Source organism: Taurulus bubalis (assembly GCF_910589615.1).
Source record: "Taurulus bubalis genome assembly, chromosome: 3".
In the NCBI taxonomy this organism is placed as follows: Eukaryota; Metazoa; Chordata; class Actinopteri; order Perciformes; family Cottidae; genus Taurulus; species Taurulus bubalis.
This window is the reverse complement of record NC_136591.1, coordinates 24,304,956-24,377,044: the sequence shown is the minus strand read 5'-3', so window position 1 is coordinate 24,377,044 and position 72,089 is coordinate 24,304,956. Positions and strand designations below refer to the sequence as shown.

Here is a 72,089-nt window from a genome sequence, read left to right as displayed (position 1 = left end):
ACTGTTATCTTTTAGAAACAACAGAGAGACTTATCTGCTCTGACACTTCGTTGGTGCTCAGGTTATGCTATTCTGAAGGAGTGGAGTGATAAGAGGGGTTACGAGGTCAGAGCATTGGCCCACACACGGAAATGACACAGAGTAATTCAGCACACAAGGTGTAAAAGTGATACAAATATGTTTTATATACATGTAATCTATACAATTTGAGACAGTGGACACGTTTAATGTGCACATCCATCCATCGTAATGCAGCCGCCAAAAACAGGCCCGCATGAGTAAAAATGCATCTGCAGAGTATTACAACAACAACAAAAGCAAATGAAAGCACGCAGTTGATCTTTGAACCAGCAAAGACAGCGATAGGTGACAGAATGCATTTAAATAAAATTCAACATGTCTTTACGGGAACGAAGGAGACAGGGTTGCTCTCTCCGTTATTCCCACTCAAAGTCTGCGGAGATGAGACGTTCAAGTCTGTCACAATCTTTCTTTCTTTTTTTTGGTCTTGGATAATAAACGTCCCTTAAAAAAAAAATTAAAAAAAACGCACAGATGTGTCCGCTTGGTTTCGTCAAGACGCCGTTGTTCCACATAACCTTGTCGTGTTCAGCATCTCCTTCAACTCGATCTCCGGCTTACCTGCAACCATGAAGGGCCACGTCTGCGGACGGAAACACAATGAGTTAGGGCCAACATCTTAGAATGTGAATTCATCAAGCAATGACATCGAGATTAATCAAAATCTCAGGCCAATTATATGTCAATTAATCACCTGCAGGATCAGATGGACATCGGGAATTAAAGACATATTTAAATCTTACATACGTGTGTTCGTCTATCTAAATCTCCTATTTCACGATACAATATTGCAGAGGGTCATTTGGAGATCTGCTGGCTATGATATTTGGTATTGCACAATTGTTTAATATATTTGTAATTGAGTAATTCAAGGCCCAGTGTTACTGCGGCTGCATTATTATTTTTTTTAAATGGCCTACATATAAGCCAATTGTTGTTTTTTGGATTAATTAGGCCTCATAAAGGGTGATACTTTCAATCATATTTGTTGTACAGTCAGCATGAATTGTTTTCCCCTCGCATGCACCTGCTCACAAAGCTATCACGTTAGTACCATGAGGCCTATAGCAGGAGTCTGCAACCCTGTTTAAAATCCTCAGAAATCTATACATTCCAGTGGTGCAGCCTTGAATGAAAAGTAACGTTAATAATAGTATTAAGCAAACAAACTATCACTAAGGTTTTTAACAAAATCCGATTAATTTAAACGTCACTTTAACTGTCCCTCACTCCGAATTGTTATAGCCTAGATACACTTTCATGGGTCCCCCTCCACTACATGCCTCAGGCTCACCAGGTTAACGGGGTGGATATATCCGTTTTCATATTTGTCGTTGGCCAATATCTGCCGGAGGTGCGCGATGTAACTAGACGCCAGGCGAAGCGTGTCCAGTTTGGAGAGCTTGGTGTCCGCCGGTACCCAGGGTAAGGTCGTCTTCAGCCGGGAGAACGCCTTGGACAGGACGCGCATCCTGGCTCTCTCTCGGGCGTTGGCCGCGTTTCTCTGCTTTCCCTCCTGCTGTGCCACACCTTTGGGTGCCGTTTTCCGGGACGCTGTCTTCCGTTTCTTGCCCGGCGCGTCGTCTGCGCATGTGCCCTCGCCGTTGGAGCTCTCCTCTGTGCTCTCGTTGGAGTCTTTACCGGAGGAGCCAAACTTCAGGATGCCGTCCAGGAGCTCATCGTCGACATCGCTGAGAGACCCGGTGGACATGGTGAACTGTCTCCAACTGCAGCGGGCTCAAAGCATGGGAGCGGGACGCCGAGGCTGGACAGGAATGAACAGGGGGATCAAACACACGCCTTGGAGATGTGTTCATCAACGGGAAGAGAGCAAAGGAACGGGCTTTATATCTTTATATGGCTAGGGAGGGCGTTACCTCATGCTGGGAGGAGACACATAGTGCTGATCCAACATGCTGATTCCAGGAGCCCAAGAGACCCTGGATGTTGTCCCCAGTAAAATGCAGAATGTATAGTTTATTTTAAATGCATTTTAACTCACCGAGTATTCACTCCTTTCAGAAATTTGCAGAGAGATGGATTAATTGGGCCTACAGAATCCTTCCTCTCTTTTTTTAACATAACATCCTTCTGAACTATTTCAAGAACGTCAAGGGGGGCCTGATCTTCACTTTGTGAACATGGCTCAATCTGTAATATTCATATACGAAGATTTAAATCTTTTAACCTTTGTCTATCCTGACAAATATTACTCATGCAAACATTGTGAGTGATATATAATTTTGAAATGGGGGCAAGGTCTATTTTTTTTTTTATTATATGCTCAACCTGACAAATACAATTCCAAAGTATTTGCTATTAGCCGGTTCCACTCACAGGGCCACGCAACTTTCAGCACATCTTGCCAGTTAACAGGATAAAGTGCAAGGACAAGGGGGTGTCACGTCTCAAATGGCAAACTGGCGCCTTGGTCCCCTCTGATGTAATGGATACCCGGCATCCACAACCCCCTGTTTGGCCTTCCACATCATTCCACACCAATGCTCCATACACGGGTCCACTCAGGGCCAAGTCCGACCAGAAAGTCTCTGAAGATGGTTTAAGTTGAAAACGTTGGGTTGCACCAGGAAAATACTGATAATAATCATGTGCATCTTGCAGACTTTTTTTAAATATATAAATTGTTAATTGTGAGACTGAAACATGTGTTGAGTGCCTAAATCAGCACGACGCTGGAGATCTCTCTTGCTTAGAAGCAGGATTCTGTGTGTGTGTGTGTGTGTGTGTGTGTGTGTGTGTGTGTGTGTGTGTGTGTGTGTGTGTGTGTGTGTGAGGCTTACACAACCACAGCTGAAGCGTGTGCACGGATGAGAGGTGTGTCTCTTGAGAGCTGATCTTTGACCCCTTTGCTTCCGGTGTCACAGTGCATCTAAACAGGCGCCACCACTACGTTTTAACCTCTAGAATTGGCACAATGCAGAAACGCAGTTAATGTGTAGCTGCATTTTCAATTGGAAATGAGTGACATCTTGAAAAGAATGGATATTACAAATCCAAAAGAGGAGAATGCAGCGTGGAAATAAGTTTGCAGGACTGATATTGCAAGGACACAGCAGACGAAAGAAGAGGGAGAGGAATAGATAGGTGAGGGGACTGAGAGAGAGGAAAGAGAGAAAGGCGGGGGCTTAATCTCCTGGGTGGGCTGGAAATCAAAGCACTTTGTGGAAAAGTAATAATAGAGTCTGCTAGATTGATGATCACCTCTGAGATACATGGATCCACCAGAGAACAACAGAGAAGTCATGAGGGAGACAAACTAAAATAGATCACGAAACAGCCCTTTTCCTCCCCCGTGTGCGTCAATAAAACACAGGCCCTGATGTAATTCCTTCAAAACTATCATACTTGCAAAAGCTAACAGCTCTTCATGTGAATGGCAAAGGAATGTATGTTTAGGAAACCTTCTCAGTGACCATTTTCCCTCCAGTCACACAGTGACGTGGGGCAACAGGTGGAGAGGGGGTTATAGTGAGAAAGATGGGGAGAGAAAAAAGAGGGGACCCTGGCAGTTATGGAAGGACAGGCTGCTAATTAGCCGGTTTTTGGTCAAAGGTTAGGCTGGTAGTGTGATGTCACCACAAAGGGACGGTTTCCAGATGTTGCTTGCAGGGCCACCGAGGGGGACACCTGATGCCTCGGCTCATTATCGTTTCTCTCTCTGTCACACACACACACACACACACACACACACACACACACACACACACACACACACACACACACACACACACACACACACACATGCACACAGACACCTTTGTTGAAAGCATATGTGCATATGTGGAGAATTGGTCGAGCTACCACGTGCAATTGTTGTGGGGATGTCCTTCAGGAGAAACATTAATATTGTATCTTTGCTGACTAAGACATAGTGATTGGTTCAGGTGCGCCTGCTGGACCCATGGAGGAGAGTCGGGTAACGCTTGCTAGACTCACTCCTCTCGAAGACATATGACAAAAAAAGATTACAAGCCCCTCGAAGGTCTGAATCTGAGCTACTGTTTCCATAAGTATGTCCAAAAATATCTAATGTGATTGTATTAATATTCCATTTGACTTGTAATATGAGTCTCAACATCGGATTAAAATAATTGGATTGAAAAAGGAATTGCTCTTCTGATTTAGAAAGAGTTACAAATGGAAACTGAAAACAAGGAAAAGCTAATTGATGCTTAAAGATACTGTATCTTCATTGTGACATTAGGTCACCAACAGTGCTCTTATTCCCAATATTTAATTTGGTTATGAAGTTTAAGATTCCCTTTGACCTCATCAATTTTTCTTTTTTAACTTGATATTCTTATTGTCAGACTTGACTTTCACAAAAACTCCTTTCCTCATCTTCTTTCCTCACCCAATTTTTCCAACATTAACTAAAAAAGGCCAAAGAAAAACCACAGGGATGATACAATGCATAGAGGAACAGTTGAAGAATGTGAGAGAAAGAGAGCATAATCTGAAGCCAAATATTGTTTTATTTATTGACAAAACATTCCACTTGTATTTTCCTGTGATTTATAAAAACAAAATGGCTAAAAGTCAAAAGTAGGTGGCTGTAGAGAACAGAATGAGAAGCTGTAATCTTAGAGTGAGGTTTAGGGTGAGAAAAACATCATCCATCTATGTCTAAGCACTCCAGTACCCTGTCCCTTATCACTGCCGTACTCCCCCAACAGACACACACACATACACACCCACACTTATGCACAAATTGGTTTCCGCCTCAGTTCAAGTACTTATAAAAAAAGAAGAAAAATCAAAGTAAAACAATTGAAAGAGAGGTTGTAGAAAGTACAGCGGGGAGTGGAGAAGGCAGGGTGAAAAGGATGTGACGGACAAACTGGCAATAAGAGAGAATTATGAAGATGTTTATGGGAGTGGGAATATTATAATATATTTCAAAAAGACTACAAACATTTGATATTCGATGACAGGAACATCCGGGGGGAGGAAAACAGTGATCCTGCAGAATAAGACTGATATTCTGTCACAATGTCGGTTAATGACCTGCAAGTCTTGTCCTTACAGTGTGAGGGAGTGTATTGGTCCCTGGAGTGTGTGCACACATTATCTTCATACATTTTTGCATCTGTGGGAAATGTATTGGACTTCACAATATCTGCCACGACGGATGAGAAATTGTGTGATATGTTTTGGAAAATGTTAGAATCAGTAAAATGCTCCTGCAGGGCTGCTGATCTGTTCTTCTCACCTCACCGACCAATCAGACAACGGGACAAACAAGCTGTTTTGAAGAAAGAAGAAAGTATCCTTTATTAATCCCATTGGGGAAATTGGTCTCTGCATTTAAACCATCCTTAGTAATTAAGAAGCACTGTGCTGCCGTGAGGTGCCCGGGGACCAACTGTGGGTTCAGTGTCTTCTTCAAGGACACTTCAACATGCGAACTATGGGATTGAACCAGCTACCTTGTGGTTACAGAATGACCACTCTCCCCATGAGCTACAGCCGCCGTAAACTAACTGCACGTGTGACAAATCACAAACCTGGGATGTTGTCTTTGTGCTCAAAGACGTAGTATTAGCCTGAATAAAGTAAGAGACTGGTGGACATTTTCAAACTTCACAATTCTACCGTCACAAAAAATAAAAATGATCAAAAACACAAGTTATTAACTGCCTCTCCTATACTGACATTGAAGGTTTTACACATGGTCAAACTCAAACGTTTGAATCTAGATAACAGAACACACTTTCCTTTAAATCTAAATACATAAAGGATTCATGGAGTATCGCTGGTTGTTACATACAAAAATGGACAAATAAGTAATTATGTTAAGAATAAAAACAAAGAGTTAAATAACTCAACTCCAAACACTTGGCCAATTGTTGCATGAAGTGGGCACATTTGTCTGTTTTGGGGAGGTGTTTCAGACCAATAAGAATCTGACATGCACTTTCTTTTAAAGCATACTGACCCCTTAAGAGGCAACTAAAAAGTTGTCTTTCGCTTAACTGCAACACAGCCTTTGACCCCGTCATCATCTTCCAAAAACCCAGTTTTCCGCATGACAGCAAGGTCGTTCTCAGATTTATGTCCAGTCTTACAGTTCAACTGTAAGGCTCAGTTTTAAAAAAAGATCCCTGTGGATGGAAGGCCAAGAATGACAAAAAGGATGCTCCCTGCAGAGAGTTTTCACTTCATGCTTACAAATTTAATGGACAGTGGCAAGTAGACACTCTCACACTCGCAGTTAGCTGGTTGCTGGCTATTTTACAGCTAACGCCTGTACAGTACACTGGCTTCTTGCTGAAAATAAACAATCAACAAGTTGTCTTTCTGATCACACATTTAGTGAGCTGTTCCTCTACTTAAAGGTTCTTTAAAGTCATTTCTAAAGAAAAGAAGACACGTCAAAGGCAGACAGATGGAGGTCAGTTGCAAATCAACCGTGGGAAAGAGGAATAGAGAGAAACAGGAAAGTAAAACAGTGCAGACGGCAGAGACACACCAAAGAGATTAACAACATCTTGGTCTGAATTTGTGGCAGAAATGTTCAACAGGCACGGCTGCATTGATGGCTGGGCTCAAAATACACATACACATACACACACCGTTACTTAAGTTGTATTGGCTTGAACTTGAATTGGCAGAGTGCCCAAAGTGGCCTGTCGGAAGTAAGTGAGACGCGATGCAGCTGCACTTTGAGTGTGTTTGTGTGTGAGGCTGAGCTTGTGTGCTGCTACAGTATGGCACTTTTTTTAACCTCTGTTGCAACCTCTGGTCTAACTTGTGGCCTGGTGATCGGATGCACAGATAAAAAACAGTGTGTGTGTGTTTGTGTGTGGCTTCACTTCAGCACAGGGCAGTAGGGCAGCGTACAACAGTGCCAGCTCTGGTCTCCGTCACTGTGATTGAGGCTACAGTTTATAAACAGAGAGAAAGGACACTGCTCAGTTTTCTATCTGAACAGTTTATGCGTGTGTGTGTGTGTGTGTGTGTGTGTGTGTGTGTGTGTGTGTCTGTGTGTGTGTGTGTGTGTGTGTGTGTGTGTGTGTGTGTGTGTGTGTGTGGTTTGATCCTCTGACAGACCAGAACTCCCAGCGCCCTAAACCACACTAAATCCTTCACAGCAGCCCCCCCTTGCCTTCCTCCACTGTCCCCACTACTAACTCCACTCTCTGTTGTTGGATGTCTGGTCACCTCCGTCTAGCCAAAACAAATAGAGTCAAAACAGTGGAGGAAAAAAAACAAGCTTTTCCAGTCAAGATGCAGCCACATACTCAACCCTGTTTCAACACTAATAACTGTACTCTAAAGCGGTATAAAAGCAACAGTAAACTGAGATGTGTTGTTGTTTGCTTCCCAAGTGGCACACAATCATCAGTTGAAACCCTATGAAACTCTATTAATTAATACATTTTTTCTTTTTAAAGGAATTCTCAATATATAATTCAGAGCATTTTAGCACTATCGTCTCTACACGGTTCTCAGTTTGGCCACAGCTAAGCCAGAAACGAAAAAAAAAGAAGCTAGAAAGCTAGAAACGAAAGCTTTGTTTATACTCGAGTGTGGCACCGTGCTGCTAGTCTCAACAGATACCGTGCGAGCTAAATGCGCACATTGGCGTGTGGTACGTTGTAGTATTCTCAGAAATGCGATAAGGAGTACAAACACAATGTACTGTGAAGATGCAAAAACTGGTAAAGTCCTTTTATACACCATAGGCCCACATATGGGCCTTTTTTAATTTATTGCAATATATATATATATATATATATATATATATATATATATATATATATATATATATATATATATATATATATATATATATAAATCACAAGAAAATACATTAATGTTGCATATCAAATTAAAAACCAAAGCCTTTGCTACAAGAATCAGTAAGCCACTTAACAAAAAACTCAAACAGAAAGAAAGATAATCATAAAAGTATAAAAAGTATTGTTGTTACACTTTGTTTTTTACTGTGTTTTTACAGTTTGATAAAAATTCAATCTGTTCATTCAGTCAATTTTTGTGCTTGTTTTATTTTAATGGGAAATATATAGGTTGTTTTATGAATAAAAAAAAACATCAAATTTAAATAAAAATGCTGTATTTGAATGTATTGATCACCATAAGTAATATACAAGTGAAATATATGGTTTGGCACATGATACAATTCAAATGGCACAGATGGTGCCCAAATGTGCCCAAATGTGCCCAAATGTGCCCAAATGCTCATTTGAGTCCTCACCTGAATTTTCAAAGTCAAACTTTGCAGAGATAATGTTCACATATTGTGTACAGACCGTACGATTGCCTCATTTCAAAGGCAGACCTGAAAACCTTTAATTCTTCTTCTTCATTTACTCTTAACCAGTAATATATAGACTGATATTTACACATCTGAACAAAATCTCACATTATACTTGCTTATTATAACACCAAAAGTATTCAAATAGCCTTAGTGGTTGCAGAGATACACCCTTTTTAGTTTGGGTATGCAATTTTCGAGCAGAAGCCTACAAATAGCTTGGTGCTTAAAAGGTTTTAAACCGACCTCCACAATCCCGAGGAGGAATTGTATTTAACTGTAAAATCACATGGATGACTTCATTGCCATCATAAAGGTCAACGGCGTTATCAGCGTTAACCGCTAAATGAGCGCAGGCCAGAGCGGCAGCATTTACCACCCAGTGGGGCACAATAAAGGCTGGCTTGCAATAAAATGCACGCGTGGATGGTCTGCCTATAAACAAAGCAAAGCACAGATAAACTCAGTTTACAACGCACACAGAGAAAGAGCGACATGCTCTGCTTAGGATGACGTTCCTCCACTATAGCTTTACATTGCACATACGTTAGCTGCTAATCTAATGCTATGACTCCCATATATAGAACTTTTAACAAGTTGGTCTCAAGTCACTGGTTTTTGCATGGCTGCCTTTTGTACAGGACAATAAAAGCAGATTAAATCTTTTAAATCGGGACATTTTCAATAATGGACACAAAGAATCGTCATAATTTTAGCTCATCTTGAACTGACAATGCCATGTTGTTCTGTAAAATCAGGTGTATATTGTGAAGGTACTTGTGCCTATGACTCATGTGCTATAATTTCATGGAATTACAAATAATATTTGAAAGGTTTAAAATCAGGTTTAAATGTTTTAACTATTATTTTAAAAATGAAAACAAGAATTTTGCAAAGTTTAAAACTGAGATTTGAATATCTATAATAGCTACCTCGTACTCCAGATGTGTGGTGGATTTTTTTGAAATGTTAAAGTGTTATGTTAAGAGCTTTTCAACACGACTAACACTACTTTTAGAGATTGCATTAAATATTTAAGATTCAAGGGAGGATTGCAAAGACAACTCATTCAAGTGTTGTTTGAGTAAAGTTTATCCACAGTAAAGTTTACGACATTTCATATCTTTATATCTCTGTAAATGAAGGGGGCTATACTGTCAGGATTATCATTACACACACCTAATTATGTGTGTAATGCTGGACCGTCACTGATATTATTCACACCTGATTACTCAGGCTGTTGTTAACATGGAGGGCGATGATGGAGAGGGATGATAAACAGTGCTGCACCCTTATTGGCTGGATCAGGTTCGGTGCTTTGATCCTCTTCCTCCTCATTACTCAGGGGGGGAATGAGTCACTCAGAGCGACAGGTGTGTGTGTCTGTTTATATATGTGGACATCTTTTGCAACACGTTTAAATAAGGTGCAAAAAGGTCTGAATAGTTACCAAAGAGGAAATAATGTGTTTGTGTATTCTGCATTGTATTTATTATCAACATTTTTACTCCTCACAAATGTTTGAAGTGCAGCACTTTTATTTTGAAAAGAAAATTACTTAGTTTGTCTTTTCCCTGCAGATGAAATTATCTCATCACATCATATCTCCTCTGTCTCAATGGTCCGGTTAGCTCATAGTTGCACACTCACAAACAGACCACTGACAGACACACACATACACACACACATACACACACACACACACACACACACACACACACACACACACACACACACACACACACACACACACACACACTGATTATAACTTTCTATGGCAGTGGTAATTACTGTAGCCCACTGTGCAAAGAGAGACAGAGGTGTATCTGACCCCAGGAAGAGAGATATGAGCAGTCCCTAAAGGCATCACTCTGAGTGTTGTGTTTTTTTTACATTCATGTGCATTTCTTTACATGTGTCTGTGTAAAGGGGGGTGTTAAGTCTGCTCTTGCCCGAATTAACAAACTCCAGGCTTGAGTAAGATACACCCACCTAACCTGCCGATATCTCCGGATAAACCATCCAGAACTGCTGATAGCCAGGGTGTTAACTGCCCCAGATGCAGGAAAACCTTTGCCTTCCTGGGCAAAGACATTACGCTTATCCCCCTCCTACCCTGGCTGCCTCCCTTCCAGCCTACAATCTCCCTCCCGGTCCCAGAGGGAACCGTCGCCCCCACCAGGCCCAGGATCGAGGCTCCTCCTGGGCTACTCCACCGATACTCCCCTCCGCTAGGAGCGGGCCTGATGTACAGGGAGGGAACTTGTACAAATATTTGACTTACATGTACACACAGCCTCACACTGTACATTAAAGGAATGCCAGGCAGAGAATATGCAACAACACATTTCCAACACCGGTCTAATATGAACGTGAAAAGTCATTGGTTGTATTTATGAAAAATTAAAGGAAGACAAAGAGATGCGTGACTACGAAAGGATTGGACATGTTTGGCTATTTACGGCAAATCACTCAAGTGATGGTGTGTGTGAATGCATGTTTGGATGTGTGTGTGTGTAAGATTAAAGTAGCTGACCTTTGAAGCACCTTCTCACATCTCATTTCAACCTAATCTGCGTGTGTCAGTTCTCCCATGAGATGCAGACATAATGCTACCGGAGGCTAACAGGAGATGACTAAGAGGTGAGATGTGAGTTGTGATAGAAAAAGCCCCTGACACTCACACGCACACACAGACACACACACACATACACACCCAACATAAAATCTCAAGGGACCGTTAAGATCCCCTCAAGGCAGGAAGCAGACAAGTGTGTGCGCGTGTGTGTGTGTGTGTGTGTGTGTGTGTGTGTGTGTGTGTGTGTGTGTGTGTGTGTGTGTGTGTGTGTGTGTGTGTGTGTGTGTGTGTGTGTGTGTGTGCATATTAGCTCATTAGTGTGTGCATGTGTTTGTTTGTGTCAGTGTGAGTGTGACCCTAGCTCCGGTGCAGCTAACAGACAGGTCCACTTAGTAGCAGAGGACAGACACAACAGCACCTTTACGGAGTAATCACAAACAGATGGTGACCTCTCTATAAATGTAGGATTTCATTATTAGGTTATCATGCTACAGAGCACGTCCGTGCATATTTCTCTGACGATACCACACCTCATGCAGTTGAAAAAACTCAGTTCTGTATTTTTGCCAGATTGACTGACATTTTAAACTCTTCGCTAGCTGCTGACTTCGGATAATTTCACAGAAAACCCAGCCCCTTTGCGTCAGACTCATTGTAGATTTCTGAGGGCAGCACAACAGTACATCATGGTTCAGAAAATCAAGGTAGAAATTGTAGTTAATGCAAAGCTAACGAGGCCTGGTGTATGGCTATGATATAGCTGCTTTTATGAATGTATTTGACTATCAAAATTGGTGCAGTGTATCTAGGATTCAAGGGCATCTAGTGGTGAGGCTGCAGATGGCAACCAACTGAAACTTCTCCTGTGTGACAGGCGTGTAGGCGAACTACGGTGGATACTGAATGTGATTTTAGTAATTTTGTGTTAATGGATTTTGTTTTTGTTTAAGGTGATAATGATACCACATAGCACTCTCTGTTTATATCTAGTGGTTACAAAAAAAACAACCACTGTCCCAGGTCTTATTTTAAAAGAAGAAGGAAGATTGACCCTTCACTTCCAGGTCAAATTCAAGAGGTGGTGATCTGCTCTCAGTTTGCATCTTTGATAATTAAGTTTGATAATTAGTAATGTGAGAATCCCTTTTCCCTTGTCATAGGCTTACGATTCTGTCCTTGAGTACAAAATTGATTCTGCAGTTATAAATCTGTGCCTGTACAGCCCGTTCTCCTTCGTAGGGCGCTAAATAACGACGCTTTGACACAACCGTCTGTTACTAGATACCCCTGAGCGTCTGTATGAGAAGCACCGTAAACATAAACCAACATAAACCCATCTGTGTCATTATTAAACACTCAGAGAGAACACAGGACTTTAAACCAGGAGACCGATGTTCTAGTTCCAAAGTATTGTTGAGGTGCGTGTTTTCAGCATATATGTGTTACGTTGTTTACGTTTTACTTAGTTTAGTAGTTGATGAGAACTTGGCCTGTGGACTTTTAAAGGTCGATATGTAGACTGAGTAGCGCTTGAATTTGTTTCGGCGTCAGTATAATTCCCAATTTTTCCGCTTTCCTTTATTTATTATTATTTTGTGTAGTGTGTTTATGTGTATTAATCTCGAACCCTCCTGCTGCCTTTCTTCTTGTTATTTAAGAAGGTCAGTGAATTGTTTGTGTTTGTTAAGAGGTGTGATAGAATCTATGCCATCAATCTCACATTTCAAAGATTTGCTGTTGTGTCACACACACACACACACACACACACACACACACACACACACACACACACACACACACACACACACACACAAACACACAAACCTTATCCACGCGTATGCATCTTATTTATTTTTTGCACATCCTCTCCGTTGCTTAGACACACGGTATCAGCTGTTGTCCAGCTGTTTGATTTGTATTTACTGTTTGGCTTATTTATTTGATAGCAGTAGTCTGCATCTCAAGAGGTGAGAGAAGTGTGAGTTCATGTTTGTGTGTGCTTGTGCTTCTCTTACAGTTTCATCATCATCATCATCTCTCTTGACATATTAAATTGTTAACAATTTGCCAGGATATGTTAATGAGATTTTATTTTGCTTTAAAACTCAACTTCATCTCTGCTATTTTGTTAATACATACATAAATGAAAATCCTTGCTCACAGTAAAATAGGTTGAATGTAAGTTTACTGTAAATGAATGGAACTTGATTTACATCTTACTAAGTTATTTTGTCATTTTTCCCCCCAGTAAATTATAGTAAAATGTCAGCTGTATAATGTGACTTCACAACCATCAGACATAATGTAGCAATATGCTGCTGTAGAATTACTGTAAGCTAAAATAAAACTGATGCACTTTACTGGAAATAGGGGGCCGTTTTCTTCTCACAAAAAGTGAACTTTTAAGAGATACGAGCAGGTCAGCGTTGCTACAAACAAGAGGATCTTATAGGCTATGATGCATTGCTGGAGATTACACTACCCAACCGTATAGTTCAAATGAAGTAGTAAAATTCAACATACACAACAGTTCAGCTGTAACATATGAATCCAAGAACATCATATATTATCGTATAATGTCAAACCAAAAACAGATCAATTTAGCTGATAATATTTACTTACTTTTATTTAAGTAAGGTTTAGAATGTATGACTTTTACTCGTAGAGGAGTATATATTCACAGTCTAGTACTCTTAAATAATTTGGTTACTTTTTCCAGTATTAAGTAGCCATTTATGTTAAAGCAAAAATAAAGGTTTATCCGGAGGTATCTGGATCTTTCCAGGACTGATGATGCCTCACTCTGTTTTTCTTGCTTTTTACGACACTCTTTCTTCTTCGTTTGGGGGCGGGGGGGAAACACAGAACAGATCTATCAGCGAAAAGGTGGTCCTTATCTATCTCTTTCCCCCTGGATGCTAATTAAAGATAATAAACCTTCCACATCATTTCTCTGCAGCTCCAAACTCACCGTCACCTCTGTTCCTCCAGTACCCACACTCACATGGCCAGATGCTGTGAGAACACACACACATATACACACACACACACACACACACACACACACACACACACACACGCACACACACGGTTGTAGGCTTTCCCTGAGGTAGCAGGTGTGTGTAAACTAAAATGCTGTATAGGCCGCATAGGCAACACTGAAATGCGTGTTTAAATAAGCATTGAATGATAAAACGTAGGGCTTTTGAATACACAACGCTACATCTTTACACTCAACATCTTAACACACACACACACACACACACAGATAAATTGTATCATATGTCTAAGTTTAAACCTCTCGTTTATCTCACGCCACGCCTTAAACACAGGTGTTTGGAGAGCTTACAGATGAGTCTGATGCCAGATATCATGTAATGTTTGAGTCTTCTCCCTCCCTCTCACACACACAATTGTTTCCCACAGAAAATTCCCCCTACTTCACTTATCAAACATTCTCCACTCAAACATGTCTTTTCTCAGCTCGGTCAATACGTAGATATTTATTTAGCCCAGAGACAGAGAGTCTCATGAGCAGACCGGGCCTGAGATTTTTATTGAGCAAGAAGATAAAAAGACGAGCTCTGCTCTGTGTCCATTAGGGCTAAAATGTCCAGAAGATCGTCTGATGAAATGGAATAAACTGTTGTGGTTATCTTCCCTGGCTGCTGCAGTGGAGGGGAGCCAGAGAGAGAAGGAGGGGGACCACATCGCACGCTCACGAAACTACACATTATTACACAGACGCAAAACCATTTTTACACACACACACACACACACACACACACACACACACACACACACACACACACACACACACACACACACACACACAAATCTACCCGTCCTTGGTATTGCCCAGGTCTGTATTTATCCCTAGCCATAACAGAGCAAGCAGATAATGGCTGATGGGACTGTCGTAAAAAAAACCTGGCACACGTCTGTTTGGATTAACCTCGTCTCCTCACTCTCTGTTCCCTCCTCAATCCCTCCATTAAGTTTTATTGCAATTTTTTTTCCTACCATTAATTTGCTATCTATCTATCTATCTATCTATCTATCTATCTATCTATCTATCTATCTATCTATCTATCTATCTATCTCTATATTTCCACACTTTACACCAAATTTGCCATGAATAATTCCTTCTCTTCTATTTCTATTATATTGTATATTTATTTTGGAAGTCTTATCAACAGAAAAAAAAACATGGGCTGATTTATGTCCAATATTCATTCTCTAGCTCTGGTTTGGTCACTACCAACTTCCGAGGGAAATAGCTAGCGCTTCAGCTACTAAACAATGCACTATGTTCACCAGCTAGTCGCTAACTTTGTCTGTCTGCTGGTTGGTGGCCGGAAGTATAAAGGGAACCAAGTCGGGAACTGAAGCAGAAAAGTTGAAGGCCTGAAAACCAAAACAATGAACTAAAAGACACTCAAGTATCAATCTGTAGAACTAAGGGGAACCACAGAGGCTATGATAGTTATCTGTATGTTTGATGTGTATGCATTTCACATGTACAAATAAGCTCCACTGGTTGCAATTAAAGAGGCATACATAACCATACATGTATTTATTTGGCATTTTTTAGCTCATTGAATTTGTTTTAAGGCCGCCCAATCTACTTGCAGTCTCACCAATTAAATTCAATGTATTTGGATAGCCAAAAATCACAATTCATACATTTGGCTTTACAATCTGTACAACGCAACATCCTCTGTTAGACCCTGGCATCAGAAAAAGTCCCCAGACCACTCTTACGAATGAACATTGTTGAAACTGTTTCTTGCAACAAAAAAACATCTAATAAACCTGCTGTTTGCCCAGCACCAAACAGCAGATAGATCAAGTTAAAGTGCTGGTTGATAATCTAGCAAGCTATTGACCAAAACAAAACTAATATTTACATTAATCACGTAGTCTGACTCCAAATGTATATAATAGTGCTCAGTGTACAATACATTACATTTACATAATTGGTATTCCATAAGTAATGTAATTGGTATTCTATAAGTAATTTAGGGGGATCTATAGGCAGAAATGAAATATACTATTTATAAGTATGTACTTATGTGTGGAGTTTGCACATTCTCCCTGTAGCAGCGTGAGTTCCTTTTGGGTTCTCCAGCTTCCTCCCGCAGTCATGCAGCTCAGGTTAATTGGAGGCTCTAAATTGCACGCAGGTGTGAATGTGAGCGTGAAAAATTGTCTGTCTCTATAAGTGCCCTGCGAGAAACTGGCGACCTGTCCAGGTTGAACCCTGCCAACCCTAATAATAGAATGGAATGTTTTCGTTAGTGTATAATCAAGCCCCCTTGCGGCCAAGATTTGAATGATGCAGCAAAAATAATTTTAGAAGAAATCCCAGATCACAATCATTCCCAAATCAAATAAATTGTTTTTTATTAGCCAAAAAACTTCAATACTGGAGCTGCTGACTTGTTAAGATGAACATTCCCACGATTAAAACCTTTGTGTTATCCAGGATGTCACTTTTCTCTGAGTCATGTTCAATAAAACCGGAAACAATCATGTTTAAAACCAACAACAAGACAGTTGATAACTTTAGTACACTCCCTGAACCCCAAAGGAGGACATCGTACGCCTGTAAAATGTTGATCCTCGTGTCTGATGAGAATGGGAGGCCAATATTTTATATCCTTGTGGAGGACGGGGATACAATATATCTGACACAGCTTTATTGGCTTACTCTTTAATGACTTCCTGCGCAGAGTGAGACTGGAGGAGGCAGAGGGAATCTAACTTGCTAAGAATCCTCTTTTTTTTTACATTTTCTTTTTTGGGGGATTTTCTTTGAACTATTTATGCTCTTTCCTCATTACCTGCTCGGCTCCTCATACCGATGGCTGATTCCTCATTCGCTTCACTCTATCTACAACGTTCATCGTCATTTGGAGAGACTGTAAAGTAAATGTCTCTTCAACATGATAAGTATATAACCCTGTCCATGTATTCCTTCGTGTACACCTCTCTCTCTTTCTGGATGGCTAAGATGGGGTTACTAATGAGCACATGTTCTGATGATGAAGCCTTTTTCCAAGAATCTCTTCTCCCAAACGCCCGTGGCCTTTGGATGACTCCCCAAGGAGACCATTAATTTAGATATCAGTGTGTGTGTGTGTGCGTATTTGTGTGTGTGTGTGTGTGTGTGTGTGTGTGTGTGTGTGTGTGTGTGTGTGTGTGTGTACATGTGCGTAGGCATGCTCTTGTGCAAAACAAAACTCCCAAACTCTTAGCTGCAAAAACACAACAACCCCTTATCACATATACCTTCTTCCTATCATCATTCTGCACCTTCACCCCAACTCGCTCCCCAAACACCACCCCAAAACATCCTTCTAAGTCATCACCTCCCACCCCCCTACTCTCCCAAAATGCAGACCTTTACCAGCACAAAGTTTAGTAGACTCTTCACACACACATGGAGATACAGGATACTTTTAGCACCCGCCTTCTTCTCCTGCGTACATTATCATGCATAGTATAAGACACAGTGACAATGATGCATTGCACTGATTGCAAACACACACACACACACACACACACACACACACACACACACACACACACACACACACACACACACACACACACACACACACTATCTCAAAAGGCAACCAGGTGTGTAATTGAGGGGAGCCCCCCCCCCCCAACAAAATGGCCAGTGGGCCCCAGTTCTGGAGCCACAAAAAGAGGTTTTGACATCAGGATTTTCCATGTGTTTCCCCAAGAACTGGTTTTATGCAGCTATTCATAGTTGAACAAATACTTTTTTTAGATTAAATAATGGCTTCACATAATGGTTCATCAATTACATTGATTTTAGCGGGTTTTCTCATCATGTGTAGCATGTCTGCCCACCTTAGCCGAGACATCCCTCTTTTTGAGGTTTATACCTTTTTTATGTGTTGACGATATTGTAAAGCCCTCTGAGACAAGCTTGCATATAGTTGAATTGCCTTGTGTAATTATTTAATTAAAAAAGGAGCTTAACTATACTAAATATAGCTTGTTGTTGCAAATCGTAACTTTTCCGAAGGGACTAGATCTGTTTTTAGCTTATTTTGTTGGTGCAGGGATTGAATATACTTCATTACTTCTTGACCTGTAAATGATCATAATTAAGCTTCAGCTCAAGTAAAAACATGTATGATCTCATTTTTTATATTGCAAGTTAAGGAGGCGGTTAGGCAGTACTGCAATAGAAACAAATATATTAAAAAAGGTATCTAAAAACACACCATTTGCATATGAATATTGCCGTTTTCCGTGTTGTGTTACATTTTAGAAATAAATAGGAAACTTTGAGTTCATCCTGAACCAGCTCCCTCTGCATTATTTCCCTTCATGTTTTTCTGAAAAAAGCAGGATCACACCAGATAATGTTCATGGCAATGTCATCATTTCCAAAACTAGTCTAAACATGGCTTAACAGGGAACTCCATAACATTTATGCAGGTGCTGTTAATGTTAGGCCAATCTGGCATGATGAGCGTTGGAGTGATTGTCTCTCTGTCTGAGCTCGACCTCCCCTCTGGAACTGATGGGAGGCTGAGGGGATTCACTTCTTTGTAGAAACTCGTTTTTTTTTGTTGAATCTCATTTTTGGGCTACTCAACACTTAGGTGAGTTAGATGGAGAATTTGGCCTCTACAGATATACGTGGGCATACAGACGATCTGACTAACAGTATCATTATATATATATATATATATATGTGTGTGTGTGTTGTGTCTGAGGATAGGTTTAGGTAAGTCATGTGATTGCAGATTAAATCCTGGGTAATTTAATGTACTTTTCTCTCGAAGACGACGTGCATCACAATTCCACTAGTTTTAGAGGAAGATTTATGTTTGTTTTCATAAAACAATATATGGTATTTGAGACAACGACTTCCGATGTAAAATCTACTTTGAGTATTACGATGTGTAAACTGAATGAGTGGGTTTGCATCCCTATTTTTGATGAATAAGCAATTTCCTGATAATCTAAATATGAATCTAAGTCAAGGATTTTAGGATGCTGCATGTAAAACAAGGCTGCTTACACGCGTTTCTGTACATGCAACTATACGCATGTGGGTGAGCATGTATGCACATGAGACCGGTGTGTTGGCTTTGCCCCTGATGCCTGGCTGACTGGTCCCAGTAAGAATGGGAGCTGATATAAACAGGCTTGGTCGTTCCCACGTCTCTGTTTACACTGGAAGACCCCAGAGCACCACTACCAGAGCACTGGATTCCCTCCACACGGCAAACTCACACACTATTCATCTCTGTCTCATACAGAAACACTCACTCATAAGTAAACACACGTAGCATGTGGGCATGCAGAAACAGTATACATGCATGCATCTATGCAGAAATGCAGCCATGCATATCTAAGTCACGTATTGTCACTGTCTTATCTCCTCCCACTTACTGTTATTGTCTCTAGAGCCCTTTCATTGTGCTTTTATTTTTGTCATTTCCAGCCTTTTCACTGGATCCCACATCACTTCTTGATTGTCTGAAGAAACTCAAATCGGTAAAGATGTAGCATTGTGACAGAGAGTTTCCACAAAGCCATCAAACCAGTATTGAACTCAGTTTTACAACATCCACAAAGCCTCTCAAAAGCTTTAACTCGCTGTCTAAGTCCTTTTGAAATGGGCCTGTGATGTACGCCCAACATAAACAGAACACTGGGGTCCTGACAAACAGACCCAGTTTACAGGCAACAATGAGGTCACCCCTGCAGAACATCTCTGCAGAGACGCATTTGCTGACATGGACGAGTCAAGTTTTTTTAAAGAAATGACATCGTGCTTTTGGAAAGCGTAAGACACAAAACAGCCTCATTTTAGTATGTTTCTTTGGGAGTCTGGAGAAAATTGTATGACCGTGTCAGCTTTTTGTCATGTGAATTCCTAAATAGCCAGACATTCAGAAGAAAACACACCTTTTGGGGCCTGGAGATGAATGGATGTGTGGACTCCATTTACCCATAGGTTGATAATAAGAGTCCTCCCCAAAGCAAACACTTACATTCATTATTTCTGTGTCATCTGTCATAACACATCTACGGTTTAAAACATTCAAGATAGTCAATATTCCTTCAACACGATTGTTACATTTACATACACATGTGCACACATGCAAGCACACAAACACAAATACATTTCCCAGAAGCATGGAAAAATGTTTTATCTCTTACTTTCCCTCAGTCACTCTCTCTTTGACACACGCACACACAGAGTAGTTACAGTGATAGACCGTCTATTTATTCTTAGACATATCTGCATCTATTAAGCCATAAGTGCTCACATCTGTGTGTTTACTGCATCTTATGACCTAATGAGAATAAGAGCATTGTTCCCCTGGGAATAGGCTGCCCCAAAGATGTGCAGCCCAACAAACTATAAACATACTTCTGCGCCGTGCGTCAGCTGCCTTACAACACACACAAACACACGCACACCATCATTGCTAGTGGTCTGACTTCCCTAACCTGCTCTAAATCTAAACCGTAATAGTAAACATCTTGGGAAATCTGAACAAGGCTCTTGCGCAGAATGGACATGAATTACAAGGCTATATATAAGCCCAGGAGGATTGAATGAGAGGGGAAAGAGTAAATTTGGTAACCAGGGAGGAAGAACAATAATAACAAGGCTGAATCATAAAGAAGTTATTTTTCTGTTTTGTTTGGGCGCATGCCAGGAGAGAGAAGTGTTTGCAGTGGTCTTAGCAGGAGAGCTGGCTTACAGGACGCAATGCGTATACAGTATGTGCATAAGCAAACAATAAGTCATGGATATTAACACTCGAAAATAAACGCATTTGAATGTGCACACCTTGAATACACACTAAGACTCACACATTTAAATCTGTGTTTAGTTTAAGCAAATTAATTCATGAGGATTATATGTCATTCTTATCAGATTGACTTTCATGCAGTGTTACATAAAGTAAAGGCCTGTCAAATGAGCTCAAGGAAAAGTATAATCAATGTGAAACCTCATAAAGTCATGATCAGTGTGCTTAAAAGTCACGGTCACTGCAGGATGTGACAGTGAGCAGACAGCTCAGGACAACATTCATTCACTAAATTAATTCATGAGCCACAGAGCGGCTGTGAACTCTCTCATTGATAACACAAACATTCCCAACTGCCTCCAAACTTTACTCCTTCATCTCTTTTGTAGCCTGTCCATGATTCCCTGAGGAGTATTTACTGACCAGATGTGCTCACTTTCCTCAGAGATGTACTAATCCACATAGTTTGAATGTCAATACACCATAAACACTGGGGGGGGGAAGTTACATATTGTTATCTGGAAATGGTGTTAACATAAGCGTGTTAAGTGTAATATTGGCAAACGTAGATGATCACAAAGGCACATTTGTGGACACAGAATTTGGCCACGGTCAAGGAACACGTTAACCCCTTGTTGGACTATTTAAAACTTTTAATGAGTCAAAATGAATTCATAACTACGTATGAGTTAATGAAATATCCTGGAGAAAAGATTTGTTACTCTATTTAATATTTGATGGAATTAAAAATCCAACATTGATCATGTGCTGCAGGAAGGCATAGGTTTTGCCTGAAAAACATCTGGAAAAGTACCTCCAACGAACTTTAAACTGTCTGTTTAGAAATTAAAAAACGTGATACATCCGCAGCGATATGCATGTCTTGTAAAAGTGATAGATTGTTTTATTTTGAAAGTTGTTCCCGGAAATTAGGTATTTTAAAGTGTACTAGGTCAACTGCTCTTATTTTGAAAAACCTCCAAACCGGATAAGGGTTTGCTCGCGGTCCACGGATGAAGGGGTCTGTCCAGAATATATATATATATATTTTTTTTTTACCGTTGACCGAGCTGTTTATGTCTCGGTGTTACTGCACTGAACCAGCTAATGAGGTAGCTGAATAATTTAAGCAAACAATTCAGATACACACATGTGCCATTTGCACGCAAACACAACCGGAAACAGTGTAAATTCCTCGTCCTCAGTGTAACGTTAGACAGCTAGCCTGCTAGCTAGCTTAGCTAACAACTTTTCATTCATTACCGCTTGTGCACTCTCTTTGTTGCTAGCTAACTGGTAGCTGTGTTCTCAGCGGTAGCGGAGTGTCGTTACTCTTAATTTCCAGCCGATTATTGTCAGTTAGATATCCACGTTACACGTCAGTCCATGTGATGCTGATTTAGTTTGCGATTTATAGTTGACAGCCGTTTGTTCGGCTAGCAAAGGGTTTTGCTAGTTTAGCATCAATTCCCCAAACAAGCTTATCAGTTGCGTTACTGTGTAACACAACACTGGGATCAGCTGTAACGTCAATACACCTCGCTTTCTGCGGTGAGCTGAACCTTTAAACATTAACACATTTAACGTCAAGTTTTGATGCATTTTTTATCGACTTTAGCCTCCAATGTATCATCTGCCTTCATCTTGCTTGGTGATTTAGTAGCTACAGAGCGCTCGGTAACGTAGGAGGCTGTATCCCCAGCGGGCAAGCTACCGTTAATAATGCATGGTAACAAATAATGTAGAAGTACCGAAATATAAAATGTCTACATTTCCGAATTGTTTAAATCACTACTCTAATGTGTTGCAGATGTCTGTGTGATTCGTGTTTCGAGTGTTTGAGAACCACATAGCTGGGGTACCGGATGAATTGGTGCTTCAACTAAGGTGACAAGTTGAGCCCCATTTCATAACGTTTTTATTCATATTTACTAATATAGACTGTATCTGTGTGTTAGTTGAGTGTTAATGTGCAAACTATAAGCGGTGTGAATGTGACTCGTGAAAACAAAAGGACATATAGGAAAATCACAAGATAAACAAAAAATCTACGGGCCATTGCATTATAGTCTTTGTAAATGTGTGTGAAACATATGGAATCAAAATTAAACAAAATAAATGTGTTACACTTCCAGCTCAACTTGTCTCCTTCTCCGTCCGTGAAAAGATGATGGTGGCGTTGATGATAAATGTGTGAGGAGAACACTCCCGTGGTCCTCTTGCTGCACCGCACACTTCCTCATGGATTCCAGCAATGACGAGGCACTTGATATCATCATCACCAATGTGGTGGCAACCTTCAGGACCAGGTGCCACCTCAACCTGCGCACCATTGCCTTAGAGGGAAACAACGTCATCTATAAGCCAGAATTTGGGGTATGGAAGTCAAAGACTGCAACAGAGCTCTGCTTTATTTTGAATATGTAGCGCTTTGCTGCATTTATGAAATGGGTCATGTTTGGCAGTATTCAAATTTGACCACTTTTTCTTTTTTCAGAAAGTCCTGATAAAGCTTCGTAAACCCAAAATAACAGCCTCAATCTGGTCCTCAGGGAAAATCATCTGCACTGGAGCAACAAGGTAAGTCACACAAACCATTAACTGACTGGAAGTATGAAAATAAGATCTGGAGCTGCACATAACGCTGTTGCCAATGACCTATTCATTTTCTCTGATGAGAAAAGTGTTTGCTGGTGATATCTTTCCTCCTTATTGTTCATGTAGGAATGTTGCACAACATCAAATGCCAATAAAGTGGAGGGAATACCATTGCTCCTACCTGTCATAGAGACTGCTAACATTACACATCAGAGCTAGAGATTTTTTAGCTTTTTAGCATTTTTTGGCAAACTAACACTGGGAGTGTCAGTTCAGGGCAACAACAACCAAAGACAGGTTGTTGTTGCCCTGCACTGACATGGTTACAAGGTTCTATTAAAAAAAATACACCTATTTTGCATGCCAACCGTAGGATTGTTTTTCTGGCTTTCACTCTATGTTCTTTTCTTTTGTTTAGTGAGGATGATGCAAAAACGGGTGCTCGCAGGTTAGCACGCGTTCTGCAGAAACTGGGCTTCAAGGTGAGCAAATCTGTTGGTTAACTGCATCATAACAAATGCCACACTTTATTTTTGGGGTGGGTAAAGACAGACTCTGTGCAGAGGGAGGCAGGCCTTGGAGGCTTGATCGATCCGATGGCTTTTCTTGACGGTACAGGTTCTAAGAGGAGCCAAGAAAAAGTTATCCAAACTTCTTGAGTGATTTTCACATATCCGCCATTATGGGACACTGTCAGACCTAAATGCAACATTTGTTATATGCTGGGTTAGGTTTGAGTCGTAGAATGTGCAATTGTGTCTTAAGATCACAGAGACGGTTGCTAACCATTGTCGCGGACTTGGGCTTTAAGCTTTGTTGAGCCCACTCTGCCTGGCTCTCTCTCTCTCTCTCTCTCTCTCTCTCTCTCTCTCTCAAACTTGTTTGGTGGTGCACCCCTCAGGCTTCCTGCAGGTTAGCTTCCATCTTTGGTTTATGTTTGCTCATATTCATCTGGAGTGATCGCAATTGAGGCCAATTTATAGGTACCGGGTGGAAAAGATAAGACCAAGATTGAAAGACAAGAGTTCTCCTTGGATGTGAAAAGATAAATACATTGTGTCTGCTTCTGTGTGTTGTCTGTCCAGGTGAGGTTTTCGGCCTTCAAAGTTGTGAATGTCCTGGCCGTGTGCTCCATGCCGTTTGCAATCCAACTTATAGACTTTACAAAGAAAAACCGCCCCATTGCCAGGTAATACAGTACGATACATCACAGTCATTCAAATCATCACCATCCAGAGCTTTCGTAGCAGCATTTAGAAATGATTAATTATTACAAAGTTTGATGATGTTCATTTTGGTTCATTAGTTTTGAGTTATACACATTGATCTCATAAGGGGGGAAAAAAATCAGTCATAATTACCCATTTTTTCATTTACCTTTTGATTCAGTTTAGCCTGAGAACCCTCAATACATGTATTGTAAAGTGAATGGCCTTGTTTACTTTTTGCTTTTAGTGATTCAGTATTTGCACGGACAGACTGACCTCTAGTGGTGGCAGCACTGGTCAGCACCGTTGTACCATAAGCAGACAGAAGATGTTGTGTGTCGGTGTAGTCAGCCTCTGATTCACTTGTTTAAGTGACAACATACACATACTGGCATATCGCACTAGGTCCAACCCTCAGAGCTGCGTATGTACTTGTTTTTAGATGTATATGTACCATACTTAACCCTTGTGTTTTTTTTGTTTTTGTCAGTTATGAACCAGAGCTCCATCCTGCTGCCACGTACAGGATCAAACACATAAAGGCTACTGTACAGGTGTTCTCGACTGGCAGCATCACAGTTACAGGTACATCTCACACTTCCATACCTACATGCACACATGCAGACTAAACTCTCTCTCACTCTCATTTACGCACAGTTAGACAGCACACAAGCTTATGGGATTGAGGTTGTGTTGTCGTAATGCCCTTTTATTGTCTGTAAAAAAAAAAAAAAGCGGCTTGTAAATAACCCAATTCCTCGAGGCATTTTACTCGGGGTGAAATAGTTCATGCCCTCTTTGTATGTCGTGCATTAGGCTTAACTTGACCCAAACTACGTTGTGATTGTATCGGCTATTCTGCGTCTCTCTGTATGTGGGGTTTATTGCCATATTTTGCTGTTAACTGTACTCAAAGCTTATTCTAATGCTTCCATCCCTATCCCATGCTTTAGGACCAAATGTGCAGAATGTGGCCACAGCTGTTGAGCAGATTTACCCACTGCTGTTCGAGTGTAAGAGAGCCCTCTTCAAATGAAAGAAAAAGTGGAAGGAGGAGGCAATGGAAGACAGAGAAGGAGTGACTGATTTGTTCGTTACAAGTGAGGACGCACCTTATCCTCGGATTTACTCGCTTGATTTTTATGGCTCGGCGGAAACAGCCTCAAACGTCTTAACAGGATCAACAGACTTGTACATCACCTGGATTTAAAAAAAGAATCTTCAACAACTCCAGTTGGAGTCTTACAATTTCCCTCTCACAAAAATGTATTGTTGTTGTGGATTGTGTGACTGATTTTAACAGCCTAAACTTGCAAGTATATGTCTTTTAAACATCATGTCTTTGAGGGGAAAACTGGTTTACCAAACTTGACATGACATTGAAGGGAGAGGCACTTGTTTGCTCTCACTCTTACAATTGTCTCTGGGTGTTTTTGCATGCACACAGAAAGACCAGTTGACCGTTTTTACCATTTCAATGCCTCGCAGTTGTGAGACTATTGCGAAGAGTCAGCACTGTAGGTTGACACTAAGAAACCTCACCTTTAACCCTTTATACCAGACGTTGTCACATCTGCTACTCCGTCCATGGCTCGTTTGTAGACGTGTTAACGTAAATACTGTATTACCCATATTTCTGCCCAAAGAGAAAAACAGCAGTCTAACCACAGACTAAGTCTTGACTGTTACACGTGTACGCAAAGTAAGAGCAGGTCCTGTTGCAGATGGACATATCCACTCACCATATACATTCATCTGATTTTAATTGTTGGCTTCTCACATGTCCTTACTTAGTTTGGTTAGTTCACTATACATGTGTTCTTGTTTCTCAACTGTGGCATTGGATCAGAATGCACACAAATTGTCTAATTTAATTACCTGTCATTTCCTAACAATAGTTTTAAACACGGTAAAGATGAAATCTTTGTTTCTTTTTCTAGGCTGGACAATGTACAGATCAAGATCGCTGTCCTAAATGTTTTGGAATTTAATGAAAACTCTTGGAAGGGGTTATTAAGGGATATATTATGTTTCAGGTGGTGTGTTGAGCCACAGATCTCTAACTCATTTTCACTTAAGCCAACCACTGGTTATTACTGGCTACTGGACGAGCCAGATGCTGTCTTAAGGGAAAGACAGATACTAGATACCAATCAGTAGCTAGCTTTCACTTACCACAGCTATTGGTTAGTCCCAGGCTGAAGTTGGGGTGAGACAAGTCAAGGCATATAGTTCAGGAATATAGTTCTTAAAACACTCCAGAATTGGTCTGGGGAATTGCTGCATAGGAACAAGGCAAAGTAACAGAAAACTCAGTGGGAAAATGGATGGTAATGTTTAAGTAAATGACTAAAAATTACGAATTCAGCCATTCAGTTAAGTTATACAACGTTTATGGCAGTTAATTGAGCACGGACACTCGTCAAGAGCTTTGGCAGTACATTCGTCTGAGTTTTTCAAGGAACATAAGACCATGCACAGTGTTCAAAGAGCCCATGCTTCTAGTATTAGCCAGTACCTTCACTGTCTAGGAAACAAAAAACACCTTCATAGAATATAATTTTCCTAAACAACAAAAAACAATGTTTAAGTGTTTTTAAATGTGAAAACCTAATGACAGGCAACGTAGATGTATGTATGGGATCTGATGGAAAAGATGTTGATAAAAAAAACTCGGACATGTTGTCTCAAGATGGACTTTTTGAACCAGTGTCAACTGAGCATTTGTGACATTTGTTCAGAATTTTGTATTTTGTATAAAAATAAAGGTTCATGATAAAACGCCACCATGGTATTATGTCCTCTCGTTTTGCCTTTTCCTGATTACAGGTGGAGTGAAGCATGGAGTGAAGCTCTTCCAATGGAGCCAAGCTTTTCAGTGTGACAATACAAATATGTTTCTACATTTTCCAACATGAAAAAAAAGATAAGGAGGTATCAAAAGTACAGTACATATTAAAATGGACACATAGAATGGTCATTATTTCTTGCAGTAAACTTCCCACGTGTTAATCACCTAAGTTTAATTTTAGCATCACAGACACAAGTAACATAAAAAAAAATGTTTTACAGTCCATCCAATATTTCTACTAGATCTGATGAGTTCAGTATTTATTTGCTTGACTGCTTGCTTGTAGTGTTGATTTATTATAATTTTCTTGATTGCTTGTTCCCATAAAATGTAAACGATGTGTGTAAACCTGTGTATCTGGTACCACGTAGATTGTGGTAGACATATGTCGACGCTATGTTCTGCAGCATGACTGGTTTGAGCCTTGTTCATGTTATTACATGACATAAAACAGGGAGCAGCATATAAATAATGGTAAAGGAAATAATTTGAAACCCAAAGAATGTTACATACACAGACATTTGCAGTGATTAGTGTGTAATCATTAAGAACATCTTTGATTTTTTTTTTTTTCATGGTGTTCCAAAAGAGCCATTCTTTACCAGCCGCCACAGCACAGCCACACACGCTGGTACTTCACTTTGGGATTCTGTTTGTGAGTCAAAATGTGGTCCAGGCCACCTATTATAGCAGGAACCAGCACAGAAGCGTTCTTGAGCACTTTGCCAGGTGTTACGGTACTATTTGACGGATATTTTTCACCGCGATCGTGCAAAATGCAGTCGTGAAACTTTACAGATGTGTAGACAAGGTGGTTGAAGGGCTACTTGCCCACCTACTACAGGTGTGTAGTTGAGATCAAAATGAAGGCTGAGATGGTTGTGGTCCGAGCAAGGGCGTCGGATGTAAAGGGGTGGGAAGTAGGGAAGGGGTCTTGGTCCCCTCGACTTTACACCACTGGCCTAATTTGGCGTTGTAGCTCTAGTTGGTCTCTAGTTTGTAGATGTATATAATGTCTGACATCACAATGTCAAATCAAAATGGAAAACAAAAGGCTGTCGTAGTAAAGTGTGAGCACTCATTCGAGGAGCTTCATCAGTTCTGCTGGAGTCAATTATATCCTGGCCTTGAGGCAAAATGCCCCATTCAGCATTATTGGACCTGTATTCTTAAATAGGGACATAAAGAAAGAAGGGGACTAAATTCATGTTATTATTTAAAATATATTTCATAATACAAATATATTCAATCCCTATTGTTACCTTTTTTTTTTTACTGCCTTTTAACTAGCAAGAGTGAACCCTGAGATATCCTCGTTTGAGCAAATTCACATAATACTTCTCCATGATTTAATTATTTCCTATTTACGCAATTTCCACCATCCCTTTCTTGTTAATTTCTTCCTTTACATACTTACAGCATGTAGCAGGAAGGAACTATATGACAAATATGTTATAATAGGAATCAGCTGGAAATCCACGGATGCACAGGTGTGGGTGAGGTGTATGAGTTGTGCTCCAGAGTCTTAACAGTGCTAATATATTGTCCTCTTTGGCCCTTCGCTCTCCACTCTCCTTCAGGTGAGGTGTTCAGTTGTGGTCCGTATAAAAAAAGTCTCTGTTGATGTGCTGCTGCTGATCTGGCTCTCCCGAAGCGATCCACTTCACAAATCAGTTTACTAGATGCCTTGACAACATTAAGATCATGTGTAGGCTGCCATTTATTTCTTCGCCAGTTCTTTCGATATCTCCTCCAGAGTGCGACCTTTGGTCTCCGGGATACAGAAGATGACGAACACCAGTAGAACGAAGCTCATGGCAGCGTAGAGGAACATCACATTGGCCACGCCAATCTTTTCTAGAAAAACAATAGCAAGGAAACGTGTCCTCAAATGTCTGCACATGACCTCAGGTAGCATACCAGTATGTTTTGCCTGCAATAACCAAGCCTATTTTGCTATCCCAGTACGAATACGTGGGAAACAAGGTGAGACACACCTTCAGAAAGTAAACAAACCGGTTAAAGCACGAAATCTCAGGCTATCAACAGTATAGAGTTTGCTAGTTGTTGCAATACACATTACATACGTTTGCCTGTTATTGAAAAAATATGAAAATACAAAGTGAAGAGCATACAGCTGTGTAATGGCTTAAACGTTTGTTTACCTGCAGCTATTGTTTGCGGAAACAGAAACGGATCTCCTAGTGAATATGTGCCCGAGTTGCAGAGACAGTTTTTGGTAAAATGTTAACTCTACCACAATGAACTTGAATCTACAATTATTAATTATAACTAATACCACACACACACACCTGTAATTGTGAGGAAGGTCATAGAGATGAGCAGGTTAGTGGCCCAGTTTACAGCCGACACCACAGAAACAGCCTTTCCTCTGACTCCCATTGGGAAGATCTCGCTGATCACCACATACACCACTGGAAAGAAAAGAAAACACAAAGACACATGTTCAAGGATGGAAGTGACCATTAATATGGCACAAATACAAATAACATGATCAGAATAGAAATGGCAGCATGTAGAATTTTGATATTTAACAATTTTGTGTGGGAAGTTGAAAGCTTTTAGGGTTTACTGGAACGTTTCAAATTCACCTGTCTGTAAGTATGAGTTGTATGTATGATAACCATTGCTGCACTTTGCACTTCACAGCACAACGTGCTATAAGCTGCAGTCATGGGAACCAAATAAAGCCAAACAAAGTCTGTGAGCATCGCCTGGGAGAGCATATGGTTCATAGCTGCTGTTCTATTGCAGACACTTGGCGCTCACCTTTGAAGAGTCAACAGTGTGTGTGTGTGTGTGTGTGTGTGTGTGTGTGTGTGTGTGTGTGTGTGCACAAAAGTAGTGGGTGAATAAAGCTGAATGATTTGGTGCTTACTTGGCCCGAGGCTAATGGAGAAGGCTGCCACAAACACCAGCAAGCTGATCAATGACGCCCACTTCAGTAAGGAAGACCCTTCTCCATAAGTCCTTCCTCCAGCTGACTCCAGGATCCCTTCATCTTCTCTGTTACTCTGCTGTGACTCCTCACTAATCCACTGGTAGGGGAGATCAGTTGAATAAATGTCACTGTTTTCCAGGCTTATAGAGGTTTCGTTTAAATCCCACGGTGCATGTGTGTGGTTTAATATCGAGTGACTTTTACACAGGCTGGTGAGGTTAGTGTGGCTTTGCAGTGTCAATGTACCAAGTGCAACTAGTGAGATTCCCATCGCGACAGCACCCCCACACAAAAATCTCTTGGGTCCCACGCTGTCGACCAGCAACACGGCTGGGATGGTGCCGACTACTTTGACCACTCCGAACCCTGTGGAGGCCAAGGTCGCTGCGGCGTCACTGTTGAAGCCCACACTGCGGAGAAGTGGTGAAGCGTAGGACAGGATATTGGGCTGACCGGTGGCCTGCTGAAGGAAGACTAAGATCACACCTGTTAGCAGTCGAGAACGCAAGTTGGCCTTGGTGCTGAACAACTCCAAGAAACTATGCTCCGATTCCTCTTTCAGCCCTGTCCTGATGTCCATGAGCTCCTTTTCCACATGCTCGTGAACCCCACCTCTCAGTCTGGCCAGCACTATCTTGGCCTGCTCCACTTTACCCTGGCTAACCAGGAAGCGTGGACTCGGTGGGAGGAACACAAGGACACTGATTTGCAGCAGCGCTGGGGGGATTACGAGTCCAAATGTATACGCCCAGCCATGAGGCAGAGTGGCGAAGGCGTAGCTACAGCTGAATCCCAGCATTACACCCACGACCAACATCAACTCGTACAGCGTCACCAGCAGACCCCTCCGCTCCCTCGGTGAGATCTCTGCAATGTACAGACACGCTCCTGTCCCTGACAGCGATGTTCCCATGCCGACTATCACCCGGCCCAGCGTGAGAGCAATAAGCGAGGTGGCCACGATGAGCAAGATGCTCCCTCCGACCACCAGGGCCGCGCTCAGGAGCAAAGAGCAGCGCCGGCCGTAGCGATCCAATATATGACCTCCAGCCAGGCAGATGAGAAGAGCGCCGAGCAGGTGGGAGCTGACCAGAAGTTCTTGTTCCCGGCAGGAGAGGGAGAGGAGGCCCCGAAGCTGCAGCAGGACCCCAGAGGTTAGGCCCATTTCATAGCCCAGCATCAGGCCGCTCAGAGAGGCCGCTCCAGCCGCAACCAGCACCAGCCGGATGCTGCCTGGAGATAGGAACAGAGGGATAGAGGGCAAGTCAGAGGATATACGATAACAGCCCAACAACAAAATGCCTGTGCCCAATGTCCATCCTCGAGGTCTCACAGAGTTTGATAAATTGTCCCATAAGAGCACACAAACAAGTTGACAGGTTTAAAGAAACAGTGCTTTAACACAGTTTTGACTGTGTTAAAGCAAGGGTTAGTTATGTATTCTAGAAACCTTTTTTTTGTTATATTTGTTGAAATCCTCTTTACACCCCGACAGTAATTAGTGAACACACTGCTCAGTAGCCGCTGCTCTGTGGCTTATTGTTTTACAGTGTGATTGACAAACAGCTAATGGAACAACAAGGATCGGTACATACTGTACCTGCTAAGCAGGCAGACAGCTAGGTGAGTTTAACTTTGTTTATGGCACAATTGTACGAAGACTTTTTTACGACAACTTTGAGCCGATTGCTTGTATAAACCCCCTGCTTGTTTTTGAGTTGGAATTAAGTGTGCTCTACAACGCTTTATAGCTCATCGGTTGTTTACGTCTCCGATTGTTAATTGGCTCACTTTCAATGTTTTGTACGGTCTGTTTGGCTTACCGCGAACAGAACTACCAGTACACACACTGCTGAGTACTTCTCAGCCGCTGCCCTGTGGCCCAAGACACAGTGGGGGAAAAGAGATTACTCAGACGACTTGAAGCCTAAATAAATGGGTCAAATCGTGGTTATCATTTTGGGGGCGTGGCTTTGGAGCGAAGCCTGAAGGGAGAGGCAATTTATGAGAGACAGCGAGTGCGATTACTGGCAGTGGCAGGCGTGTGGTAAACTAGGTGTCAGGACAGAGAGCGGCAAGTATGTGGCAACTCTGTGGCAGGCGTCAGTCAAGTGCCAGAACAGCGGCAAGCGAACGCCACTCGTTCGGCATCCCTGGCATGTTAGTTTAAATGTATTTTGCTTTCTCTTATTGACACGTTATGAAATTGTACATGTGCAATTGTTGAATAAAGAATAAAAAAGCTGCCAAGCTGAGTGGGTGGAGCCACATTTCCTGGGAACACCCATTGTTGTTACACAGGTCAGCTGCCGTAAATCATATTTATGATTTTAGTTGAGTCAACTGAGCCCCCTGTTCTCTGTATACATCCTTCGAGCAACCTCGCTGTACTTTTTTGTTTAACATTCATTTTTATTTATGTATGATTTTGCTGGTTTTGAAACCAAAAGGAACAAAATATACTCTTTCCAAATAATTACCTTTTTAATATAATTTAAAACTATTTATCAAAACGTTTTTAAATACAGGGTGTTGGTAGGTGCCACGGGCTGCCAGTGCCAGTAGTTGTCACAGGAGTACCACAACTCGTGAGAGACTTGAAACCAGTAGCCAGCGATGTGCCACCAGTAGAGGGGCAGTAGTCAGAGTCCTGACGCCTGGCCGACGCCTGACACACGCTTGCCACTGTGGGGCCAGTGCCACAAGGAGAAGCTTGGCCTTGCTGCAACTTTCTAATTTCCTCACTAAATTTCGGAACTTTTGGAGCTGGTGCTTCTAAATTGAGCTTACTCTAGCTGGTCTCTCAAATGTTGCCGACCCCAGCTTTGAATGAACAATATACAACTAATTATTATATTCAGAAAGTGCACAACTTAAGGTAAATAAAATCACACAAATGACTGCCCCAGGTGTGTATTACCTTCCTAATTCAACATTTGTTGTTCTCATCTGTTTTTGTAGCCAGGGAGTCATGAGGGAGAGGAACGGGTTGATCTATCAATGAGCATCTTCAGCGGTAAGGTGTTAAAGAGCAACACACTGACCCTCTTTTAGATCCAGCATGGTTATCATGGTCTGTAGCTGACCCTACCTGACAACAAGACAACCATTTGTTCCTTCTGCTGATCAAACAAGTAGTGTTCTTGTTTACAGCTAGTAACGGTTTAATGCAATGGATGGTCTCATGTGCAGTTGCAGGTATTAGGTTAACAGTGTGATAATCTCACCAAAAACCAGGGTTGTCAGGCAGCCAAGGTTATAAATATAAAATATAATATAATATATATTATGTGTACAGAAACTCCACTTCAGTCAGGGAAATGAGTTAAAAAAATGATAAGGTAAATCACCCATTTGAATAGATACATATGTACATGTGTACAGTACATGACAGCATGATGTAAGAGGGGGGAATGTGGTAAAAGGTCACTTAGCGTCAACACAATGATATCATTATTATATCATAATTCTTTTGAAGAAACTGGATGCCGTAACTTTTGGCAGGGTCACAGCTTTTCTCCCCCGACCATGAAGTCGCTTTAAAAGTGCTGACTGTGTGGAATTAGAGGTCAGACGTTCACAAGAAGAATGCTGAGGCAATCTTGTCAGTCATTGTGTGCGTGAGTGTATGTGTGTATAAGGGGTTTAAGCCTGAATGCTTTATCAGGGATGTATCACTGTGAGCTAACAGATACCCCTCATCATAATAGAGATAAGAAAGACAAACTTCTGAATGAATCACAACTGATGAGCTTAGCATGTAAATGTATATATATGTATGACCTTTTGATATTCACATGTACTTGTTTTGCTATATTGCTGAAGCACTTGAATTATGGTTATTATTTAAACCTGCTAAGTCTGTTTTTTATAATAGACTGTAGATAATCATGCAAGTGAGACTTGTTGTTTTTGTTTTCATGTAATTCTCATAGCGCAACATGCAAGAAAAACAGAGCTGCAGCTGCAAACTGCAGGGTCCTATACAGTAATTTGCTTTGACTGTTGCACTGTATAGCCCTCTCTCAATCCTTTTCCATAACAGACATTATGTATAAATGCGATTGCAATGTCCAACACGTTAGCACCCAGAATTGTCAGTTTAAATCCTGTTTGCGATTGTAATTGTATTTTTGGCGAAAAGATTGATTCAGAATGGATTGGCCATGGTCCTGATGAACTCCAAGAAACTACGATCTGGTTCCTCTTTAACCCTGTCATGATGTCTATGAGCTCCTTTTCCACATGCTCTATTCAGTCAGTAACCTGTGCCCTTTTACAAGTAGTTTGTGATGAACGCATGTGACACTTTTGGTATCACGCCAGCAAGGTTAGAGTGACCCAGGACACAGGCGTTAAAAAGTTAGAATTTTTTTGGGGCTTCGTCGTTAATCAGTGTTTAAGGAAACAGTTGATGTGAAGAAGTTCAACGTGCAGCAAATGGCATTCTAGCTTTAATTGAATTATCTGTTCCCAGATCTGGTTTATTGATTTATCTGGATAACGTTGCTGTACTTTTTAACATCAGTCCAAGTTCCAGATTTCAGGGAGGTCACGCTGTGGCGAGGTAGCCCCTTTGTACCGGATATATTAGGTATACCCTCACTAAACATACAAATGTATTAACATGTAACCTCTAAACATATTCACCTTAAAAACACATGTTATTTTATCTTATAAGAAAATAATGCTGCCCTCTGTTTTTACCTGTGCCTCGTTGATGCTCCAGTTTCCGGGTCTCAGAGGGGTCAGAACTCAAGTGCTTGGTCTCACTGTTGCGATCCATTGTCAACCACCTTTATCCGTAGACCTTGAGAAAACAGATACAAACCAACACATTCAAAACAAAGAAACATCATTATTAATTATGCAAAATAAACATGAAACCATCTGACAGACTCTCCCCTGGTGCCCATAGATACATCTAATGCTGAACTATTTCCCTGACATAAAGGAATATGCATTAATATTTCAGTCCTGTATACGGAGTAGGACAGTCCCTTCAGAAATACATACTCTCTCACCAGTTATGAGCTGTGTGTTGATGGACACCGCAGCATTCTTCAAGAGGGAAATGACCCCCTTCTATGGGGATGAAGATGATGGAAATCTTCATCTAACTGATGATTGTTTTCATTTCTATTGCCAATATGACACTACGATTACACTTGCAAAGGTATTGCAAAATAAAACCCTACTTTTAAATATGAATATACACATGTTTATCTACAAAACCTTTACGTAACTTTGCCTTAATAAATCTGCAAAACTTTGTGGTCTAAATCATGAACTTTAAAACCTGTAAATAGGTTTTGAAGAAGACGTTTGTTTTAATTCAGCAGCAGCACCATCTCGTGCTTGTCATAATTGATATATTCATATGTTGTGACTGACACTACAGAGTGAGACTACATGTTCTATGTGTTTTTGTATTAGTTTTCTGTCCACTTGAAAGTCCATGACTTGAGCTACAATGTTGCAAGGTCATTTTGTGGACCACCGAGGGAAACACAACGTCTTCATGAACTTTATCAAATGTAGCAGCTCTCTCTAACACAATGACTTCAAATATGGGCATGCCCACTATTTTACGTCCAACTTAAGCCAATTTCGCTTCACGAAAAGTTAAATTTTAGGCAAGGTATTAAAAAAATGTGACACTTTCCTACCTGACAACCCAGCGGTGTCCCTGTTGTTATCTGGAATTCGTGTCTACCGGTCATTCGCTTTCTTTCTAGCTTTACTTCCCAACTCTTCTGTCTCTCATGTCGGTGCACGCACGCGACCTGGTTTGCTAAAGCACTTGCTTAGCCCCGCCCATGTCTGCACAAACGACCAATAAGAAACGTGTATTCAGTCTAGGAATGCCTGACAAAGATCCTTATTGGTCCAAACGTGTCAAGCAGACATTACTTATAGTTCAATTTATTTGTAATGGAACAGTGTGGCTAATATGTCTCCTTTGTGGTACAGTATGGAGAGACTAGTTACTAGCAATAAGCATATCTTTCACTGGGTTGTTTTGTATAGCTTACAGTTGCCATTAGAAATTATTATGAAGTGTTTGTTTTCCTTTTTTTGGAGTGATCATCACTTAAAAGTAACCAGTGATAAAATACATCTGCATCAATAATGGTATTTCTCTCATACTGCATGCAAAAACAAACAGGGTGGTCACCTGCTGTTGCTCGGTTCCCATGTCCCATTTCTATGAATGCGCAGAACTAAGCTGTCACACCTGTCCTGCAGCTTTACAGATGGCAGAATGTATGCTTATGTGCGTAACACTCTGTGCTTGGCATTCCTTTCTGGAGATGTATTTAGATATTCAGTCATGACATATGGTGACATGTTTCTGATCTGTCATGTTATCCTCAGTTAAGTTTACCATAGGCAAGTGTGTGCAAGTGTGTTATGTAATAATTCAGTAACCAATATAACTATGGGTGGCCTACTTGTTGGAGTCTGGTCGATAATATGACAGCAAATAATCACTTAATTATTATTATTATATAACTATGTGACAACGTACCTTGGCAAATGATCCTTTGGAAAGTCATTTATTATCTATAGTTTAGCTCTACCTCACCATATAGGAATGCAGTGTCTCAACAGGGACACACTGCATTAAGTCAAACACACTTTGTAATGGCAAGGCTTCTTTTTCCTTTTTCTTCTTAATTCAAGACAGTCAAAGATTTACTCAGTCAGCAGGAACATATTGGCAACATAATCAGAAGACACATGTATTGATGGTTTAAAGGTCAAACTTGCATAATGTTTGTCCATACAAATATAAACAAATTAATCAATGGATTCTCTTTTTTTATTTGAAGTAGGCAGATCCTTTATGTATAACCAACCACTGTGTAAAAACACTCCATTATAAGTCAAACCAAGTATATTGAAAATCATACGTGGCTCTACAAATACATATACTAAAGTAAGCTATTGTAACTGATTGAAAGTGGTAGAAAACTGAATAGAAAATGGGAGGTAACATATTTAATAAACAGGCTCATTACAAGTTAAGGCACATAGTAAAAAAGTCAAACAGTGCCATGTTGTGAAACTTAAAAAAAAACATAATAAACAGAGTAGAACATTTGTCAAAAAGTAAAAACTAGTATTGTCGTAAAAATGTGCTAACAAAATAGGAGTGTAGTATGTTTTTTGTGAAATGTCCTAAAAAAGTTGTTGTACTGTGAGGAACTACAAATACTGATACTGATTTAAAAAATCATAGGTTAGTGTGTTGTAAAAACGTGTCATTAAAAGTTATAGTTGTATATGTCATATAAAATGTCACAAAATGTCATACATAATATAATAAAGTATATTGTATAAATTGTCATGAAAATTTTAAGTTCTGTAAGTCATTTCAAATATCATAAAGAAGTCATAGTCAATGTGACGTCCCGGGACAGAGGATGTCGTATGTGTACAGATTGTAAAGCAAATTTATGGTTTTGTGATATTCAATTGAATTGAATTGAATATTATATTGTAAGAAAATGTCCTAAAACATAAACATGAATTCATTAATTATTTGTGTTAACTAATTAAATATTATAAAACATATAATTAAGGCCATGAATAAGTAATAATATAGCATGGCATGAACATTTTTTACTATTAAAAGTATGTATTAACAAATTATTGTCATAAAAAAGTGAAAGTATTGTATTTCAGGAAAAAATATATAATTAAAAGTCATAGTATTTTGTGAAAAAATGTATTTGATGTCATTACAGGCATTGATGAAGTTTCCTGTATTATCATATATTAGAGATAATAAGTAATTGAGTGCTGATGTCAGTAATGTCATATTTGTTATCTGAGAAAGTATGAACAACTGGTTTATTTATTCAGTTTAAGACATGGCCAGCAGATGGCAGTGCATGACTATTGCTGCTGAGCAGATCTGAAAAAATTGGAGAACACCTTTTCATTTTCTAATTGGCTTAAGCAGCAATAAGTAACTGTCTTTACCCTCTCTGTAAGCTTAGACCAATACTAAAGATGATGATGGTAAAAACTACTGAGACAGATGTTAATTTAGTTTTCAGAGCAAACAAAGAGTGCAGTGGAAAGTAAAGATATGAATAGTCTGTAACACAATCCACAATTTGTGTAGATCTTGATTCTGAAAGATGTCATCAGGATTTTCAAATTCTAAAAAACATGGATGTTGTGAAGTTACTTTAAAAGATTACATTTTCCCCAATCATATTTATGTTGATAAACCTTGTGTGGACATTCTGAATGGGAATCACTGAATTTCCAAACAACTTCTTAGACAAATAATGTCAAACTGTTATCTGAAAAGTCCACAGAGTTAAACATGTTATGGGTTTCCACTAAAACGCTTTCCCAACACTCCTCTTATAATGCAAATCCTTGTAGCAAAACTCTTTTTTTCATGTTACCCACTTCCCAGGGAGTTTGAGGTCAAAGGTCATCTGCATGCAGTGTCCTCTTTAAAGACACCCCAGCAGACACAATTAACCATGAACACAACCTTTAGCTCCAGCAGAAGGCGCTAAACCCTGCTGTAATCTTATTGAAGACACAGTACATCATTTATATCATATTATCATGCATGCAGTTGCAGCTTTAGCTTTGTGAAATCAATGCTCTTCTAGTGCAATGTAACTCTGCTCTGGTTCATTAATATGCTTTGACCTGGAGTGGTGTTATCATTCGATCTGAGGCCAGCCAATACTTTGCCCGCCAACGGATCCTTCCACACACACACACAGCCACTTGGACGTCACAATAATGGTTGTGTAAGGCTGCTGACGCATGGAGGGGGGTAAAGTCCGTTTAACACTAATGTGGGACGTTTGCCAGTGGCCAGTAGCCCAAGCTCCTTCCAAATAGAAAAGTTAATGTTAACCAGATCATTCTCTACATGTTTTAGTTTACTCAATAACTTAAAAATGCTTTGATGTGCTTATTTTCTATTGAGTCAGTATTTTGTAAAAATTATCATCATATTTTAAACAAAATGAAAATCAATCAAATCAATATATAAATAATGACAAACAAGGTTCTAAGGTGTAATAAAGTTAAACTTTTATTGCAAACCGGACATGGTCACATAAATCTGAAACAATTTTACAATTTACAGTACATTGAACATAAATTGTTACATATATATATATACATATATATCTTTAGGCATACCTCAAGTCATCTTTTGTTCAATAATATACATTAAAACTAGTACACATAACTCAAATATACAAACAAACTTAAATACCGTCAAACTGTATTACAGCAATATTAAAATGGAATGTTCAGTTTCGACGTCATCAGCCGCCGTTAAATTATCGTGAGGCGAATGGAAGACGACATGAGGGGGACACAGTCGACAAGCAGAACTACACAAACACTCGTGAACACATCACTCTCTTTGTCACCTAGCAGCTGTGCTCTCTCTTTCTCTCTCTATCACCATTATTGATTTATGTGCAAATGAAGATATGAAACATTGTTTAAGTTCTTTACGTCTCACGTTATTGCTGCAGCAGGTGTGTTGATTTGGTGCTACACCGTTCCTCTCTGGTAACTGAAAAAACAAAAAAATTGCTCTTCTCAACTGAAGTCAGGTGTGCAACGAAATTAAACGTGGCAACTTTAAAATTAACGCTGACAAACCCAAAAGATGTGACATCTGATGGAGAGGAAAAATTAAATAAAAGGCACATTTGAGAGAATAAATAAAAGCTCTCCCTTTGTAACATTCAGCTTCAAATAACTCCCTTTTCAACCACACAGAAAATAAATGAAAAGAAACTAAAGCACCAAATGAATGTCGTCGCCAAGCTACGTATTAAAACTCAAAAGGAATTTCCCCTGTGGGTGACAGAATCTCAAACGACTCTCTACATAGATGAGGATGCAAATCCTTGTCAGGGCTGGTACAGTCGGGGTGCAGCCTTCCTCTTTTGAGGGAAAGTGGAAGTTGGTGTGTGTGCTTGTCGGTTCGGGGTTGAGGGGGCTTCTAAGCTGCCTGAGCTGTGTGCAAAGGACCTCCACTATCAGGTAAGAGATGGGCAATTGAAGGCTGCAGTTTGTGTTTATTGTGGAAAGTTGAAGCAATTGTGCGTTGGTTAATCAGGGTGAAATGGAGGATTGCGACCTCAATGAGTGATCTAAAGAAAGCAGACTTCCTCTTGCAGCAAGTCTTCTTTTAAGAGTTGGCAAAATTATGGCAAGTACAGATGTTTCAATTCTTTGCAGATGCAGAGTTGCTTCAGAAGTATCTTCTATTGCCCCAATGGTAACTGTAAGGTGGGGTCAAGATGCACGTCAATGGACACACCACATTCCATGTCCTGTAAGTCTGAAATGGTGTCCATTGAGGGCCTGTGTTTAAATCCTATAGGTAGGAATCCATAGATGGGGCATAAGAGAAGCCCACAAAGGCCTCGGCAGCCTCTTTGATGCTGGCTGTAACGAGCGCGCTGTCTGGGGAACAGCCAATGGAGCTGGGCACCGGCTCGTCTGTGAACTCTGGATCAAAGTGCCGCAGGTCATTAGGTCCCGTCTGGGAGGGAGGAAGGAAGGACAGGGATTAGTCGAGCAGTAAAATACCTTGCCATATCTGGAAATGTGCGAATTCCTAGCGAGGATGTTGCATGCTCTTGATCTGGTCGTCTAAATGTGAATACTAAGGACTAAGACAATAGTAAGCCTGCAGACTTTGGATACTATACTGTAAAAAAATCATAAATATACCATATTCAACACTTATTGGGGTATTAAAAAGGAACGTACCACATTGGGGTTGAAGGGAGGGGTGATCTTTTTGGCATTGAGGTCATCCCAGTTGATGGGGGAGAAGAAAACGTGTTTCTTAATTTCAATCTGTGAAGAGACACAAATGATGAATAATTAAATGATGTCCTTTAACACACATAATATGTAAATATGAATTCTAACAATTACACACATACAACTAAATAACAAAGCACGTACAAAGTCCTCTGTACAGCCCAGCCTCTTGGTTCGGTCCTTCTGAAGCAGGCCCTCAAGCAGGTGTCTGGCTGCGTTTGAAATGTTGGGTTTCAGCTGCAGCGGCTTGTTCAGGATGTTGTCGTACATCTCCGCTGTGTTGCGGCTGTAGAACGGAGGCTGGGGAAGAGACGAAAAATAATTGATGAGCATCCTGGTAACAACAAGGAGCAAGGAATCCACATAACCAACAGTGATTGTGTCATTTTAAATCATGTATAAATACGTAAAATGAGATAAGAGGGCACCACTGTGTGCAGTATCACTCGATATTCTGGAGAATATTTCTGACATTTAAGACAACTTTACTATGAACTCATGTGAGGTGAATGTCAATGTTACTCACCAGGCCATAGAGCATCTCATAGAGCACAGCTCCTAAACACCACCAGTCTACCGTCCTGTCGTACGGCTGCTTGTGTAGAACCTCAGGAGCCAAATACTGCAGACAGAAAAAGACATGGAGAAGTGGTCAGCTACATTACTGAATATTACACAGTGCTGTCAAATTCTGAATCACTGGAAATGTTTTCCTTACCTCTGGTGTACCGCAGAAGGTTGACGTGGTCCCTTTGGGTTCAATGTTCTCCTTGCAAAGGCCGAAATCCGTAAGAATGATGTGTCCTTGAGAGTCCAGCAAGATGTTCTCTGGCTTCAGGTCTCTGTAGACGATGTTGAGGGAGTGGAGGTAGCCCAGTGCGCTGGCGATCTCCGCTGCGTAGAACCTGGCTCTGGGCTCGAGGAAGCAGCGCTCTCTCTGCAGGTGGTAGAACAACTGGAAGACAAGAAAAAAAATATATATATTTTCAGCAACAAAACTTGAAAATGTCTTGGTTGTGTTATAGATGATCTAAAAAGCAGCACCAGCAGAGAAAGGATATTGGAAGAGCGTTGATAAAAAAAAAAAAGAATACAAAGATAACGAGGAAACCGGATGGGAGTAAAGAGGCAGGAAGGCTTAAAAAGTTTGACGAGGGAAGACAGATGAGACGAGGGCCAGAGGTGGAGTGAGAGAGCAGATGATAGAGGGGGAAAAGAGGGGAAGAAAAGAGAAAGGGGAGAAGGAGAGTAAATGTGTCCTGTTTCCCGATGAGGCCCATATTTAATCAGCACTGTCTGTGCTTGTCCAACAATCGCAGGAAATTAGCTGGATTAGACACACACCGAGTCTGAATGGCGCTGCTAATTTTGGCCCAGAGTCTCCCCCGCTGTCCCAACCCACCCCATGATTTCCTGAGAGGTGTTTCCTTTACAGAAAGAAAGACAAGAGAGTGGCTGCTTCTATTCTGCTTTTCATGACAGGATTTCCTCTCTGTCTGTCTGTGTTTCTGACTAATGTTAATCTCTGATTCTGGCACTACATTATTCTACGTAATACTTCCCTTCTTCCCCCAACTATATCCATCATTAAAATGTCCTTCTATCCTGTTCGTTCCTCTTTAGCTTCTTCTTTAAATAGCTTGTTTCTCCTCTATCGTCTCTGCTTCACATCCTTATCTTGCGCTGTTCGGCAGTTCAGCGGGTAACTCACCTCTCCTCCATTGATGTAGTCCAGGATGAAGTAGAGTTTGTCCGTTGTTTGGAAAGAGTAGTGCAGGCCAACCAAGAACGGGTGCTTGACATTCTTTAGCAGCACATTCCTCTCTGACATGATGTGTTTTTCCTGAGGAAAAAAAAAAGCAGGGGTTAAAGGTTGACAAGGAGACCCCTTTTGCTGCATGTGTACTTTTTGCACGACTGCATACACATTTACCTCCTTCTTCTTGAGGATGGCCTTTTTCTGTAAGACTTTGACTGCGTAAAACTGGTCATCTGCACGGTGGCGTGCCAGCAGGACCTTGCCAAAGCTCCCCTTGCCGATCACCTTCAGGAAGTGGAAGTCACTGGGTTTGGCTGAGGGGTTGGAGGATGGACCGAGGTTGATCTGTTGGATTGGACTAGGCTGAGAGAGGGGGAGAAGTTGAGGAAGTTAGAGCCACATTATGAACCCCAAAATGTATGATAAACATGTAAACAGAGGATATGTGTGTGTGCATCTCTGCATACGGTGAAATGTAAACAAAGGAGGAAGCACACAATTCACTGTTTAATGCAAATATACTTACAGGAGGAGAGGGAGTTGTGTGCATATGCTCAGCATCCTGAGGAGGACTCGAGTTCAGAATAGACTGAACTTCAGGACTGAAATAAGAAAGAGTTCAATCTTAGTTCATTCATCAGAGCATCCACACTTTTTGTTTTTTGTATGTGAATCAGCTGTTCTGGGAGTCACATTGAGTCACAACGGTTCTCCGGAGGACAAATAACCGCCATTTCTTTGTTGTGTTTCTCAATGTTTGCTCGCCCAGTGAACGCAGAACAATAACATGAGTCAGATGGTACTCACTGCTTGCAGGCGTAGGAGTTTGTGGCAAGTCTCTGAATAAAGTCGTTCAGACCCATCCTTCTCTGTTTCATAAAAGCTGCAACACAAGAAAAAAAAGAATGTTTAGATTTTTAAATAAAAAGCAAAAAGTAGTCCATACATGTCTTGAAGAATCGGCTTTAAATAGTTGTTATTCCATACCGGTGACTAATGCCACGATCCCTTTAGATTTCGAGTAAGTCAGGACAGACTTTTCTTTTTCTGTTTTGACGGTCATGATGTGATGAGTTGAAACTAAAATATAACTATAGTGCTGTTGGCTCGTTGCTTTATAACAAGCTAGGGAGGAGCTGCTGCACACGCCCACACCCCCTGGTGGGCGTGATCCTCTGCAAACACTTCTTTCAACCAAATGGATCGTGAGAAGATGATCGATCCTATGCTCGGCCAATCAGAGGCCGTTGCGCTTCTACCGCGTCATAGCTGCACCTCACGATGTGCTTGCGCCGAACAAAAAACTAAATGTTGAAAAAAAATAAAGAAGTGATTTACCACAACGGTGGAAAAGCAACACCATGGCAACTTTGCGTAACATCCCACATGTCACGCAATCTGAACGTGTCACCAAGACAGAAAGCTGTGAAAACAAATCCTATAGGGTAATGATATCCAGATGTGTCCAGTAAGTGTCATATGGCGACCCTTGATGTAGGAGTACATAATATTAAAGTATAAAAAGAACATGTAATTAAATTGTTCGAAAGGGTTCAAGAGATTCGGGATTATTCTCCAAGCTCCTGATCATTTTCTCAACATTGTATCCATGCTCCCCGTCTAACCCCCTTGAGATTGCAACCTTGCCTTGTAGAAATAATCTTCTTAACTCGGCCTATCGGCTTCACCACTTGGCTGCTTCTCAGTTTAAACGGCCGGGAGTGACGCAGGTTCCCCTGGTATACAAAAGACGAGAGGGAGAGCCTGAGCCGGGGGAGGCCCCATGCCAAGAAAAAAAGACGCTGGTAGTGGAAAAGTACAGACTGAGAAACTTCTGAATGCATCCAACTCAGTCGAGAAAAGAAAACACAGATCAGACCCACAATCTGTTTCGACCTGCCTCTCAGAAGCAGTGGAAACACTCTAATGTGATGTTCAGAAGGAAATTGTGGAAAAATGATCCCCCTTTTCGTTTTTTCTGCAGACGAGCGCTAGGTATGGTTATGTAAGGCACATATATTCAAGTTGTATCATCATGCCTGAGTGGAATGAAAGTATGCAAGATGGTATCATAATGGTTTTTGATAATCGTGCGTAAAAAGGAAGGACAGAAAAAACTAGCTACGGTTTTTTTTAAACAGTTTATAGAAAACAGCAGAGTTGGAACAATGCGAACAATCAACTGTAACGTTGATGCACATTACAAACAAAATACAACAAGTATAAGTGTTGCATAACAATTCGCAGGTTCCTTAATTGCCAAGAAAACCCCCCACTCAAAGCAGTATGTTACCATACACCATACACTTCAGTTTCCAGAGAACACAAACACACCTTTAGGATCTGAAGGGGTTCTCATGTCACTGCCTGCAGCGCCAAGCTGCAACAACAAGTTGCAAAAAGAGAGTTGCGAGGGTTTCTCTGGCATTTTTAACAGATTCCCTTACCAGGGAGGCTTTCCATACATAAAAGCTCATAAATCCCGGCCAGGGGATTATGGGGTGAATGGAGGCCCCCCTATGTCTGTCTGCCAGCGCTTTCTACCCAACCACAGACGAGCCAGACACAGAAAGTAGGTTAGGGAGCTTTAGCTTCACCCGGAAAAGAGAAACTATAAATATCACAATACAGGCTTGTAACTGCTGAAACATCATATCATCGATTGACCTGCAGTTCTTTACAGGAGTATGGCTCCCATAGGAATATTAGAGACTTTTTTTTCGAATGGGGAAACGCATCGCTCGGTTTAAAATGAATAGGCAGGCTACTTACACGTCAAAGCGGTGGTTTTGTCTTTCATAAGGGCGCTTTATTTTCCGAATCGCAACAAGGAGTGAGGCTAAAGGTTCCTCGGCAGGCAGGTAATCGAACTATACCGCATTCCTCCTCTTGAAGATTTTCATCCTGAAGATTTTTTTCTTCTCTCTTTTCAGGGCGGAGACGTCCCGCCTCTATTTCCTTCCACTCTCCACTTTGGCGTTTCATGCGCGGCTGAATGAGTTTCCCTCAGGGCGGGGTACGTGCTGCCTTCACATGCTACTCATAAGCTCCTACTTTCGACTTCAACCATTGGGAATATAGACCTCACTTCAATTTAATACACAATTAACACGCACATAATACATTTGTTTGATTTATATCGACAGCTGCTTCCCCCCTGCAACACAATGGATAGGAAGGTATTAACACAGGACACTGATGGAGTTTTGAGCCAAATAAAATGAGGTATACTGGAAATAGAATCAATCCGCATGATTATTTACACCTTATTTACCATTTCACTAGCCATTAGTTAGTTATTTTTTCTCGCTTAGCACCTCGTCATTCATCTGCACTTCACTTGAAACTGCACCTCTTCTTATTTGTGACCTTTAAATAGCATAAAGGCAAAAGTCATGGCTTAAAGTTAAAGGCAAACATTTGGTTTACTTGAATTTTTTTTTTATTTTGGCAGTGTTTTTCCACAGCCTGCTAGCTGAGGTCATTCACCTGCAGAGCTCCGAATTAAAAAGTAACTCAGATTTGGAAATTCACTGAGTTTCCTTTTAATTCAAAGTTTGGAAGCTGCCAACAAGTTGAAACCATATTAATGAACTCTTGATGCATTGCTCTGTGAGAGAGCATATTGATATAAATGTGAGGACACCAGTTGCAAAGCATGAAGGTATGCACAGGTTATGCATTCAGAAAAACGCCATGTAAATGTGCATCAGACCAAAATATAAGCAGAGGATGATGAGAAGAATATCTCTTAACCAGCAACAGATCTAATGGAGAGCAAAAGTATGCATTTGTGCTCCAGCAACAACGAGCAGAATCGAGATGGTGAAAATGCTGAGCCAAATACAATTAGCAATTAAGGTGTGTACAGAAATCAGTCAGCAATATGGCGTGTGAGTGAGTGAGGTAGTGACTGAGTGAGTGAGCGAGAGAGAGTATTACTTCTGACCCCTACCCTCTTGCAGAAAAGTGTGTTCATTGTGCATGTGTGACTCTGCAGTTTTTAAATATAGCCTCAACTTTCTACTGCTGTCTCTGTTTCTCCCTAAACTCAGGTAAAATCTATTATTAATCTGTCCCCAATAGCCACTTGATTCAGGCACACACACACACCTACACACCCAAAGCTGGAGGGCAAAACAAACCTGCTGTCTCTCTCTCTCTCTCTCTCTCTCTCTCTCTCTCTCTCTCTCTCTCTCTCTCTCTCTCTCTCTCTCTAAAACAGAGAGAGGGAGAAAGGGCACATCAGGTACATCCTAAATTCCCACAAGGTGTCCAACACACTTCTCTCCCTGCGCTAAAGGGGAACTGTTTTATTATTTCTCCTTGAGACAGTACAAGTTGCCGTCCTTCAACGTTCATTCATTTATTTAATCTACAATATCTCACAACTGAACGCTACAGTAGCAATCCATGTGGGAAGACAAGCAAAATCTCATGAATCACATACTGCTTTCTTAAATGATAAGAACAGTTTTGACCTTGAAAACTTGCACACAGACGTACAGAAGGAAACTGGTTCCAACGAGCAGCTACTTTGCATTTTCATCCAAGTAAAAACAACTGAAACATGTGACAGGTAAAGATTAAAAGTGACCATGAGGAAGACGTTACCTTTGCCAGGATGTGAGCACTGCTCTGTGGTTATACCCCAGGATGAAATGAGAGAGAGGTGTTACGGTACGATCAGGAGAGAAAGAGAGAGAGAGAGAGAAAGAGAGCGAGAGCATCACTAACTAGAGATCCACTCCGCGTTTTTCCTATCTGGCCCTCTACCCCTTTTGGATTTGCAGACTGTTTGGGCCCTGAACAAGAGGAGGCTCCACAATACTTAAGCTGTGTGTTTGTTGCCTTTCTATGTATGTGAGACACTGGTCCGTTATGTAACCCACTAGCATTGACTCACTCGCTCTCTCACACACACACACACACACACACTTAGGGGGCCATTTCGTGAAAGGACAAGGAGAGGTTTGGCTGCTGTGCCAGAGGGGTTGAGGTGCAGGATATTAGAGTTGTAGTAAAAACACATGCTCCCTCAGCCCACACACATACAGTAGACACGAAGAGTAACATATCCCCATATCCACGCTGTCTTCAGGCAGATGACATCCAGCCCTTAAATCCCTTCATCTCTTTCGTCCACCATTGTCCGGGGTTGATGGGGACTTTTATGGCTATGGTTGATCTGCCGTTGAATGTGAATGAGCCTTGGTGGTGAGAAACGAAATGACACCATTACGTCAAGGTCTCGGCCATTCAGAGAGGACAGCTCTGCTTTTATTTTGTGTTTGGCTAGCTAGGCTACCAAACAGTTTGGAATTTGGTATTCTCGGGCTTCTGTCTGTTAAAGGTGACTGCTGGTCTTTGTGTGTGTGTTTGGTAACACATTCTTTGTTTAGGTCGCAGAGTTTTGTAATAATTTCCTAGAAATGAATTGATTTATTGATTGATTGATTGAACTTTCAATTGTTTGGAAGCACACTACCAATTATTCAACTCTCAATTGCTAGCATAACCTATAGTCAATGCACAGCAGGTCATGTTAGTTAAAACATTTAAACATGTTAGTTATCAAATTAAACATAAAAATCAGGGCTACAATAATATATAATCCCGATGTACAACCGCTAAACACAACTCAAACAATAAATAGGATTAGGGGTTAGGGTTAGGGCTTAAAGGGCTACCAAAAGCACTTTGTTTCAGAAGTTTGTCTCTATTTCCTCATTAATATAAAGAGAAGTTCTTTCCAGGAAACGTTGTAGAAGTCTCGTAAGTCAACAGAAAACTATGAATACACAAAAAAGACTTACTATTTCTCGGAACTCTAGGTTTTAAAAGCTAAAATTAAGAAAGTTAAAAAATAGTTGTAGGGCAATTGTATGCCTTTATTATGTAGCTACACTAGCAACATGCAACAAAGGTACAGAAGGACGTGAAGTGGCGTTCTTCACCCAGAGGCCACCTGGAAGCCCCAAAAAGAGAGAGCCTTTTTGCAACGAGTGGCAAGAATTAGGCTATTGGATTAAGGCTAGATTTAGGTTGTGATGGAGGGAACAGGGATTATGTTATTGGCAGCCCTGGCTTTGAATACAGCACACACACCCAAATCTGTCCAAGTGCAAATCTTCAGGGTTTAGTGGAAGAAAACAACATGTGCAGGCGATCCTCTCAAACTTGTCTCTGGTTTGGGAGTGTCTTGAAGGATTATTAAGTACAGTTTGTGGACATTTGCGTGTGTAGGTGTGAATGCGTGCCTGCATGAAGGGCAGGTTGACACAGGTGAGCGATGTGTCATGAATGAGGAAGAAAAGAGTAAACAACAGCTTCGGAGATGGAGCTGCAATCTTGATATTATTTTCACTGACAACAAAAGAGAAAACACGCACACACGCTCAGGTTATGTAGTCACACGTCATATGAACTGAACATGTTGGCATCTCAGGGAGAAGAGCACTATACAATAAGACAGCAAATAAATGCTCTTTAGCAAGAGGATGAGCGTACATGTTTTAATGAGGTTATCCTCAGCACGTGCTCTTGGATACATAAGCACACAGGGAGAGAACACACTGTTTCTGTTTGTTCCTCTGTGAAATTGGACAGCCGGAACTCTACTCCCTCTAATTATTATTATTATATCCATCCCTGGAACTCCGCCATTGCTCTCTACTGCTCCTTCTGTCACACACATCACTGCATCACTGTAAATAACTCATATGCAACCAACTTTTTTTGTGCTCCGAAAGCCACTAATTGCTCAGCTTGGAACAACAGGGTGTAGCAGCATTACCGTCGAGGCCACAGAAACAGCTTGTCACCAGCTCAGCTAATTGCTTGGATGTCTTTCCATGTGCCGAAAACTCCCACAATTAACGGGCAGACTACTCCCTGTGAAAAACGTTTTTATCAGAATATGGGTGTTGATATAATTTGTTTGTTGTCACATGTCTCTGAGAGTTGTTCCAGCAGGCAGCATGTACCTAAACATTTGCAACAAAGTTGTGTTATTGCAGTAGCACAGAGGGTACTTGCACTTAGAGTATTTACATGTCATGCTTGTGTGTAAAATAATAATATATTACAGTGTAATACAATATTATAGATTAAACTACCCAACAGCATAGAATAAGAAAATTAGCTCCACCTTGATGATCTCCAACAGTAAAATACTACTTTCACATTAATGCATCTTTAATAACAATCCAACACTTCCGCAATGACGGCATTATCAACCAAAATGGTGTTATCAGCTGTAACCGCCCCATGAGAGCAGTGCAGCAATGCTACTTTATTAGCTCTGAAAATCAAATTTAGCATTTTTAGGTGAACCTTTCAATGCAGGACTATTACTTGTAAAGGAGTATTTTTACACAGCAAAATCGGAAGTATGAAATTAACTGTGTTAAAATAGTGTTAAAATCAACACTATGCCAGTATTTATATAATCCACTCGGGTTCAGAGTTCAATTTACACTTTGGATAGTGTTAATATTTTAACTCTCACAGTGTTGTCTTATGACACACGAAAGAGTATTTTTAGTTTGATTATATTATTAAGTGTGAAGAGAGGGCATGTGAGCCCTTTTTACTGTAATTTATCTCCTTGGAGCAGAAGCTGCTTTTAGCTGTTTATCAATGTTTATGAAATACTGAGGCAGTGGGAAGCTGTACTGCTCCTTTCACATCTGTTTTGACCTCCACTTCATCTCAGCCCTGCATCAAGCTGCGGACCACATCATCTAATATCTGGGCCGCTTATGACTACGAAATCACATTCATGGCTAAGCCCAACGACGTGTTTTGCTTCATTCTACTTTGAGATCCGCTGGTGTGCCGGTTTAACGTTAACGAGTGACTGCGTCAACTGAACCAGACCGGGGGGTTACGGCATGTTTCATCACTTTACGTATTTTTCAAAGCAAGTCTGAACTGTAACGGAACATAAAGTAACTTTAACGCCAATATACACAACCCAAAAGCTGACTAGCTTTCCATAAAACAACTGGTGGGAGGAAAATGAACACGCTGTAGACATCTTAACGCTGATTGGTCAAGACTTGAAATGTCACATCAGAAGGTGTTTTATTGCAAAGATCACAATATCAACTTTTCTCCGTGTCTCACTCCAATCTCAGAAACGCTGGGCGGCCAGTTGAACACAGCAGGTATGTGAAATGGAAAGACCGCAAAATAACCAGATGTGTAGATAACTCAGTCAGGAGTGCATTGCGTTAACTCACCGAAACAACCCCGACCCCAGAACTATTTCATCACTGCAAGTGCTCAACTAACACCAAAACAACACTGTCAACTCAAAATGTTTTACACTGGAAAATGAACACTAAGTATCACTACAGATGTTGCTGTGTATGTTGCAGTATTGCTACTTTTACTTAACTTCCTCCACTGCCCGTGACAAAGATGTGCCTATTATCCAAAAGTGGAAAAGAATGTGTCCTACATTAAATAGCAAAATAATGTTATAGCAATGCGTTCAACATTAAATCAGCTAACTATTATAGTTTAAATATGCACATAATTATATATTTGTTTGAGTCCAAAGTAAAGGAAAGTGTTGCTCAAAATGATATATGGTGAGCTCAAACACACACGTGCACACACTCACCAGTGAGCTCACGCTAGATTCCCAGCAAAGGTCAAAGTTGCAATAAAAAAAGGAATTTATAGGCATGAGACGCACACATACTGTGGACTTTGATTGGGATTATGGTTTGTGGCACAAATAAGGGGCATGATGGAAAATTAAAACCAGTCACTAACAGTCATGTTGGATATAAACCAACACTGGTCTCTCACTCAGGGACAGAAACACATAGTTCTGCTGCAGGGAGCGACAATAGTTGTGAACAGTTGTGAGAAAGGTAACAGTGTGATGATGATCAGCGCTCAGTATTATGTCTGTAACTACTGTTTTGCTCTCCAAGCCAGTTTCCACAAAACAACAAAGTAGGCATCTTGGTTTACGAACAACAGTTATTATCCCGGCAGCTCAGAGGTTGGATTAGAATGGTGAGTTGAGTTAAAGTTACACAATGTGTGTGCAGGCTGAATCATTTTGCTCCCACAACCATCACATTTGGATGGAAAGAAAACAAGAAACAAGAAAGAAATAGACAGAGAATGAATGAGGATTTTTTGGAATGATGGTGCAAATAAACAAAACGGCAGATAATAAAGAGAAATGACCCAGAATGGCGAGGGTTGACGGAGAGAGATAACAGAGGAAGGAGAGAGAGGTGTGAAAGATCGATAGAAAAGAAGGAAAGACAAGAGGAAGTGGAAGAATTCAAAAACACAGGTTTATTTAACGACTTACTGTTGTCGCCAGGGCAACAGTAGCTGTCTGGGTCTGACTCATTGTGGTAGTACAGGTCCATCGCCTGGGGGAGAAATATGGCAGTACTTAGTAAAAACAAATGGAATATATGTATATATGAGACAAAAATGCACATACAAGTATACATTGAGTATTAGACACACCCACATGGCAATTTGAGATTCAGACTGTGGTTTCAATTCCATACAGGCATCAAATAATTATCTCAAAGTCTATAATGCATACTCATTAATAACTGACCTGACACGTCAGGCAACCCACTGACTTTCTTGTGAACAGCCCTGCAGATCCGGTTATGGATATTTTCTTGTTTGAATTCAGTTGAATTATGAAAGGTGTTTTCTGCATTGTGGAACTGTACAGCCCTTAGGCTTGTACTGTTTTTTCAAGTCCTCATTAGATGAATTAAAAAATAAGATGGCCAAGCTACAAACTAGGCCAGTGGTTCACAATCTGGAGGTTGAGACCCCAACAAGGAAGTCCGAAGACAAATCTCAATGTGAGCATTTAAAAAGATTTTTTAATCTTAAATCTTTTTAAATGTGAGCATTTCAAAAGATTTTTGCTACACCAAATTATTATTTTTCTTCTTCATGTGAAACACTCGAAAAGATGGCCGGTTGAACTGGTCACAACTGAACAAACAAACACACAAACTAGTTTATAAATCACTGATCTAAACTGCTTAAGCTCTTGAAAAGAGTAACATTTTCAAACAGCAGCACTCTGAGTCAACATTTTTTGAAACCACTGGTTCACATCCAGACTTATTCGTGTTCCAGTTTTTAGTTTGTTCCCCACATGACGTGTTTTAATGAGGCTGGGTTTCCAGGGTGAGACTGCATTAAATCACTTGAGTCCTGTGCTGAAAGCGGTGAGAAGCCTCTGCTCTAACAAAATGACGACACTGCATTATTGTGCTTGAGTGAGACGACTGAACGCCAGGATGAAAAGAAGATGAACTGCTTCTTGAGCTTGTAAGCTAAGTTCACTGTGCAAGTGCAACATACCTTCAAACTGTAGAGACATAAGAGAGTTTTAAATGTTTCTCTTAATCTCACAAAGACAACGTGTGAGCAGTGGTTGATTACTTAAGTAAACCCACAAATGAACGTAATAATACTCCATTACAAGTGAAAGTTCTGGATTCAAAATCCTAAGTACAAAGGGGACTCTGCTCAAATCTTTTTATCATCTTTCATCATCTCTTATCCACACTGTCAGATATGAGTTGTCCTTGATGTTATAGTCACTAATGGACTTTTCTGTATAAAGTACTTTGCAAGTATTGCCGTTAAATACAGTCTTAGCCTATAGTTTGCTCTTCCACGTTGCAGCTCTAAAAACTCAGTATTCAGAGAGTGAGACAAGCTGAGGCATGTGTGTGTGCGTGTGTTTAAGCGTGAGAACACGTTGTGTATCCATTCAGAGGTGATGCTTTCAACAATATGCCTGCATGCAGATGACATGGTCACTTCATATCCATGTAAATATCAATATAGCTGACAGCAGCTTTATCTATCCATCGTTTCCTTTATATTTGCTGTCACGCACGCACGCAAGAGCACGCGCACACACACACACACACACACACACACACACACACACACACACACACACACACTTTCTTTGGGGTTGTTTATTGATTCAGGATAGAGATCTGATGGAGTCGTATCCATAGAGATGGTGAATCTAGGCTTTCTGTTTATTAATATTTAATTGTGGATTTATGTTTCCAGAAGGAGACAGAACATTTAGGGTTGTTAAAGCAGAGGCAAAGAGGGAGAGAGGGAGAAATAGTGTTTTGTCCATGTGAAGGTCATGGAGAAGTAGAGGATTGTTTGACTTCACTGTGAGTCATAAGATAAAGCACATTCAACATAGAAGAAATCACTAATTCTTATGTTATATTCTGCATTACCATGTTACTAAGGCATTACACTGTAAATGATCTCTCAGACTGGTTTGTAGCAGTCGTTTGGTTAGACCAAATGCTGCTGATGCCATAGGGTTATTTAAAATAGCTCTCTGAATTACAAGTACTGTTCCAAAGGTGGGTCATGTTTTTTTGAATAACAATTCACAGTTTTGGTCAGTACTAAAAGTGGTTTTACTACACTGCATATGGAGAAACCTGTGGCCTCACTAGATGTACTCTAAACTTCGCAAAGAGCTCCTTTAAGTTACTTTCAAACAAGAAACCACAATGTAAACAATCTGTTATTGTAGATGACTAACATCTAAGACTGGGCCTAAAACCTCCACCAAGAAAATACATAAGTCCCCTGCTTTGGGATCCAGTGATTACTGTAATAAATGAGTGTTTGCTCCCTATGATTGAATTAGCTGTATAGGCTAACCTACCTGTGTGCGTTGACGTGGCTGCCAGGTGTCCTCCAGGGTGTAGCTGATGTAGGGCCCACTGCAGATGGAGCACTCCAGCATGACAGGGCTGGCCAGCAGGGGCGAGGCGTTGATGCCCCACGACGGACAACCACTCAGGTGGGCGTCTGACTCTGCTGCCTTCTGCTTGCCGGTACCATCGGCGTGATGGCGAGCCAGCATCTTCCACTTTCTGACCTGTAAGCGAAGATAAGTGAAGGTGGGTTTTTGCAATAGTTTAAAACTAAGTAAAGCAAACTGCCACAATTTGAGTCAACATGTTCACTTTGAGGGACACATTTGCATCACAGGAGGCGGTGAGTAAGTTCTCAGCTTTGGGAGAAATCTCCTCTCGTGTGACAGCTGCAACTGACACACCCTCCTGAGGACTTTTCATCACAAACGCCTCTCCTCAATCATCCAAAAAGCCACAAAAAAGGGGGAGGGAGGACAAGGGAGGACAATGTGAGACACAAGGGGCAAATTGTCAGCTGAGATCAAGGTACACACCTTGAGGATACCAAATTGCACACTGTAGTTGGATATGTCAGTGACCCAGAATGTTATATAAGGCAAATGGTGTCCTTGGCACGCAGAGCGGAGAGGTTCAGTGACTGCAGCCATTTCAAATGAGTCTTATCAAGGCCTCTATCAGTGGCTGCTGCTCCCCTGGCCTCTACATTAGCACAACTTGGCATGGGGACATTTGTGTGATAGAAATCGTGCGAGTGCCTATGTGTTAGAGTCCAAAACTTGCAACTCTGCAAAAAAAAATCCCTGTGCAAGAAAGGTTGCTCCCTTGACTATAATTATAGCTCAGTGGTGGAAGGACAGAATGGATCTAAACAATTGCAGTCAGTCAAACACAATATGATACCATTCCGTCACAATGCTGTGTGTGTGTGTGTGTGTGTGTGTGTGTGTGTGTGTGTGTGTGTGTGTGTGTGTGTGTGTGTGTGTGTGTGTGTGTGCGTGCGTGTGTGCGTGTGTGTGTTTGTAAGGACTAACGCTATCTGTGTCTTCTAGGAAATCTGATTAATACACTACCATTTTGCCAAGATTGTATTCGGTCAATACATATTGCTATTAAAGCGTTAAAGAAATACGAATTTCACTTTGTTTGAGAAATATGTTTATTGGCTTTATGATGGAAAGATACTGAAAAAGACGGATCCCACTTTCATATTTGCCTGTTTAACATTACATTTCATTTAGCTGACACTTTTATCCAAAGCGACTTATAATAATGTTTATTTTATCTGTAAAAAAAAATATAAAATGGCACTATTTCCTGGCTCAGAGCAGTTGCCAGGCAACAAATGGAGACTCATGGAAGTTACTGCTCTCAGGCAAATAAAACTACTTTCGACACATAACTGTCCTCCAAACAACAAATTGTCATTTTTATGCTTCGGTTTTTTGACAGAATAAAACAACCAAGATATAATATGTTAATTTGTGAGCTACATAAGCGCTGTCAGGAAGATTGTGTTACCTTCGGACTCGGACTTCGTTCGATTTTGGTTGCACAAGTGTTTATTTATTTTACATTTAAATTACTATATTCTTCACATCTTGCATACTAATGCAGCTATTTATTCAGTTCAAATACATGTTTATAACTGGTCTCAGAAGGAAATCAAATACCTTGGTATTTGGTTAACCCACGGTACTTGTGACTTGTATAAAAAAAACTGACATTTTAAACACAAAAATTGAAGAAGATCTAAGTAACTGGTCAACACCCCTATTGAATTTAAGTGCAAGAATTGATATTATATTATTATATTATATTATAATATTAATTGTGTCCATTTTACCTAGATTACTGTATTTATTTATGTCTCTACCAATTAAAATCCCAGCCAGACAATTCCAGGATTGGGACAGACAGATCTCAAGATTTATTTGGAACGGAAGGAAGTCACGGGTTAAATATAGCATGTTAATTATCAGTAAGGAGAGAGGTGGTATGTCCCTTCCTAACCTTAAAGACTATTTCTATTCTGCCCAACTAAAAACAATAGTTCTTTGGTGTGATAATGGCTACGAGGCGAAGTGGAAAGAGATGGAATATGAATGCAAAGGTATCCCAGTATAAGTAATGATCACAGACCGCAAACTTATGTTAACTTATCATGACCAACTGCACCCCATTGTCTCATTTACCCTCCATACCTGGTTTGAAGTTAAAAAGCAATTCAATTTGTGGAACCATTTAAGAAAACTCAGATGGCTGGAATATGATACAGAATTTAGGCCAAATAATATAGATTCTAGATTCAGGTATTGGACAAAACAAGGTATTACAGCTTTCTGCACAATAATGGAGAAAAACACATTGCAAAGTTTTCAGGCACTGAAGGAAAAATTCAATTTGGAAAAGTTGAATTTTTTCAGATTTTTACAATTACGGCATTATTTTTTTAAAGAAATTCGGAAACATGAAGTAACTATAGAACATAATGAAATAATACAATTAGCAGTACAGGCATACACGAGTAGCTCTAAATCAGTAATTTCAAAGGTGTACCAGGGAATTACAAAGAGCAGAGGAGCTACCACAACATATATCAAGGAGAGATGGGAGAAAGAACTAGAAGATGAAATACCCAGTCAGCAATGGGAGAATATGTGTGAAACCGTGTTCTCGACTTCCTGTTCTATGTACTGGCGTGAATTCAGCTGGAAGAACCTTGTTCGTTTCTTTATTACCCCCAAAATGAAATGTTACTTAACTACAACAAACCATACATGCTGGAGAAATTGTGGGGAAGGGACAGCGAACCACCATCATATCTTCTGGAGCTGCCCTAAAATACGAATATTCTGGGAGAGTACTTGGACAATGATGCAACATATTCTAGGGCAACAGATACAATTTACATGCAAATCACTTTATTTGGGTGATCTACCAGAAGAAATAACAGGAAATGACAGGTACCTCCTAAAAATATTAACATAGCAGCAAAAAAAAAAGCAATCACTCGTAACTGGTTACAAACCGACCCACCCTCAATAGAAAACTAGAATGAAATAATTAAAGAAATCCACAAGATGTTTCTGGATTTTGTTGGCTCGAGAAGCTCAGTATCTCTTAAAAAGACAAGAACTATGTTTCATCATGATGCAACCCATATATATATAAGTTTAAAACTAAGTTAATGAAACCCTGTGAATATAACATTTTGAATATACATTTGTATAATATATCTGTATGTTGGATTGAATTCATGGTCGACACGATTGACTGACGATGCTTTTGAAGTGTTGCATGGCTGTTTGATTGCTTTGTTTTCTTATTTTTACTTATTTACCTGCTTACATTTTTGTATTTGTTTCTTTCTTTATGGCCCACTTGGCCAGATGCATGGTTACTTCCTTATATTCTTTCTTACTTTTTAATGTTGTTTGTTTGTTAAACTGTAAAAATGCCGAAATAAAATATCCAGAATTAAAAAATAAAAATCAAATACATGTTTATGAATACATAAAGTACATACATATTTACATATCTATTGCCAAACGCAAATTGTAAACATAAATGAAGTCTCGAACAAAGTGGATGTATCTATGTGTAGGTCATAAACAATTTTTCTCTCAACAACACCTCATCATAGTTATGTATGTGCAGACCCATAAACTGTTCTTTATTAGGCTGAACTGTACATGTTTAGCATGCAAATTATTTTTTATTATGTGGCCTCTTCCTGAACCTTCCCGGAGAAAGAACCATGCATTACTTCAATGGGTAAGAAAATATGTGCACAGGAAGTATAACACATCCTGACACCTATATGAATGCCATCTGCAGACTCCCTTTTCTCTGAACTCCTTTCCCTCCCCTTTGACCTGGTTTTCTGTTGTAACCCTTTAAGACAACAGTGGCCCTGCTATATAGTTATGTTGCATAAGGCCTGTCCTATATACAATGTGTCCTTTCACCTCATAAACTCAGGAAGTAATATAATACAGGGACATTTTCATACTACAGCCAGGATGTAGACATCAGCCACAAAATCCATAAATCAAGAAGTAAAAACATCAGACACCATACCAGACTTCATCCGACCCCTTCCTTCTGCCTCCTCCACTAACCTCTTCAACTGCCCTTTGCCTGTTCTGTACACATCATCTTGTAAGGATGTACAACAACAACAACAGTGTCCTAGTCATTAACAGAGTTACATAAAACCTTTACCTTAAGAGTTGCCCTTTACTCTCATACAGATGATCTGCAGCCGTAAAATGTAGTTATGTATGATAAAGCTGCAACTGAAAACATGCAGCAGTACGACTCACGACAACACTGAGTATACTGTAAATACGCATCATGCTAAACATATGCATAATACATCAGAAAAGGTTATGCATAAAGACCCTTTGTAGGGTAGACAAGACAGCACTGACATAGAGGTACAGAGATCAGAAACATAGTGTTTGAAAGAATATATTATTTGTTCATCTATCCAATCTGCCAAAATATGATAATGTGATAAGCTTTTCTAAACTGGTATTAAAGCTGCTGTATTGCATTCTAAGGTGTTTCTTATTTTGGGTTATTAACTAGCATATGACCCCTCTTTCCTGCTTTTCCCTCCCCGTTCTCTACCAGCTCTCCTTGGTGTGTTCCTCTAACAAGCTGTGTGACGGCCCACATATGTCTGAGGATCAAAGAGTAATGAAATGAGGAGAAGGCGAGAGAGCATCGGTTGGGGGGAATCATAAAGTAGAAGAAAGGGAATGAGGTGCGAGTGGAGATATGGAGACAAATAAAAAAATGTTTGAAATACAAAAAGATAAACAGATAGAGTGAGAGTGAGAGATATTCTTACACAAGCTGTCCCATTCCCTGGCAGAGATAAGACTTGCTCATTAACACCAAGGTCACTGCTCAGTCTTCTGCTTTTCTTTTTTGCGCTTCCTTGATCGTAAATACAAACTTACAAAACATAAATAAATACTGTTCAGAAAAAGAGAGAGCGGAAATCAACCTGAAAAACGAGGGTGAGCATCTAAGACAGCAGGACGGAGAGAACTGCATTGTTTTTGTTGAACAGGGGAACAGACAAAGCAGTATGTTTGGGATATTGACCCCAAACTGCTGTGAAGGCAATTTCATCCTTTGGGGTCATATTTTGACTCTTTTCATAAATCCGGAGGAGCGTTGAGGTCAACCCTGACTCAATAAGTACTGACTAATACTCCTTTTCACAGTCATCCAGTGTACCTCAAGCTCTGCAATTTTTCTTGTAGATGAAAAGCTGAAGAGCCTATTTACTCACTGCTTGGCCTATTATTGTTTCGTTCATCATTGTTCTGACAGTAAGCCTTACCTCCTGTCTCACTGAGATAGACAAACATATCACATTACATGAGCCCAGTTTGACTAAATTGGCCAAAAGGTCAACGTTAGTACACTGACTAAAAACACTGCAAATTAAATTCACATATTGATGGCTCGTTTTATTTGAGATGTTTGAGGCTAACTACCTAATTTGATAAAGGTTACTGGGTGCCAACTTTCTCTTAAATAATTGAATTGGATATTAATTGCACAGTGGTGCTTTGATCTAAATGCTAATGTCCTTAGGCTAACATGCTGACAAATACAATGCTAACATGCTAATGTTTAGCAGCTGGAAACAGCTGGTATAACATGCTATTTAGCATGTGCAACATCTTAGTTTAGCATGTCAGCTGCGGCTGATGGGAATGTTGAACACAGTGACATTTTAACGTTTTTGTATCTATTATATTTACTTCTGCAATTGGAGATCAGTTCTAACTGTCCAGTCAAAACACGGGTTTCACAGCATACCAATACACTCATTTTGCATCTTGCCTATGAATGTTAGATCATTTCTCCTTTTTGTTGCTGCATGACGTTGAAATTTGTTCATGGATTTAGGATTTAGCGCCACAAAACCTTGAGGTTGACTTGAACTGGAAATGGAATAAAAGTAAGAGCAATGGGTCTGAAGCTCAGAACAACCAAATGCAGTATTTAACCAAGTACAACTACAACAGCTTGTTGTACACCGGTAATGCCAATTAGTAAGCATATTGTCTACGTGAAAGCAGATCAGGTCAACTTGAGGCTTAGTTGGTGAGTGAGAGGCATAATACCCACAACCTCAATGCACTAAGAAGTTTCAATAAAGCTGAGTGTGTGAATGGAAGAAACAAAATTACACTGCATAGTCAAGGTGCTGCTGAGTCTCAGCAGTTTCTTGGCGTTTGCTGTGGAACATCAAGATGGAAAATGGGATTAGCCGGGTTCTCAGGGTAGATTAAAACAACCATAATTCCCAATTTCCCCTACAATGACACCGGGAAGGGAGGATACTGGTGGATCTCCCTAGGGTGCAAATTAAACAGCATGTGTAGAAACCGATACAGAATTAGTTACCCTTTTTTGATTCTTGAGAATATCCAAATGACTGATTATTCACTAATATTCATCCTATATTATAGTCCATTTCAGTCAGTTAAAATACCCATCTATCAGTCATTATCAGTTGTCCTCACAGTTAACCCCTTTCTTCACTGAACAACCTGAAAGTCTTATCAATAATAAAAATCTGTCACTTCATCACAACCACCCCCCTTACATTTCAGCACTCACCATGCAGTCATGCAGATCTCTCTCTCTCTCTCTAAGTACACAGCATGCCTGGGTTATCTGTATCAAACCAGACAGATTAGACAGGATGGCTCTTAACATCACAAACCACCTGCTTCACTTTTCCTTCTTCAGCTGCCCTCTAGTTTATTATAGCTGGGGTGGGGTAAAACACAACAAAGCTATCAAACATCCAAGGTATGAAGTGCCTTCTGTATTTATCGCCTTCTTTGTGCTTTGGCAGAGAGAGCCTGTATAATGTTGCAGTAGCAACAGAAACAAATACATTGTGCCATTTTGGGGTGCGTGTATACATCCACTGTGAGCAAAGAAGAGAAATCATGCAAGAAAGTGTATTACTGCAACCACATTCTTCCACTGCCAGAGCACTTGGCTTTGGAACAAAAGAACGGCAAAGGATTAGTAGTTTCCCATTGTTACGTGTAGATTAAAACTGCTTTCCAGAGCCTGGGATGGTTTCCTCATTTAAACTTTTCTTAAATAACAACAGGAAGAGCAATGAATGATGGCAGGAAATTATCATGCTTGTAAAGGAAAAAGAGCATGACTCCAATAGATTTAAAGGCAAGGTTTTCAACAGTCAACCAGCTGACTTTACCAGTATTACCAGGAGGAAAAGAAGGAGCTGGAAGTGTGCCAGACTGATGCAAACTGACTTCATACCAACGCTAAGCTGGCACCTCACCAGTTTCATTAATAAGCGCAGAGTGTGAAAGACTCAGGGGGTTCTGACTTATGGCGTGAATATGAATATGTGCTGAGGTCTTTAACAAGGAGAAAAGAAAGTTTTGAGTCAATTAGCTAAATTGTTTAAAAGAGTAAAACAGAAGTTTGGAATGAGAAGCTTTTCTCCGTGGTATTGGTACAGTATGCATGACAAGCCAACCACTTGGAAATAGATTTTTTTTCTCCCAGTACTCGGTGTGTAACTCTTTGTACCAAATATAATTGGAGCTTGTAGGTTGATCCTCTTAATATCTACTTATTCCCAATACAAGCTAAAAACCGTATTTACAGTTATGCAATCAATGGCAGATTCAAGTTCTTTTAAGAGGTAACCTGTTTGGCAAGTGAGGTGAGAACTGAGTTCATGTTTTCACTGGGGGCACTTAGTTATCAACACAACAGCCATGCAATAAATCATACGGTTTTGTTTAGACTGTGTCCGAGAGTCTATAGTCCTTTTGTAGACAGCTGTTTGTTGGTTTCATGATACTGTTTCTAATATTGACTTGAAAAAACACAAAATCAGCCGAAAATATTTTAAACCCAGAATTCACACTTTTAATTCTAACAATTGCTGATGATTAGAGTTCAGAATTTGAGTCCTTGCCTTGAAAGTGTCAGCAAAGTGCCATTAAAAAGTCACCAATGTCAAATATGACACACAAGTCATGAACCATTAGCTTCATTAAGAAGTGATCTACTTCCCTCTCAGAGGTAAGACACCTCACAGATACAATTACGTCAAGAGCCAAAGTCCGCAGTTCAAAGTCCAACAGAAACATGGAGATTATTTTTCTAAGAAGACAAAGTTCAAAGTTATTATGTGGGCTAAAGTTGTGGGCATTTCTGTTTCTAAAATCCCTCAGATTGTCATCTGATTATAGCACCTGCATTGCATTTGTACTTGTTATTGACTGACAGACTCACTCGACAGGATCTTTGAATTAAATCGTCCACCAGCAATTGTCTCCTCCCAGACTCATTCACTCTCTCAGACACAATCCATTCGCATTCGTGGAACAGAGCTTAGCCTGCAGGGCCTCGTCACTGCCGAGGGAGAACAAGACGGAGATTCGTCACCGGTCGTCTCCCTCTGACTTATCACTGTGGAGAACGAACCGGTACGGCCAACTTCCACACGAGAAACACACTTTAAATTTCACTGATTATCTGAGTTTTTTTTTTTTTTTTACTGTGAGGACAAGGTATAGAATGATCAAGCTTTTATTTCCTGTTTCCAGCTGTCCACCAACACATGAACAAAATGAGCTTACCTCACAGACAAATGGGGCTGCTAGGAATTCATACAGTTGTTCAACCTCTACTCTGCCTCCACTTTTGGCTGAGATCTAATCAATAGTCGACAACACAGGCTACATTGGGAGTAGATGGAAATTACTGTTCTTCCTCGACACGCTTGGCTTCTCTCATCTCCCTGGATTTCTTCATCCCCAATCTTTTTCATTCCCTTCCTTCCTTCCTTTCCCCCTTTCTTCCTTCCTCCTATCCTTCCCCCTCTCTCCTTTTCTCTTGCATAAATACATTTAGGACAGTAAACACAAATGGACAGAGCGGGTCAGGCCCTTGTGGATAAAGTCGGTGCTTAAACCATACCAAATAAACTGACAGATTAACAACACTTCCACATGATCCATACGCAGAAAATGGCCATAAGGAAATGAAAATGATGCCATTAGCAACTTGGGAAACGACTGATATAATTCACAATATAAAAATAGAATATAAAACAGTGATTTTGCAGTTTTATTGTTCTCTTGTAATTGACTAGATGAGAAATTCCAGTCGTAGTTTGATTACAACATGCGATCTAAAGTGTCTTCTGGAGTTCTAGTGAGATTCTAGAAAAGTACTGAAAGTATGAGATAACAACATCACAGGACAACCATCAGTCAGCAAAAGTTCACGTTGTTTTCATTTTTAATTCAGTCTTCATCAAGCACAGTACGGGTTTGATTAGAGATAGTGGAAAGGCTGCGTTTGCATTAGCTTTGTTTGTGTGTGTGTGTGTGTGTGTGTGTGTGTGTGTGTGTGTGTGTGTGTGTGTGTGTGTGTGTGTGTGTGTGTGTGTTTGCGTGTGGCGTATCTGACAGTGTGATGTTGCATAAACGGGACAGTACAGGACGTCCTTATCAGGAGGATTTATATGCTTTTAATTTCTGGTCATGCTCAGGAAGTGGGGCAGATGTTCTGACCTCATCCTCTATCTTCTAATAAACTGTCCTCTCCGCTCCTCTCATCTCTCTCTATATCACTGCTGTTTCCTGTGTTTCTCTCCTTCGCTCCACCAATCCCTCAACTGCGCTAATTTTTTCTTATCCAGTCATTATTGTTCACCCTTTGTCTATTTTTAATTCTAATTCCCTCCAAATTACCCATCTTTTCCTTAAAGTAAACCTCCCCTCCTGTTCTTTTTTATTGTACCTGCTGTTATCAACCCATGGAAAAAGAAATGCAGGTACCATAAATTTAGTACACTGATTTTATAATATAATAAGATCAGCGCCATAAAGTTGGTCTATATTTAGCCTTGGCTGTGATAGACTAAAGCAGCAGAGGGGTGAAGGCTATACAAAGCACTGGGTCAAGGCTAAGCTAAGCTACCTGCATTGTAAATGGTGCTGATGCTTCGTAATTAGAAGGGAAAAAAGCTGCTGTGATGGATTTTCAATGAGTAGGAGGTAGAGGTGGGCAATCTGTCATGAAAGCTGTTCGGGAGAGAGAACAACCCAGGTAAATGTCGTTACATTAATTAAAATACAGCCCACACTTTGGCCACGTACAGATGAACACATTCAAAAGCGCCTGTTCACAATGAGAAAAGCTAATATTGAGCATTCAGTGTTCAACAATACAGGACACTGGGCAAAAATAATTGACTTCTACATTTACAACAGCATGAAAAGTCAAGAATGAAGCGCTTCGTCTCAGGACATGACACATATCCCTGTAGCTTTCTCTTCTGTCTCTGCACACTTTAGGAGTATATAGGCCTAAGCTGACACTGTCTGTCAATGCCTGGAGTCTTATTCATCTCCTCCTCCAGAAAAAACTATGACAGCAGCCTCTCGGCGTCATCACCCCACTTTTCTTAAGTCTGAGACACTTGTTAGACAGCGACTGATACAGTTCACTTTGATGGCTTGACAAATTTCACACTGAAGCTTTGCTCATTTGCATCTGAGTTGAGACGTGGGTGGCCTCCTCGAGCACAGAGCAGTGCGTCTGACATGCGACGGAAAATGTTTCTGTTACTGTTCCATTTGTCGAACAAGCGTCACGCTCTGTGGTTGCAAACTGACATGAGGCCCTAAGTTGTGAAGTGTGTGGACAGAGTGTGCTGAGATATGGGACAGTGCGGAGGCACCGGGGCAGAACATGACGTCTGTGTGCTGCATTTTTTTGTAGTGGAGTATTTGGCAATGGCACACAAAGTCAAATACAGGAAGTGTGCATTTCAGCCCATATTTAGGTTGTGCATCAAACTGCTATTGCATGTTGTACGTTTCAAGTTTAAATGTGGTTAATCATTGATTAAGTCTTGGATCACAAAGCCTCACTATAGTAGCAGCTATAGATACACACAACGGTTATCTCCAGTGAGACATTAGTGACAGATCTATTGGTTGTGAGGGCAAGAGGTGGAATTGATGGAAAGATAGAGTGAGATAGAGCTACCTGGGAGAAATCCAGAGCAAAATGAAACAAATTGGGAAGAAAACAAGAGTTAAGGGCTGAAGGGAAGAGAGCAGACTGATGGACAACAACACAGTCCTATTATACATTCTTACATGAGTCAACGTTGTTTCTCGGTGCACACACTCACACGTAGACACACACGGTGCACAGTGTGGCTTTGTCTTGCTGGGACAGTGATGACTCATTCTCTCCTGTCGCCCATGGGACTGGAGAAACACACACACACAAAGGAAGGGAACCATCTGATGGGTATGATGATTGATAAGAGGGAGAGGGCTATTATGATTGCAGTTGCAAGGACGACCTGGACACCGGCAGCAGAATTTGAGTGAATGGGCTGGTGTGTGTTTGGGTGAGACCTTTGTTGACAGCATTCACTGGAGTTCATTATATGTCCATCTCCTGCTTTAATTTCAGTAACACCAGCAACAACAACAAGGTTTTTTTTAAATGCCCCAGTCTTCTTACTGTTTATGTTACATAATGACATTTATGGTAGAGCGTAAAAGGAGAATAAAGACAAACAAAACAATATCTCGGCTCCTGTTAAAACCTAATTTGCTTCTTTGACTTCTTTTAATGAGCGCTAATGGGCACACAGAGGGAGCTTGATTGTTAGAGTGTGTTAGTGGATAGAGGTTTGTGGTTAGAGAAGATGATGGGAGTGGACTTTCCCTCTGTATGGCACATAATACATAATATATTACATTGCCCTTAAATGTTCAATTATGTTTCTTCAAATGTAGAAAACGTGTATTCACACGTTAAAACCGTATCAAATGAAGTATATTGGCCATTTACTTGTTCCAACACTGACTCTACAGTAATGAGAGCTGAAGTCATATTCGCTTTTTCATCCATGGATTATTGAATGATTTAGCATTGTTAAACTTTGTGATGTCTTTAGCAAATACAATGTTGTAATATTTGATAGAAATAATGACCAAGCTATGAAAATAAGACTTAAGTTCTACTAATTTGATCCTTTGATTGTAGACCGAGCATAGTATCCACTGCTTACAGCTTGTTTTTCCTTTTACCTTGCAGCCCTTGCTCTTGTCATGGCCGCTGGTTTGCCCACTGGCATGGCACGGCGAGCTCAGCTCTTGGTGGTAGTGCTGTCCGCCATGCAGGCCGCCATAGTGACAGCAGCCGTATGGCGAGGGGAAGTGGGAGTACCACAGGTCATCGGCCAGTGGACACTTTGGACAGGAGTAAGGGAGACCTTTCCCTTGGGCCTTCTCAACGCTCACCTTCGGGTTCCGCATCCACCTTCGTACCTGTGTAGGAAAATAAGCGTCAAGGTCAAAAGCAGTTTGAGAAATAAAGTTTTTTGTGGGAAAAGGTGAGTTTGATCTCACTTTACCTTGTTCTTTACACACACACACACCGTTCCATGTAGATGACACAAAGCACAACGCTGATGGAACCATCTATTGAAGTTCCGTCAACATCTTTGCATTTGACTTTGTTTTAATGCCGGCAATACTTTAGAAAGCTCTCTCTGCAGAAGGGGACTTCCATCCATGTGTGGCTATTACGATGAATTATTAAAAAAGGGAAAGGTGGTGAAAGTGGAGAAGGAAACTGAAAAAAGTGGCACATGGAAGACAGAAGAATAGCGACAGGGAAAGAAAATATTTAGGAGAAGTCTAAAGCATCGAACATTTAGAAAACACACACCACGGGGGCAGTAGCCTATGTGACTGGGCAGCACAGAGTGCAGACAGCTGTGGCACACACACACACACGCCTAAGTCGAAGGGTAACCAGACGGCACATCAAGGCATGTCAGGTCTGAAGGGAAAAAAGACTTGGAAAAACACTCCAGCAGGTCACCACAAAAAACAAACCAGCCACTGTATGACTTACAGACATATCTGAGGACACACCTCTCCAGTAAAATAAGATTACTACCACACAAGCTTCCTCACAGAGAACATGACCATTGGATTAACATTCCGTCTAATTAGAGGGCTCTTTCTTTTGATATTTGTCATCACATTGAAAGCAGAGTGAGGCATGTAGTGTCATTACCCCGTGGATCAGACGGTGCGCTGTCATACCTCTTGTTTAACATGTCACTCTGACCATGATGCTGATGAGTTGACATCCAAGGCGTAACACGTATTCACCTCAGCCACAAACACACAGTGCTCACAGCAGGAGGAATATGTTTTCCTGTTTGTAGCCAACCGTAAAATTCACTGAAGAGCTACCCATCACATCATCTTTTTTTATGGGTTTCCACCCTCATTAAAACTCTTACAGGGTAAGTAATGTCATAGATCAAAAGCTGCTGATTATATTTTGATATAACTTCGGGGGAAATGTTGCATTTCAAAACTTCCAATATTCCCCAAAGGGCAGGTCTAATCAACAATTGATACAATCCAAATTCACAGACAAAAAAAACACACTGAGCCATTGATTTAATATTTCCTTCCATCATTGCCCTTCCTCATTTGTATGATACACTGCTCGGTCTGCTGTCCCCATGATGTAATCAGGCTTATTTAGACACAAATAGAGAGAAATGAAACCCTTTAAGCGCAACAAGCATTCATTCTGATTCGAGGCTATGTAAGATTGCAAATATGGAAGCTTCTGTTTTTCTCAGTATGGAGGAGCACCAGTTTTATAGAGAAATGTGCCTCAGGCTTTTAATACCTGATTAATATTTCTAACTTATTTATTTATTATTTTTTATCCTATGGGAGACTCATTGCAGCAGAATGTGCCTGTGGGAGTGCATGTGTGTTTGTGCGTGGGTGTTAACACAACACAATCTGCTCATATTAACAGGCCGAGTCATCAGGGATCCACACCATACTGTACGCCATCTGAGACCAACACACACTTCGGAAACCCCGACTGCGAACAAGAACCCATGTCGATGACACACCCAGACTAGAAATGTATCCAAATCTTCCGAGCAACCTAAAATCAAGGACTTTTTATCGAGTACATACTTGATGGTTGTTTTTTTTTCCAATTATTATCTTGGAATATATTCACTGCCTGAGGCTGTAAATGTGACTACTTGAACATAACAACCTGGGCAATAAACACATACTTTATCATCTGATTTATCGGGTAATCGAAAATAAATGATCTGCCAAATGTGATTATTAAGTAAATGCATTAATCCGCCAAGCTGGAAGTAATGTTAGTCATTTCCTTCCCATCATGCCCCAAAGTCCTATTGCTCAATGTTTTCTTTTGATCTCATGTAAATCTGCGGCAAATTATTCAGATCTGAGGGAGCAGAAATTGTACTGTTTGTCAAGCTTGGCATGTTTTGAGTGAGTATAACAGACAGTAATTGGGGTTTCGACATATAACAGCATCTCAAACGAAGCTCAGAAGTCCAACAAACCCACCAACATGTCAACCAGTTTGGCAGTAATTCACAGATTATCAACATTATGCAAATGATTTCATTAGCAACTCAATGGGTAACAATGGGCATTCCTTTATGCTCAATTGCTTTTCTACTTTCTGTATTTCTTCATTCGCATTCAGCACAAGGTTCGTCAGCGTGCCGATAACATGAATATGTAATTAGATTTGATTCAGTTTTTTGCTCAACTAACAATAGTTTTTATCAATTCATTGGCTAATTATTTTTGATTGATTAATTGATTCCAAATTGTTTGCACTTTTGCTCTGAAAATGCCTGATGATTACTGATGACCAAATATTAGTAAATTATCAAGCTAGTTGCTGACTCATTTTCTGTTTATCCATTCTTTTTTTCTTTTCTTATGCATGCATCATGCATATATTGCAAGCACAAGACAATTGATTACTTTCTAATATGTCATACTTTGCAAAGGGTTAACAAGTTGTAATCAATGGTTTTAATCAACAATGTGTTGATGCCTATAGGGCAGTAATAAGAAAAATATAAGATTCCTGATTGGGAAAAATCCCCTTCTAACAAACTTTAGTTGTTGCTTTTATCTATCTCTTTCTATTTTTGAAAGGTAACCAACCCATAATGATTTACTAACTTTTATAACTGCAGCTTTGGTGGATTATTATAAAATTAGGTTAAATTGAGTTTCTAACTTTAAAAAACCCCATCAGGCCTGAAGTAACAAATGCTAATTCATAATTTAATCCACTTTAATACTCTATGAAGTTATCAATCGGTCATAGACATACTGTATGTCTATGAAAGTGTAATGCTGATGCTAATAAGTAAACATAGCTGCAATTTGAATTTACTTGGATGGGGAAAAACGTCTGCAGTAAAACCTGTATGAAGTGTGCCCTAAATATAAAAGCTGTACCAAATGTTAAAGTCAGCGCACACACTCAACACAAACACGCCAACCAAGAAAACCAAGAAATTAAAGCAAACCATTCATATTTTACAGGAAATGAGCATTGTGACAGCACTGCAGCATAATGCAGGATATGCTGAGTCGATCTTTAACTGTAGGACCTCGCCAGCTCAGTGATGTCATGATTTCTACATAACAGACACTTGTGGGTTCTGTAATGCAACAGTGTTTTGCACATATCCACCTTTACCTGAAAACAAGCGTCAAGGTCAAAAGCAGTTTGAGAAATAAAGTTTTTTGTGGGAAAAGCTGAGTTTGATCTTACTTTACCTTGTTACATGTTCTTTACACACACACACACACACACACACACACACACACACACACACACACACACACACACACACACACACACACACACACACACACACACACACACACACACACACACCTCATCATAAGGAGCGAGAGGGAAGACTCCGGAAGTGACACCTCCTCTCACTGCCAACATGTTTCTCACTCTGTGTAGGCAGACACACTCTCAGATGCATCAATCCCAAAATGTGTGTGTGTGTGTGTGTGTGTGTGTGTGTGTGTGTGTGTGTGTGTGTGTGTGTGTGTGTGTGTGTGTGTGTGTGTGTGTGTGTGTGTGTGTGTGTGTAACCCAAACTGACCTTTCTCTTGACAAACTGGAAAGCCGAGCACTTCTTAAAGGAAAAGGCAGTCTTCTCCCCACCTCCCCCGCCTCCTCCTCGTCCCCCGTTCACCAGCTTCATGGCCGACCCCGGCACTCCGTTTGCCTCCGTAGATCCCAGCGTGACGGACAGACTGACAGGGATTCAAACAGAAAGAGAAAGAGTTGTTTAAGGCACGAGAAGAGTGCGAGTGCGGGACATAACATGATAGGGATGCTCCTGTGTTGAGAGAGAAAGAAAGAGAGAGAGGTGGCAAAAAGAGGGTGTGAAAAAGAGAGGAGCGAGAGGAGGTGGAGGTGGAGAAAACAGATCGACTTCAAAAATAAGAGGGACAGAGGCAGGACGTTGCAATGAAAATGAAATCACTGAAACAACCAGGTGTCAGGATGGAGAAAAAAAAGGGAGGATGCGAGAGAGAATGCGTAAGATGGAGAGATGAGAAAGAGGAGGAAGGTACCAGCTCCTGTTGCTGTGGGGAGAAAACCACTCTGTTTACAGCTCGGAGTCAGAAAGCATCTCAGTGAACTGTCTGTTGTGTGTGCATGTGTGTGAAGTTTACCCATGCGTATGTAAGTGTATTCACATGCAGCACATCTTTACACATCCCTCCAGAGTGTGTCTGTATGCGTATGAATGCATGCACACATGCCTCCTTCGTTCCATACCTTTATACTGGTGTGTTGGCTGGTTCCGCTGCAGCTTTAACTGCCTCTTTTTATCCAACGACTCCTCCGAAAACTGATCCCAGATCAGATGGACCAACTCTCTGCTCCTCAGGTACAGGTGTCCCTTTCCTGTTGTTATCGAACTATGCTCCCATGCCCAGAAGAGGGTGGGGAGAAGAGGAAGGGGAGTCTGTGATGATGTCCGTATCAGTAAGAGTGTCTCAGCGTGTGTGTGTCCTCAGTGGTGCTGTTTGCCGTGCACTCTGAGTGAATGCATTGATGCCGGGGTGTCAGCCTGTAAACAAACACCCAGGAAGTGTCCAGCTGCGGTCCTCTGGCTCACACCAGCCCTACTTTATCAATGAAAGGCTCTGCAGTGAGCAAATGCCGCCACTCTTTCCCTCTCTCTCTCTCCATCCCTTTCTCATCACCACTCTGCCCTCCCCTATTTCCTCCGCTCGCTCAATTTTCTGCTGCAGTCGATGGTGGCACCTCCCTCTCTCTCTCTCTCTCTCTCTCTGCTCCTTCAATCTAACCCACCTCACACTTCATCCTCTCAAGATTTCTTTCTCTTTTCTTGTGTGACTGAAGAGGACAGGG

General features: G+C 40.7%; 4 protein-coding genes across 5 annotated transcripts; 1 reads left to right on the top strand and 3 right to left on the bottom strand.

Moving 5' to 3' along the window:
- Positions 1–574: 574 nt before the first annotated feature.
- Positions 575–1,792, bottom strand: tcf21 (transcription factor 21; the record flags this gene model as incomplete). Its single annotated transcript, XM_079214756.1, has 2 exons — positions 575–664; positions 1,376–1,792. The coding sequence occupies 2 exons, from the start codon at positions 1,790–1,792 to the stop codon at positions 575–577; spliced, it is 507 nt and encodes a 168-aa protein (XP_079070882.1).
- A 21,179-nt stretch (positions 1,793–22,971) lies between these two features.
- On the top strand, positions 22,972–25,624 carry tbpl1 (TBP-like 1; the record flags this gene model as incomplete). Its single annotated transcript, XM_079216157.1, has 6 exons — positions 22,972–23,158; positions 23,280–23,362; positions 23,799–23,862; positions 24,466–24,569; positions 25,079–25,173; positions 25,542–25,624. The coding sequence occupies exons 1-6, from the start codon at positions 23,024–23,026 to the stop codon at positions 25,622–25,624; spliced, it is 564 nt and encodes a 187-aa protein (XP_079072283.1). The 5' UTR covers positions 22,972–23,023.
- Positions 25,625–29,159: 3,535 nt separating this feature from the next.
- Positions 29,160–35,187, bottom strand: slc2a12 (solute carrier family 2 member 12; the record flags this gene model as incomplete). Its single annotated transcript, XM_079215733.1, has 4 exons — positions 29,160–29,296; positions 29,752–29,874; positions 30,339–31,634; positions 35,109–35,187. 4 exons carry the CDS (start codon positions 35,185–35,187, stop codon positions 29,160–29,162), a joined length of 1,635 nt encoding a protein of 544 aa, XP_079071859.1.
- A 4,277-nt stretch (positions 35,188–39,464) lies between these two features.
- Positions 39,465–70,905, bottom strand: sgk1 (serum/glucocorticoid regulated kinase 1; the record flags this gene model as incomplete). 2 transcript variants are annotated; one of them, XM_079215026.1, is made up of 13 exons in its annotated part: positions 39,465–40,956; positions 41,187–41,276; positions 41,388–41,543; positions 41,770–41,865; positions 41,962–42,198; positions 42,955–43,086; positions 43,177–43,365; positions 43,529–43,604; positions 43,810–43,885; positions 52,346–52,409; positions 54,731–54,946; positions 66,878–67,117; positions 70,804–70,905. In XM_079215026.1, the coding sequence occupies 13 exons, from the start codon at positions 70,903–70,905 to the stop codon at positions 40,789–40,791; spliced, it is 1,842 nt and encodes a 613-aa protein (XP_079071152.1). In that variant the 3' UTR covers positions 39,465–40,788. The 2 variants fall into 2 exon arrangements, with proteins under 2 accessions (XP_079071152.1, XP_079071153.1); XM_079215027.1 differs by lacking the exons at positions 52,346–52,409; positions 54,731–54,946; positions 66,878–67,117; positions 70,804–70,905 and adding an exon at positions 45,775–45,847.
- Positions 70,906–72,089: the final 1,184 nt, after the last annotated feature.